This window comes from Lithobates pipiens, unplaced genomic scaffold (assembly GCF_037356315.1).
Source record: "Lithobates pipiens isolate NorthernLeopardFrog02 unplaced genomic scaffold, aLitPip1_a1.2 Scaffold_22, whole genome shotgun sequence".
Taxonomy (NCBI): domain Eukaryota; kingdom Metazoa; phylum Chordata; class Amphibia; order Anura; family Ranidae; genus Lithobates; species Lithobates pipiens.
In genome coordinates this window covers 281,794,774-281,866,862 of record NW_027507784.1, presented here as the reverse complement: position 1 = coordinate 281,866,862, position 72,089 = coordinate 281,794,774, and the positions used below count along the sequence as shown (strand labels likewise).

The 72,089-nt window shown below is 42.6% G+C and overlaps 1 protein-coding gene across 1 annotated transcript; it reads right to left on the bottom strand.

Annotated features, from left to right (window-relative positions):
• Nucleotides 1-31,508: 31,508 nt before the first annotated feature.
• On the bottom strand, nucleotides 31,509-61,460 carry LOC143924698 (interleukin-4 receptor subunit alpha-like). The gene is made up of 9 exons (XM_077449115.1): nucleotides 61,265-61,460; nucleotides 60,817-60,955; nucleotides 59,239-59,411; nucleotides 54,901-55,049; nucleotides 50,156-50,318; nucleotides 45,065-45,164; nucleotides 39,901-39,973; nucleotides 36,893-36,936; nucleotides 31,509-36,809 (listed from the first exon to the last, which is right to left on the bottom strand). Exons 1-9 carry the CDS (start codon nucleotides 61,332-61,334, stop codon nucleotides 35,588-35,590), a joined length of 2,133 nt encoding a protein of 710 aa, XP_077305241.1. The 5' UTR covers nucleotides 61,335-61,460; the 3' UTR covers nucleotides 31,509-35,587.
• Nucleotides 61,461-72,089: the final 10,629 nt, after the last annotated feature.

Sequence of the window (72,089 nt, the reverse complement as noted above, 5' to 3'; positions counted from 1 at the left end):
TACGCATATTAAGGGGAACCCTGTACCCATATTAAAAAAAGGAAATGCGTGTGGACCCCAGGCCCTATATACTCAGAACAGCAGTATACAGGCGGTGCAAACAAGACAGGGACTGTGTAGGTTTGTTGTGTTAAGTTGAATCTGTTTGTAATTTTCAACTGGTACATTTTTAAAGTGTAGCTCCAGTCAAAAAAACTATTTTTAAGCTTTTAGGAAAACATAGGGAAGGGTTATCACCCCTGTATAATTAGTTTTGTCGTCCATCTTTTTTCATCTCATTTGCTGTTGTCTCCTTCCGTTTGCAAGTAGGAGATGTTTGTAAGTTGGATGTTTGAAAGTAGGGGCCTGCCCTATATGCTCTGCAGAAATGGCGGAACAAGGTGTTGGTTTTGCCACAACATTGTAAGCCCTCAAAGTGACTCTTGGTGGGCGCTGGAGCGCCCTGCTGTGAACGATTATATCAAGAATTGTAATTACATGCCATTGTTGAACAGTGGTAGAAAAATTGACCTTTGGTGGTTGTGGTGCTGGTGCCACAACACTATAAGTCCTCACCGTTACTCTGGGTGGGCACAGGAACGGGCCCTCCTGTGAAATATTATATCAAGAATTGTAATTACATGTCCCTGTTAAACAGGGGCAGAAAAATTTGGCCTTAGCCACTGCTGCTGGTGCCACCACACTGCAACCTCTTCCATATACTCTAGTTTTTTTGCTGGAATCAGCCGTGCTGCAAAGCATTGCATCAAAAATTGTACTTAAACGCCCCTGTTAAACAGGGGCAGAAAAATTGGGCCTTAGGCACTGGTGCTGGTGCCACCACACTGCAACCTCTGCCATATACTCTAGTTTTATTGCAGGAATTAGCCCTACTGCAAAGCATTGCATCAAAAATTGTACTTAAACGCCCCTGTTAAACAGGGGCAGAAAAATTGGGCCTTAGGCACTGGTGCTGGTGCCACCACACTGCAACCTCTGCCATATACTCTAGTTTTATTGCAGGAATTAGCCCTGCTGCAAAGCATTGCATCAAAAATTGTACTTAAACGCCCATGTTAAACAGGGGCAGAAAAATTGGGCCTTAGGCACTGGTGCTGGTGCCACCACACTGCAACCTCTGCCATATACTCTAGTTTTATTGCAGGAATTAGCCCTGCTGCAAAGCATTGCATCAAAAATTGTACTTAAACGCCCCTGTTAAACAGGGGCAGAAAAATTGGGCCTTAGGCACTGGTGCTGGTGCCACCACACTGCAACCTCTGCCATATACTCTAGTTTTATTGCAGGAATTAGCCCTGCTGCAAAGCATTGCATCAAAAATTGTACTTAAACGCCCCTGTTAAACAGGGGCAGAAAAATTGGGCTGATGGCATCAACCAGAACCAGAAATGTTCTTCCAACATATCAGCGGAGGAGGAAGAGGATAGACAATCAACATAACAGGACAGTCACTCAGCATCAGCATAGGCAGTCTTGAAGGGATGTGGTATTTGAAAAAAAATTATTCGGTTACATCAGCTTCAGGTGCTTGGTAGCTGTGGGTGATCTAAGACTGATTCATCTTGATGAAGGTCAGTCGATCAACTGATTCGGTGGACAGGCGCACCCTGTGATCGGTAACAAAGCCACCAGCAGCACTGAAGGTGCGTTCCGAAAGAACGCTGGATGCAGGACAGGCCAGTAGCTCAATTGCATACTGTGCAAGCTCTGGCCAGTGATCCATCCTCAAGACCCAGTAAGCCAGAGGATTTTCGGTGGGAAAGGTGTCCAAGTCTGACCTTGCCCCTAGGTATTCCTGCACCATGTAAATCAGACGCTGGCGATGGGTGCTGGAACCGATCATACCTTGGGGCTGCGGACTAAAAAATTGTCTGAAAGCATCAGTCAGGCGGCCACCTTCTCCACCGCTCCTTCTGACCGATGCCTCAGCAACACGTTGTCCAGGACCAGGAGTTTGTAACCTCCCAGTCTCTGGGAACGCGTTGCACAGACCTTTCTGCAAGGCCTCCCGGAGATGTCTCATCCTCTGCTCCCTCTGCGATGGCAAGATAAGGTCGGCAACCTTACCCTTGTACCGTGGATCAAGGAGAGTGGCCAGCCAGTAATGGTCCCTCTCCTTGCTCCGAAGAATACGAGGATCCTTCCGCAGGCTTTGCAGGATCAGGGAGGCCATGCAGCGTAGGTTAGCTGAGGCATTCGGTCCGGAGTCCTCTGGGTCACTAAGGGCAACATGATCCACAGCTACCTCCTCCCAGCCACGTACAAGTCCACATGTTTCTTGGGACTGTAAATCATCCCTACAAGACTGCTGCTGCTGCTGCTGATGCTGAGTGCCAGCCTCCACCTCCATGCTGACACAATCATCCTCCTCCTCCTCTTCCTCCTCCTCATCCTCTTCCTGTGTGATGGGTGGCACAGCAGGAACACTGTCTGGATAAAGGGGGCCTTGAGAGGCAAGGAAGTCCTCCTCTTCCTGCCTCTGTTCTGCCTCAAGTGCCCTGTCCATTATTCCACGCAGCGTATGCTCCAAGAGGTGGACAAGAGGTACAGTGTCACTGATGCATGCACTGTCACTGCTCACCATCCTTGTGGCCTCCTCAAACGGTGACAGGACAGTGCATGCATCCCTGATCATGCCCCACTGGCGTGGTGAGAAAAAACCGAGCTCCCCTGACCCTGTCCTGGTGCCGTAGTCGCACAGGTACTCATTGATGGCCCTCTGCTGCGTGTGCAGCCGCTGCAGCATGGCCAATGTTGAGTTCCATCTGGTGGGCATGTCACATATAAGGCGGTTCTTGGGCAGGTTCAACTCCTTTTGGAGCTCAGCCAGCCGAGCACAGGCATTAAATGATCGGCAGAAATGCACACAGACTTTCCTGGCCTGCTTCAGGACATCCTGTAAGCCGGGGTACCTGCCCAAGAACCGCTGCACCACCAGGTTAAGGACGTGAGCTACACAGGGCACATGGGTCAGTTGTCCCTGTCGGAGGGTGGAGAGGAGGTTGGTGCCATTGTCGCAAACCACCATTCCTGGCTTAAGCTGGCGTGGCGTCACCCACCTCTCGGCCTGCCCCTGCAGAGCTGACAAAACATCCGCCCCAGTGTGGCTCCTGTCCCCCAAACAAACCAGCGCAAGCACGGCATGGCATCGTTTTGCCTGCGTACTTGCGTAGCCCCTGGAACGCCTACGGAGCACCGCTGGTTCTGAGGACAGAGCACTGGAAGAGGCCATGGAGGAAGAAGAAGAGGAGGGGGTGGAGGAGAGAGGTGTGTCACAACCAATAGTAGCATTTTGGAGGCGTGGTGGCGGAACAACCTCCAACACTACTGCACCTTGTCCTGCATCCTTCCCAGCAGCTAGAAGAGTGACCCAATGGGCCGTGAAAGACAGGTAACGTCCCTGTCCATGACTGCTGGACCATGAGTCAGCGGTAATATGTACCTTACCGCTGACCGCCCTGTCCAGCGAGGCAAGGACATTGCCTTCCACATGCCGGTAGAGAGCCGGAATCGCCTTCCGTGAGAAAAAGTGGCGTTTGGGGACCTGCCACTGAGGAACCGCACATTGTACAAACTCACGGAAGGGGGCCGAGTCTACCAACTGAAAAGGCAGCAGTTGAAGTGTTAGCAATTTAGCCAAGCTAGCATTCAACTGCTGGGCATGTGGATGGCTGGGAGTGAACTTCTTCCGCCGGTCCAGCAGCTGGGGCAGGGACATTTGCCTGCTATAATCGGACGTGGGTGTACCGCTAGCAGAGTTCCCGGAAGCACTTGGCTGTGACACACCTAATTCTACACCTTCATTCCTCTCAGAGCAGGTTTCAGAGAGGACTGAAGGTCTAGTGGGGTTGGAGATGCCAGCTGATGAGGAGCAAGGAGAGGTCCGCTTTGTTCTTTGGTGTGGGTCTTTGAGGTACGCTTGCCAACGAGCTGCATGGCAGGTCAACATATGTCTGGTCAAGCATGTGGTGCCCAAGCGGCTGATGTTTTGGCCACGTGAGACACGCTTGAGACATATGTTGCAAATAGCAGCGGTGCGATCTGATGCACTCGTCTCAAAAAAGGCCCACACCAAAGAACTTTTAGAATAACGCGCAGAGGCAGCGCCCTGCACAGGCGGAGCTCTGCGGTGTGATTCAGTCGGTGTGCTGCCCCTAAGCTGGCCCCCGGAGGGCATCCTGCCTCGTTGGACATGTGCCTCCTCCTCCTCCTCCTCCTCCCTCCTTCCAGGCACCCACGTGGAGTCAGTGCCCTCATCATCCCCTCCCTCTTCATCGCTGTAGCAAACCTGGCAGTATGCTGCAGCTTGTGGAACATGACTGCCAGATTGCTGTCCTTCTTGAGCATCCCCTCTCTCTGCGCTCACGCTACTGCCTTCCTCTAGCTGAGTGTCATCATCAGAGCCCACAAAACACTGGGCATCCTCCTGGAACATGTACCCAACACTGTGCTCAAAGAGTTCAGGAGACTCCTCAGGAGGACGTGGTGGGTCTAGGGAAGGAGTCACTGATGATGACATTGAGAGGAGGGAAGACGATGCGTTGGCAGCTGCTTTGCTACTACCCTGAGACTGGGTGAGAGAGGATGAGGAGGATGAAGAGGGCTTGGTCATCCACTCTAGCAAGTCGTTGGCATGTTGCGGTTCAACATGTCCAGCTGCCGAAAAGAAGGACAAGAATGTCCCATGGCCACGTGCTGATGACAATGCACCGCGTCCACGACCAGCACTGTTGTCTCTAGACACAGAGCCTGCTTGCCCTCTTTTATCGGCTCACGCCTGTCTGCCTCTCCTTGCTGGCCTTCCAAACATGGTAATGGCCTGAAGGGAGTTGGGTAAAACAGCAGTTGGGTAGTTTATATTGTGCTGGAGGCACACAACACCCACTAACTCCTGCAGATGCCTTTTTTATAGAACACCAGAGATAAAGGGGTATATACAGATGTATACTGTGCTGTGCTGGAGGCACACACAACTTCCAATAACTCCTGCAGATGGCAAGTGGGCTCAAATAGAGAACAGCTATGTAGGTGGATATACAGTGGTGTGAAAAAGTGTTTGCCCCCTTCCTCATTTCCTGTTCCTTTGCATGTTTGTCACACTTAAGTGTTTCGGAACATCAAACCAATTTAAACAATAGTCAAGGACAACACAAGTAAACACAAAATGCAATTTGTAAATGAAGGTGTTTATTATTAAAGGTGAAAAAAAATCCAAACCATCATGGCCCTGTGTGAAAAAGTGATTGCCCCCTAAACCTAATAACTGGTTGGGCCACCCTTAGCAGCAACAACTGCAACCAAGCGTTTGCGATAACGTGCAATGAGGCTTTTACAGCGTCCTGGAGGAATTTTGGCCCACTCATGTTTGCAGAATTGTCCTAATTCAGTTACATTAGAGGGTTTTCGAGCATGAACGGCCTTTTTAAGGTCATACCACAACATCTCAATAGGATTCAGGTCAGGACTTTGGCTAGGCCACTCCAAAGTCTTCATTTTGTTTTTCTTCAGCCATTCGGTGGTGGACTTGCTGGTGTGTTTAGGATCATTGTCCTGCTGCAGAACCCAAGCTCGTTTCAGCTTGAGTACACGAACAGATGGTCGGACATTCTCCTTCAGGATCTCTTGGTAGACAGCAGAATTCATAGTTCCTTTTATCACGGCAAGTCTTCCAGGTCCTGAAGCAGCAAAACAGCCCCAGACCATCACACTACCACCACCATATTTTACTGTTGGTATAATGTTCTTTTTATGAAATGCAGTGTTCCTTCTACGCCAGATATACTTGGACACACACCTTCCAAAGAGTTCCACTTTTGTCTCATCGGTCCACAGAATGTTGTCCCAAAAGTCTTGGGGATCATCAAGATGTGTTGTGGAGAAATTGAGACGAGCTTTGATGTTCTTTTTGCTCAGCAGTGGTTTTCTCCTTGGAACTCTGCCATGCAGGCCATTTTTGCCCAGTCTTTTCCTGATGGTGGAGGCATGAACGCTGACCTTAACTGAGGCAAGTGAGGCCTGCAGTTCCTTGGACGTTGTTGTGGGGTCTTTTGTGACCTCTTGGATGAGTCGTCGCTGCGCTCTTGGGGTAATTTTGGGCGGCCGGCCACTCCTGGGAAGGTTCACCACTGTTCCATGTCTTCGCCATTTGTGGATAATGGCTCTCACTGTGGTTCGCTGGATTCCCAAAGCTTTGGAAATGGCTTTATAACCCTTTCCAGACTGATAGATCTCAATTACTTTCTTTCTCAATTGTTCCTGAATTTCTTTGGGTCTCGGCATGATGTGTAGCTTTTAAGGATCTTCTGGTGGACCTTACTGTGTCAAGCAGCTCCTATTTAAGTGATGCCTTGATTGTGAACAGGTGTGGCAATAATCAGGCCTGGGTGTGGCTATAGAAATTGAACTCAGGTGTGGACAACCACATTTATAGTATGTTTTAACAAGGGGGGCAATCACTTTTTCACACAGGGCCATGATGGTTTGGATTTTTTTTCACCTTTAATAATAAACACCTTCATTTACAAATTGCATTTTGTGTTTACTTGTGTTGTCCTTGACTATTGTTTAAATTGGTTTGATGTTCCGAAACACTTAAGTGTGACAAACATGCAAAGGAACAGGAAATGAGGAAGGGGGCAAACACTTTTTCACACCACTGTAGCGGTATGTACTGGGTACAGAGCACGCAGACAGCACGCACTATCTCCTAACACTACTGACTGCAAGCTCTATTATTAAAAATAGATCACTAGCTATATAGGTGAGGTGAATATCGCGGTGTATACTGCGGTCATGGCACGCAGACAATAACCAGAAAACAGCAGAGATAAAGGGGTATATACAGATGTATACTGTGCTGTGCTGGAGGCACACACAACTTCTAATAACTCCTGCAGATGGCAATTGGGCTCAAATAGAGAACAGCTATGTAGGTGGATATAGCGGTATGTACTGGGTACAGAGCACGCAGACAGCACGCACTATCTCCTAACACTACTGACTGCAAGCTCTATTATTAAAGATAGATCACTAGCTATATAGGTGAGGTGAATATAGCGGTGTATACTGCGGTCAGGGCACGCAGACAATAACCACTACACAACAGCAAGATAGAAAATCGGCCGAAAACGATCGGTGTGTACTGTGTTGAAGGTACACAGAACACCCACTGCTTCAGACGCCAACACACTACACGAGTCCGCCGCAATGGCGGCCTTATACAGTGTGGGGCGTGCACTACACAGCCTGAGCTATGATTGGCCACAGGCATCCTGCCTGTGGCCAATTATGGCTCTCCTCGCTGCTGGCGCTGCGATTGGCCAAGCATGCGGGGTCACAGTGCATGCTTGGCCAATCATGAGCCAGCAATGCACTGCGCCATCGCAGTGCATTGTGGGCCGTGAGCGCCACGCGAATTTGACGCGAACGGACCAAAGTGTTCGGATTTCGCCGAACGGACGAACAGCCAATGTTCGAGTCGAACGCACGTTCGTCTCGAACACGAAGCTCATCCCTACTGCCAAACTGACATTTGAAGTAAAACACATAGCCAAGTATTATTCTCCACAATTTTTTTTTATTGTGCATTAAAAAAAAAAAAATAATACAATTAGGCATGCTATCTGCCAATAGATCTTAACCAAAAAGTACATTCTATGCATCCAAAAATATAGAAAATATACCAAATCAAATCATTATTCAACCAAAAAATAATGTCAAAGCAATAACTCCAAGGCCAATAATAAATAACACGTTATCTCCTCTGATTCCGCAACATGGCTGGTTGACGAACGTATCAGCAACTAACTGAAAAGCACAAATCAACACTCACCAAACTACTAACACAAAATTAGCTGAAGGAGCCCAAAGTGTGGTGCTTAAGAGCTGAAAAAGCACATAGTATGGCCATAGTTGGCCAACATTTGTGTGACCGTATGTATGCAAGACAAGTTTGAACCAACGCACTTCAGACAAAATTCCAAGGTTTTGTTATCGGAAAGTCCGATCGCGTGTACAGGGCATAATACGTTATAAGAGGGGATTTTTTTGCACATTTCTGCTTCAAATGGACTTTTTTGATTTATAGGAATTTTGTCAAGCACCGGCACTTCATATCACTGAGAAAGGTTATACATATTGGTCACTGAATCAGCTTGTGGTTTTATCAGTCAGGCTGCATTCACGCACAATCGCAGGTGGAATTGCTGTGATTTCGTCCCACCATTTCAAATGGCTGAAAAACGCAGGATGTGTTTGCAATGCCATTGCTTCTTATTGCACACCAACCTTGCTGTAATTGACATGTGATGCTATCGCCCAAAAGAAGCTCTTGTTCCTTTTTGAGTGATAAGCATTGCACGTTGCGATTTATCAAACGACAATCGCTGTGCAAAAACGATTGGGGTGCCATTAGAAGCAATGGCATAGCAAACGCGTCCTGCATTTTGCAGCCATTTGAAATCGCCAGAGGGGAATGTGTGTGTTATGTTTTTTTATATTTGAAGTGTATCTTATTTATTTGCCTGTAGTTAGGGGGCTATGCATTTAATTGAATCTAGCTGAGAGCACTGTATACTTTTGAGCATTATATGGTAAGGTTTGGCATACTTTTTCAGTTATTTCAAGACTGTTAGGCTCCATTCACACTTGTGCAACTTGTCATGCGACTTTGGACATGATAAGTCACAGCCCATTCCTGTCAATGGCACCCATTCAGAACGGTGCGACTTAAAGTCACAGCGATTTTGAAAAGGTGCTTACACTACTTTGGTGCGACTTTTGATGTAACTTAGGTCCATTGAATGTAAGGTCGGATCACAGTCACAATCAAAAGTCGTTCTCCAAAGTTACACTGGAAATCCTGCGACTTAGGAGTTGAGCTAAAGCTGAATTCTTTATTGGGCCCCCAGCACAACAAGGGTTAAGTCAATACATTTATATATAGTGATGTCTTTTTTAAAAACCTTTTTAGATATTCAGGCTGGAAAAGGGACCTGTTTTATTACCATGTTAAAAAAGCAGTTAATGGGGGAGGGGGTAAAGAATATGGTGGGGGAAGGGATTTTAATGAATGTGGAATGTTGTATAAATGTGTTGATGTAATCATTAAGAAAATAAATAAAAAGAAGGAAAAAAAACAAAACAGTTAATGTAACATTCACCAAACATTCTCCGAATGTTAAAACACATATATCAGGAAGGCTCAGCCTGCAGTGAATGTTTGGTGAGTATCATATTCATTGTTCAGTAATGGTATTTATAACTAGTAAAGTACGTTCTGCAGCCGTGAGAATACTAATTGTGCAACTACCTGGTCTGGCCACTGTATGGCGCCCCTGTACCAGGAAAAAAAAAGGAGAACTGGCAGACAGTGTAGTAAGCCAACACAAAGGGGGTTATTTACTAAAGGCAAATCCACTTTGCAGTACAAGTGCAAACTACAAGTGTGAAGTGCATTTGAAATTGCACTGAAATTGCACTTGGAGGTGCAATCGCTGTAGATCTGAGGGGGACATGCAAGGAAAATAAAAAAACAGCATTTTGGCTTGCACATGATTGGATGATAAAATCAGCAGAGCTTCCCCCTATTTCAGATCTACCCCTCAGATTTACAGCGACTGCACTTCCAAGTGCACTTTCAATGCAATTTCAAGTGCACTTTGCACTTGTAGTTTGCACTTGTAGTGCAAAGTGGATTTGCCTTTCGTAAATAACCCCCATAGACAGAAAACGCATCTCAAAGCAAAAACAAAAAATACACATATTTATAGGGGGACACACAGTACCTTTATGAAGTTATGACAAATTTGCTATTATTAATTATTAGGATAATAGGTTATTAATAAGTGTTCTACACTTTTTGGATAAACAATGCTCTTCAACAATGCTGTTTTTTTACAATGAATTTCTTCCTGAGCTCCTTCTTTGACCAAGTAATAAAGTGAAATGAAAAATGAATATCTTTGTGTAAATTATTAGAGTAATATGAAGATAACATCAAGTCAGGTTTTGTGGTATAGCAGAGTCTTTTACCTCTTCCAGTCTAATGAGAACCTTCAAAGCCAAAGATAACTGACATCCTTCAATATGTGGTGGGTTGTGAGGCATAGTGGTTGCTAAGGTAAATAAAAGTCATTGGGCGCCAGACACTTCTTGGATGGAAAATAGGTTTTATTTCTTTGACAGTCCATTTTATATTTAGTAAGGCAAAGAGGGTTAGGGCCAGGACAACCTTAAGTAGTTGCAATTTCAATTGACAGACTCAGAGACTTCAACCGGAGGACAGCCGTACAGGAAAAGGCCCAAGCAAGGTGCCACTTCTGCACGTGCAGGAATGCTGTCTCCTATGGTAACAGTACTTAAACAGTTCCTAACTCAAAGTAACAGTTCTCTCAGCTGTACTACAACTTCTCATTGTAGTTCTTCAGCCCCCTTCAGCTTCTGGTCTCTCACTGGACCCTCTAATTCACTGCTCTGAATCCTGTGAGCTCCTCAAGTCTTTTGCAGTGGTATCTCCCTCAAGCGTCACCCACACTTCCCTGCTGGGGCCTTGGCTTGGCACTTCGGATAACTTCAAGCTTCACCCCTGCTGACTGGCTCGGTCCCTAGCTTGGCACACAAGGCTGCTCTGCAAGTGTCATCTCCACTGGTTGGGTCCTTGACTTGATCATGAAGTTTCCAGATTCCCGATCCACCATGCCCATTCGTGAGAATACTGTTCCGGTACTTGCTTCAGTTACTCACTGCGGACCCTGGTAAAGGCGATTGGTCCCTTTGTGGCAATAACTTCCCTTCTACCTCAGACCACTGACAGGTTCTCTAGCCGGCAGAACTGTCACTTCTGGTTGGACTGCAAGCCACAGTCCCAACCCTGCGCTGTCCTCTTACTTCAGGATAGGCCCTCACACAGCCTGGCAGCCTGATGCCCCCAGGACTGGCCCAATCTCTGGCCTAGCAGCCAGGGGCAAACGACACACGTCCACCCAGATGGTGGTCCAGGTGGCACACAAGAACCTGGATCACCTAACCCCCCTGAATATATAGGCTTTCCCAGCAGGCCAAGGGATTCAACAAAATCCCTGCCCATTTGCTGAGATACCCCATATACCCATAACCTGACCTTGAGTTGTCCATCTCAATCTAATACCTCCAAGTGCCCGGCCACCTAGTGGAAATTGGAAATTGTCATTATGTACTTTTATGTTCATGGAATGTTTCATTATGATTATTTTTTAATACATTTGAAACTATGTGTACTCTGTGTATTATCCTTGAAGTGACCTGTCCAATTTTAAGTCCCATGACCATTGCATTTTGATTGTATAGAAGTAGTTACATTTACTGAGGACAACAGGTAACTCATGGTTATAGCTAGCAGAGTACATAATATACCACTTGTTGTTATTAAAGAGAACCTGTGGTCAGAAGAAAGTGTTTAATTGTGCTACTTTCAAAAAGTAGTTGGTACCACTCAGAGATGGAGGTGGGATGCTTTGCAAATTTTGAGTAGGACCAGTTCTGATTTGGATAGATGGGGATATGTGCAGATTAAACACTTTATTGTATACATACCAAACAGAAAAAAGGTTTACTGGGAGACTCTACCCCATTTGTTAAACTTTGCCCAGGAGGATTAAGCATAAAACCCCTATCAGGGTCATACAAACCCTGCATTTTACTGCAAACTGTATTTAACCCTTTCATGACTAAGCCTATTTTTGACATATGGTGTTTACAAGTTAAAATCCATATTTTTTGCTATAAAATTACTTGGAACCCCCAAACATTATATATATATATATATATATATATATATATATATTTTAGCAGAGACTCTAGAGAATAAAATGGCGATTATTGCAATATTTTATGTCACATGGTATTTGTGCAGCGGTGTTTTAAACGCAACTTTTTGGGAAAAGGGACACTTTCATGAATTTAAAAAAAAGAAAACAGTAAAATTAGTCCAATTTTTTTGCATACTGTGAAAGATAATGTTACACCGAGTAAATAGATACCAAACATGTCATGCTTTATCATTGCACGCACTCGTGGAATGACAACAAACTACGGTACCTAAAAATCTCAATAGGCGACGCTTTAATTTTTTTTTCCGGTTACCAGGTTAGAGTTACAGAGGAGTTCTAGTGCTAAAATGATTGCTCTCGCTCTGACGATCGTGGCGATAACTCACATGTGTGATTTGAACACCTTTTACATATGCGGGCACGACTTCCATGTGCGTTTTCTTTGCTGCGCGAGCTCACGGCGACGGGGCGATTTAAAAAAAATTCTTATTTTTTTTAAATTAATAAATTGTTTAAAAAAAATAAAAAAATAAAAATTTTGATCACTTTTATTGCTGTCACAAGGAATGTAAACATAAAACCTAATAGGTGGTGACAGGTACTCTTTATATAGGGATCGGAGGTCTAAAAGACCCCCGATCTCTCCTTTAGACTTCAAAGTATTCAGATCGCCGTTTTTGGCGATTCTGAATACTGTATTTTTTTTAAAACCGAGTAAACGGGAAGTGACGTCATGATGTCACTTCCGTGTTTACGATTAGGAGACTGGAACAAAGCTGCTTACAATTGAACGGGAGCCCCGGTAAGAGTGGCGGGAGGGGGGCGTCCCCTCCCGCTCCTCCAGCATAACAGCCGAGCGGCTTTTAGCTGCATCGGTTGTTATGGCTGGAAAGCCGATCGCCGGCTCTGAAAAACGGTACTGGGATGATTCCTGCAGGTGCAGGCATCATCCCAGTATACCCCCCCCCCGAAAGCCGAGTACGCACGTATGCGTACGCTCGGTGGGAAGGGGTTAAAGTTGGAAGATTACCTTTTAATTCCTATAGAGACACAAAGTTGTGGGAAATTTACAGGGGCAGACCCAGACATTTCTTTTAGGCTGTGTCTTCTTGTCCTGGTGACACCTCACTCTTCTTTTCACACCCAGTTGCTCGTGCTGTCGGAAGGACAGGAAGTGAACTAAAATCCTAACAGGGTCATGGGCAGCAGTAAAAAAAATTCTGTGTTTATTCCTCATTTAGTTCTTATAAAAAATTAAAAATTAAAAAAGTTGTGGTTGGTTTTTGGTGTTAGTTATATTTATTGTGTACTAGCAACAAAGTAGGAGTGTTAAAAAAGTAAGATTTTGACTTGCAAAGGTGATTTATAGAAATCTACTATAATTGTTTTTTCTCTGTTCAAGAGTGAAGATGAAGCCCTACAGAAGGCTCTGGAACTATCCTTACTGAAAGCCAAAATAAATTATCTCCTGACAATGAGGCAAGTTGTCTTCTAAATTGTGCCGGGATCTCCATTGCGTGTCCGTCTCAGCATTTCCAAGTTTTGACAGCATTACAATTTTATAAGTATTTGCATAACTTGTGCCCTGTAGCATTCTCTTCTAGGAATACTACTGCATAAAACACAACTGTTATTATTTGCATGTTTGAGAACAACTCCTGATATGTAAATTATTTTGATGAGCTTAGGATCTGCTTTGTCCTGAAGATAAATAATTATGTTTATGGCTCAGCATAGAAATGATATCTTTTCTTGACATGCAACAGTGAAAGCAACAAAGAATTTGTGACACCCATCTACAGTACATGCATTTGCACGCAAATCACCTATCAGGCTGAGTGGACAAGGTAGTCAAATGAACTTCTCGTCCTCCCAAAAGCACCTTAAGCTGGCCATAGATGGATATAAATGTGTCCAGTTCAGCAGGGACCTGACATATTTTGAGCCCTCTATGGCTATTCCCATGAAATCAGACTGAGACAGAAGTACAGTTAAATCACACTTGTTTAATAATAAAAGTAAAAAGAACAAACCTAGTCAAAACATAGCCAAAGTTCAGTAACAGGAACGGATAGTCAGCCAAGCCAGAAGTTATGGATCAATGTAGTGGAACATCAAGCAGGATCTGGAGCCAGAAGGGAAGTCTTTAAACAATATATATATATATATATATATATATATATATATATATATATATATATATATATATACAGTGGTGTGAAAAAGTGTTTGCCCCCTTCCTCATTTCCTGTTCCTTTGCATGTTTGTCACACTTAAGTGTTTCGGAACATCAAACCAATTTAAACAATAGTCAAGGACAACACAAGTAAACACAAAATGCAATTTGTAAATGAAGGTGTTTATTATTAAAGGTGAAAAAAAATCCAAACCATCATGGCCCTGTGTGAAAAAGTGATTGCCCCCCTTGTTAAAACATACTATAACTGTGGTTGTCCACACCTGAGTTCAATTTCTCTAGCCACACCCAGGCCTGATTATTGCCACACCTGTTCACAATCAAGGAATCACTTAAATAGGAGCTGCTTGACACAGTAAGGTCCACCAGAAGATCCTTAAAAGCTACACATCATGCCGAGACCCAAAGAAATTCAGGAACAATTGAGAAAGAAAGTAATTGAGATCTATCAGTCTGGAAAGGGTTATAAAGCCATTTCCAAAGCTTTGGGAATCCAGCGAACCACAGTGAGAGCCATTATCCACAAATGGCGAAGACATGGAACAGTGGTGAACCTTCCCAGGAGTGGCCGGCCGCCCAAAATTACCCCAAGAGCGCAGCGACGACTCATCCAAGAGGTCACAAAAGACCCCACAACAACGTCCAAGGAACTGCAGGCCTCACTTGCCTCAGTTAAGGTCAGCGTTCATGCCTCCACCATCAGGAAAAGACTGGGCAAAAATGGCCTGCATGGCAGAGTTCCAAGGAGAAAACCACTGCTGAGCAAAAAGAACATCAAAGCTCGTCTCAATTTCTCCACAACACATCTTGATGATCCCCAAGACTTTTGGGACAACATTCTGTGGACCGATGAGACAAAAGTGGAACTCTTTGGAAGGTGTGTGTCCAAGTATATCTGGCGTAGAAGGAACACTGCATTTCATAAAAAGAACATTATACCAACAGTAAAATATGGTGGTGGTAGTGTGATGGTCTGGGGCTGTTTTGCTGCTTCAGGACCTGGAAGACTTGCCGTGATAAAAGGAATTATGAATTCTGCTGTCTACCAAGAGATCCTGAAGGAGAATGTCCGACCATCTGTTCGTGTACTCAAGCTGAAACGAACTTGGGTTCTGCAGCAGGACAATGATCCTAAACACACCAGCAAGTCCACCACCGAATGGCTGAAGAAAAACAAAATGAAGACTTTGGAGTGGCCTAGCCAAAGTCCTGACCTGAATCCTATTGAGATGTTGTGGTATGACCTTAAAAAGGCCGTTCATGCTCGAAAACCCTCTAATGTAACTGAATTAGGACAATTCTGCAAAGATGAGTGGGCCAAAATTCCTCCAGGACGCTGTAAAAGCCTCATTGCACGTTATCGCAAACGCTTGGTTGCAGTTGTTGCTGCTAAGGGTAGCCCAACCAGTTATTAGGTTTAGGGGGCAATCACTTTTTCACACAGGGCCATGATGGTTTGGATTTTTTTTCACCTTTAATAATAAACACCTTCATTTACAAATTGCATTTTGTGTTTACTTGTGTTGTCCTTGACTATTGTTTAAATTGGTTTGATGTTCCGAAACACTTAAGTGTAACAAACATGCAAAGGAACAGGAAATGAGGAAGGGGGCAAACACTTTTTCACACCACTGTATATGTATATGTATATATATATATATATATATATATATATATATGTAGCACCAGCTCCTGAAGAGCACGCGCTATGTTTTTTTCTCTATTTATATTTCCTGAAGCCATAGTTGGGTTTTAGGGTTAATTATATCAAATTATGGTTTCAGTACCAGTCTAGCTGGATTGCACTGGGTTTTGCTTGTCCAGAGGTGTCGCTGTCACCTCCAGCAAGTGTGGGAACGCAGTCTAGTTGGGCGTATTGAGTGCCATTCTTTCTCGAAGCCACCCCAGTGGGAGTGTCATCTTGCTGTGCATTCTGGGAGAGGGTACTTAAGGTACTGACATCACGTGCTTCTGGGTTCTGATCCAGAAGATCTTTCTGTCTGTTTGGTCCCGGTCTTCCTGACCAGCCACCATGGCCCTCATGGCCCGAGGTGCGGATCCATCCAATTTCAAGTCTCGGGGTTGGGTAGCCCGAGGCAAAGTAACTGGGAGGAAGATTTAAAGGTGGTCCGGTGCCGTTTCATCTGTGGAGAGGCCCAGCAACTGGAGAAGCAATCAGGGGAGGACTCTTCGGGAGAAGGCCACGCATATATATATATATATATATATATATATATATATATATATATATATATACAGTCAGACTAGTGTACGTATATATATATATATATATATATATATATATGCGTGGCCTTCTCCCGAAGAGTCCTCCCCTGATTGCTTCTCCAGTTGCTGGGCCTCTCCAGTCAGACTAGTGTACGTATATATATATATATATATATATATATATATATGTATATATATATACATATCTTTTTTTTAACACTGCACTACACTGTATTACATACTGTGCACACTGCCTGCACTGTATTAGAAACTGTACACTGCCGAATGCACTGTATATATAGGCTACGCTGAATGCAGAGTGTAATATATATATATATATATATATATATATATATATATATCTATAAATACATATATATATAAATACATATATATATATATATATATATACAGTCAGTCTAGTGTATGTATATATATATATATATATATATATATATATATATATATATATTACACTCTGAATTCAGCGTAGCCTATATATACAGTGCATTTGGCAGTGTACAGTTTCTAATACAGTGCAGGCAGTGTGCACAGTATGTAATACAGTGTAGTGCAGTGTTAAAAAAAAAATACCCATCATGTCCCAATGGCCTCCAAGGAGAGGCAGACACTCACAGGCCACTAAAACAGGGCAAGCAGCCTCTGAAATAATATTTAAAAGCAGGGACCGTTGCTGCACCCAACAAGAGTAACTGTGAGGGGTTACAGTGTTCTGGCACCACCAACATCTAAGGCCCAATTGTTCAGCAGAGTATATAGTACAGTCCGTATAGTATATATGAAAAGTGTGTGTAAAGGGTGCCATCTGAACAAAGCAAAAAAACGTAAATATTGTAATGAATTAATAAAAGCTATACAAGTAAATAAATAAAGGTGTATATGCAAAAAGTGCACAATTCATCAATATATATAGATTCTGTGGAATTGGCTCCACACAAAGAGCCACAGAAGGCAGATATAGTGTAATAAAGTTTTATTGAAAAAAAAAAAGCTGTACTTACATATGTCCAATATGATACAAGGCACAAAGGCCTGATGTCGCACACAGCGTGAAATGCATAGAAGAGAGGCTTGACACGCAAACTGACAGGAGCCTTCCACTTCCGCTGGGTGGTTGGAATGTACGCCGCATACCGCTAGTCATACAGCGTTACGGGACTGATTCTACAGACCCTTGAGCTGCCTTTGTGCTTTTTGCATCATATTTGGCGTATATGAAAGTGCAGCTTTCTTTGAAATAAAACTTTATTACACTATATCTGCCTTCTGTGGCTCTTTGTGGGGGAGCCAATTTCACAGAGTCTTGTGATGGGAGAAGAATATTGTGGAGGATGTATGATACTGGAGAGATTTTTTTTACATATCCCTGCTTATTCGATTGTGATCGTATTTATCCATTACATTACAATTTTAAAAGACATGTTTTCCTTTAGAAATGTCATTTTGCTGTGTTACCTTTCTAAACATGGAAAGATGCGCTACTTTACAGGCAGACTAAGGGGACCCCCAAGCACGATATTTAAAGGAATATTTCATTTTTATTGTTTCACTTTAAGCATTCTTAAAATCACTGCTCCTGAAAAAAGTTTTAAAAACTTTTTTTGCATTGATACATGTCCCCTGGGGTAGGACCAGGGTCCCCAAACACTTTTTAAGACAATAACTTGCATATAAGCCTTTACAATGAGCACTTTTGATTTTTCACGTTCGTGTCCCATAGACTTTAACGGTGTTTGCAAAATTTTTTGTCTGTTCGCAAGTTCTGGTGCAAACCGAACCGGGGGGTGTTCTGCTTATCTCTAGTCAAGATAAAATAAAGAAAAGAAAAACATATTCAGTACATGTCTGCAGTACATGCACATTCCCACATGTTTTGTCTTGCAAGTACACAAAAATACTTGTAGATCTGACAGAAATCCAGTAAATTCCAGCTAGAGAACACATCCCCTTTTCTTCATTTTAGTAGGCAGGTGACAGTCCCCTCAAGGGTTGCTTTTACTAGTGTGGAGAAGAAGGGTGCCCATTTATAAAGTGGGCGAGGAGAGTCTTCAGTGGCCTTTGGAGCAGTATGCTGCTAGAAGAAGGTAGAAGGTGTTTTGTGTGCTCATCCCTCTTGAGGGGTGGTGAGCATACTGCAGAACAATACCTGGAAAAGGCACGAAGAGAGGGAAATTTGGAGATTTGAGTACCACAATTATTCTATTATGCTCCCTGAACTATGCTAATGCAGATTTTGAAGAACCAGTTGTAGGTCATGATTTGGGAGATCTGTCTCCACAATTTGGACTATTCTGTTCTACTTTGTGCTGCTTTATTAGAACCAATTAAAGACATTTAATACAACAGCGAGCCCCTTTGTAGTGACCTTATGGAGTAATGTGTAAAGTGCAGACAATGCCTGGGATGAAGAGAGTTTAGTACTTTACTAAAATAAGCCTGGTTGGCTCTGGAGTGGGTGGAGGAAATAGAGTCTCCCACCCAACAGTGAGAGAAACCACCCTCATGTACTATGCATCAGGTGACCTGGGCCCTGTGTTTCTTGGTCTCCCCGGTGGTCATCTGGACTTTGGGAGTTTCTATCTGGACCACCTTTCAAACATAGGCCTATGTGTGTGAGTACTCCAGGTGGGAAGAGATTAAAGTGATTGTAAACATTCAGCTCCACCCACGCTCCCTCCTCACTGGCTGTAAACAGCAGTGGATGCCTTCCGCTGCTGGGTCTGAGCCAATGAGGAGGGAGAGAGCATAGGGAGCCTCTACTCTCATGCACATCTCTGGACTGAGATCAGGCTCAGGCATGTATAAGGAGGGGCTAGGGGGGAGCTGCATACTGAAGTTTTTGTTTACCTTAATGCATAGAGGTAAACCACTAAGGTAAAAAAAAACCTTCAGCTCTTAGAACCACTTCAAAGGTGAAGTGACCAGGAGGATGGGAGGAGGAGGACTAGGGCCGGCATCTGTGAATGTGACAGGATGTAGTTTAAGCTGAATACCTACATAACTCCCTGCAACCCAATGTATAGGCAGAACCCTGCTGCACATGGCGGAAACGTGTAAATAAGCTGGGTACCACTTACATCTTTATAACATACAGTAGGGAGATCTGGGTTCTGGGTAGAACTGAATCAAGGTTGATAACACTTCTTGGGAATTCAGTGTAGCTGCCAGGGACGTGCTGGCCATAGTGCAGCTGAAGCTCCTAGGCAGATATGTATGTGCAGACGTGCTTCTGCAGATGCTCATCTTGCCTATGCGCATGCGTGCAAATATTAGCAGGAGAACGAAAATGCGCATGTGAGCAAATATGTTCCCCTGTTAGCCATAGATGCTGGCACCAAACAGCCTATATAAGGGCAGCAGCTGCAATGTGTACCTGTTCCTGTGATCTGTGCTGGACTCCTGTGTTTGGCTTATTATGACCACGCTTGCTCTCCACTTATCCTGACCTCAGCTTGTCTTAAAGTCTTTGTTATATCTTCCATCTGCCTGATATCCTGTTGTCAACCTTTGCCTGCATCTTGACCATTCTCTGCCTGCTCTTTATGCATATACCTGATCCTCTGTTGCTAACCTGGCTTGTCTGACTTTGCATCCAGCTATCCATCTGTACTTTTTTGCATAGTACTTTTTTGTGCCTCGTTATGACATCCTATTGATGACAAAATGCGTAGGGAAGAGGAGCGACGTTCTGACATCACTGCTATGCGCTTAGTCCTGGAAGCAACGGGCTGTGAGTGAGGCCGGCCGGCCGGCTCGCATTGTTCTTTATGCCTAAACCATCTATTGTTCTGTTAGTGTGCATTTGTCTTTTTATAAATAAATCTGAAAAAGGGTTTTACGCTATGTGAGTTTATTTTATCTTTTGGGAATCCTGTCATATAATTTGCTTATATGGATTAACCCTTGGGAGCTTGAATACCTTTTCATTTACCTGAGTACATAGTTACACAGTTAGAAAAAGGTTGAATAAAGACACCAGCCCATCCAGTTCAACCTGAGTGAGTGTCTACAATTGTCCCTATCCCTGTACATTGCACACTCTCATTGGTCCCTACCCTCAAGGATCCCACAATCCAAGGTCCCCATTCATATACTAGGGCCAATTTTGGACAGAAGCCAATTAACCTACCTGCATGTCTTTGGAGTGTTGGAGGAAACCGGGGTACCCAGAGGAAACCCACGCAGGCACAGGGAGAACATGCAAACTCCAGGCAGGTAGTGTCGTAGGTGGGATTCAAACCAGTGACCCTTTTTACTGCTAGGCGAGAGTGCTAACCACTACACCACTGTGCCGCCTACATGTGTGGCTTTCCATTGTGGATTACCTAGGGAAGTTGTTGAGCTTCTCTTTGGCAACATTACCATCCCTGGCTGTGGTTAAAGCCCAATATGCAGTGTAGCCCCATATAATAAGGCACTACCAAGTTCCGGTATGTGGCAGTGTGTTTACATGTGGTGGAGGTGGTTCACAAACTTTTCTTCTGTGGAAATTTGGTTGTCACACCGGTGGTAAGAACTCACGGGATGTTTATGGACTATTATTTAATTAGTATTATTATTTTTTGAATTATTTATATGTGGATATTATTTACCTATATGTGGATATTATTCACCTCACTTCACTTTATCTATTATTGATCTATTGAGCTTATGTTATGCAATTTTAGATATATATGTTATGGTCTGATATTATTATTTTTTTAATTAGGTATTTATATTCAATATAATTAATTTTAGCATCATATAAATTTACTTACTTTTCACATATATATTTAATTGAATCAATTTCATCACTACTGATTATTTTTTTATTTTTTCGCTTATTTATTTATATATTTGGCACTTTAATATCACTGTTCGCACTTTATTTTTGAGTGCTGTCATTGGTCATTTATTTATTTATTTACATATATGGCACTTTAACATCACTGTTTGCATTTTAGTGAATTTTTGAGTGCTGTCATTGGTTAGCGCAGCTTATTTGTGCTTAATTTTTTGCATAGTGCCTGGTGACGCTGGTCCTACATCTGCTGTGTGCCTGCATCTGCTGTTCCTGTTGTCATCCGCTGCTTCAGCCATCCAGCCCAACCCAGGTGACGCACCTGCCACTCATTGCTGCAACCAATGGAAGATCTTACAGGCACTCTTACCTCACCGTGCTCTCACAGCCACTGTCGCAACACCAGTGGCGCTTGAGCCAGGGCTGTATGACAGGTCTCCCTCTACACGTCAGGCTCTGCTACAAGGTAGGTGACAGTAGCATATCTAAGTGAATTTTCATGTGGCGCTACCCTGGAACGAGCCACTTGGTAATTTAGGTTAATTTTTCTGCGCCTTGACTCCAAGGACAACCTCAGCCCCTCTGGCACACCTGGTTGAATGAAAGTTACTGTACACACTTATAGGAACACAAATGTGAGTACTTTTAACTCATTTGCGAGTTAGTATCAGGAAATATTCAGAAGACCATTTAGTCATAAACTAACTCAATGTATTGGCATGGGTAAGAGTAAATGGTGGTTTGAGCATAAATGAGCACACAGAAGGTAGGTTCAGACACAGTCCACTAGACAGTATATCCACTATGTGAAAGAAACTTAGAATATACAGTATTTCTGTTCCACTAGACTGAAATTAAATCATGAAGTCAGCAAATAACAATCATATAAGCATTGACTGCAATATGAATAATAATACTATAACTAGTCTAGAGTGCGCTTTAGGAGGATGGCTAGGATATGATGCAAAGTTGCCTGAAAGGTTCCTGTGTAGCAGCTGTAAAGGGGCAGCCTTTAGTCCCAACTCTTCAGCCAGTTAGCATTGGGGCCCAATTGTACCATTGGTGCCCATGAGAACAATCCTAGTTAAGCCTGCATGGCATGTATACTCAATTCCTAAAGGGCTCAGTCTCTCTAAGCAGCAGATAGTAAATCTCCACAGTGGCAACTCCCCGGTCCCAATGATATTGCAGCTCACTAGCTGGTCACAAATAGCAATTAATCCATTCTCTTGCCCCAAGGCAAGAGGAAGCTGTGTCCTGTACAACTTGGGAAAATTCAGCTCCCTACACGATAATCTCTCTCTCTCTCTCTCTCTCTCTCTCTCTCTCTCTCTCTCTCTCTCTCTCTCTCTCTCTCTCTCTCTCTCTCTCTCTCTCTCTCTCTCTCTCTCTCTCTCTCTCTCTCTCTCTCTCTCTCTCTCTCTCTCTCTCTCTCTCTCTCTCTCTCTCTCTCTCTCTCCCTCTCCCTCTCTCTCTGAGAAACACAGTTCAAAAGCTATTGATTACAGTACAGTCTGTCTCCTCTTGACTACAGTTCCCACAGTGCTGCCTGACTCAGTCTATTGAACGGTTCCTGTTTAGCAGCTCCCTCCGCTCACTGATATATCTGTTAACCAGATCAGCACTGCAGGGCAGCAACTACAGAGAGCAGCTGCAGCCAGTGTTTCTCCCACTTTCCATTCATAGCCAATCACCTTGCTACAGTCACATAATTTGTTGTATGAAGTTTCTCAACTACTTTGGTAAATGAAGCCCAATTGCAGACCCTGCTTTAAAATTATGGAAATCTTTACTTTTCAGTGAGAAAGCTTTAACCATTTTAGTCCTAGAGCCATTTTTAAATGTTTTTGTTTAAATATTTAAAAAATCAGTGCGCATGCGCGAGGCGCCGAGGTCGGACATGATCTGATCGGGCTCCGCTAGCCTCCGGCCAGAATCAGCTATCAGAAGCAGGGGGAGCCGATCGGGACGACACCTGACCAGCAGGCAGTGTACCGGGAGTGGAGGATGCCGCGGAGGGCGGCGGGGAACGGATCACACCACAAGCAGCATCTCCAGCAGACCCGTAAGTCCCGCTCCATGCAGGCCTCACAGCGAGCCAAGATGGCGCCCGGGAGGGGAGACATGCAGCGTGGCAGCCCAGGACCTGTTCAGCCACACACAGCCCCTCTAGAAGAGCGACAACAGGGGGTGGAGGACACAGACCTTGGCGGTTTACTTGCCCAGCGATCCCACTCCCCACCCCAGCATGCAGAGACTGGTGATCGCTCGCAGGAGTACAAATCCCCACAAGCTGTTCAGGGGAAGGAGAGGGGAGACATGGCAAGCAGAGGGGAACTGTATCAGCAGAAATCATTATCCCACTCTAGCATTGTCACCCAGGCTGAGGTACATAGAGACCCCTTTTCATCCCAGTCTCAAGATGAACTCTTTTCTCCACAAAGACAACTATCCCCTGGGTCGGGCTCCCCTGAGTGTGTTATGTTTGCTGACTCTCCAGCCTCCTCCACAGACAGGCAGATGGCTGAGCTGGCTGAAGTGGCTTTAAGTCAGACTAGTAGTGGACCTGGCCAGAACCCCATCCCAGCGGCTGCTTATTCTGGGGACGCGGTCCTCCTGGCTAGATTTTCTGCTCTACTACAACAAGAACTGTCCAAAGCATGTACTATAATCACCACGGGTATGAGGAACGACTTTCAAAACATAGGAGAGAGGTTGGACACCATCGAGTCGAAAATGGACGGTACCGTGAAAAGGGTGAACCAAAACTCTAGAATGATCACCTCTCTCCAGGACCAGCTGGATCAGGCAAACGCAAAGATAGAAGACCTGGAGAATAGGTCTCGCAGGTACAATTTTAGGGTACGCGGACTCCCTGAAACAGAGGTGGACTTGGAGGATTCTATACACGCTCTGATGAAACAATTGCTACCAGACATCTCCCCCCACCAACTTGAATTGGATAGGGTCCACCGGGCCTTGACGGCCCCCAGACCGGACGGACTTCCGCGAGACGTGATAGTCAAGCCCCACTATTACCGGATTAAAGAGAAGATTATGATGGAGGCGAGACAAAGGGGTGACATATCTCTAGCGGGGCATCCGATCCAGATTTTTGCGGACCTGGCCCAGTCGACAATCCAAAAGAGGAGATCGCTGAAACCGCTTCTGAATCATCTGATTGATCACCGTATAAAGTACCGATGGTCATTCCCATTCCGATTGACATTTGCCTACAAGAACAAAACCCACTACTTCTCAGATTTCCACTCTGGGGAGCTGTTACTCCAGAATCTGGGTCTGCTTCCTTCGGAGCCCGCGGCTCCCAACGCCTCCATGGAAGCGAGTCGACCGGTATCCCCCTTGTGGTCCCAGCAGGGCAGATCCAGAGCCAGGAAGACTTCATCGGTTACTTGACTGGACTGAACTGGATAAACCCCATACTCTTCTTTAGTCCCGAGAGGGATTTCTCTGCGAGACAGAACTTGGTTGGCTTTGGGGCCTTAGAGGTCCGAGCCCCTCCCCCCTCCCCCCCCCCCCCTTCCCCTTTTTTTTTTTTTTTTTTTTTTTTTTTTTTTTGTTACTTAGCCTACTACTGGAGCCCGGGGGGAGGGCTTGCCCATAAGGGCCAGTTTGAGTTTATACCTCTTAGAGGTTTTGCCATTTAATTGCTGCCTACTATTATTTTCAGATGCCTTGACTCTGGTGTTGTCCTGGTCGAACCCTTTCCATAGTTAATGTAGATACAGGGCCGGAGGAGGGCGCACGCCACTTCTGGTGAACTTGTCTTTACACTGTTGGTGGAGACAACTTCACAACGAACAAGGGGGACTTAGAGCCCCAGTCGGTGTACTGCTAGGCAGTGCACGGGTTATCTTAAGTTACAACTTTGATACCTTGTCGTCCTAGAGGCGACAATGAATATGCAGTTCTATTTTGGTTGTTATACCTTTAACTTACACTGTTCTTTTTCTTCTCTCTCCTTTCATACTTCTCTTACATTGGATGCGCTCCGGCTGGGAATATGCATGCATACCTTCGACGGCGACCGGGGTGAAGTCTTTCGGATGATGCACAGTGAGTACAATCTGCCAAACTACCATGCCAAATGATTCCCAATTGACCTACTCGGTGGGGACACATAATGTACAAGGTTTGAATTCCCCAACTAAAAGAGCGAAGGCGTTCCATCAATATCATAAATTGGGGGTGGATATTTTAATGCTGCAGGAGACGCACTTTTCACGGACCTCAGCCCCCAGGTATCTGAATGCCAGATACCCCACAGTTTACCTATCTAGTGGACCTGACAAGAAAAGGGGGGTGGCCATATGTTTTGCTAAACGAGTCCCTTTTACCCCCACTAATGTTGTGAAAGATAGGGAAGGTAGATACATCATGGTGGTGGGGAAGATTGATGACAGGGCAGTCACCTTCCTCTCTTATTATGCCCCTAATGTGGGTCAACTTCCCTTCTTTCGCGAAATGTTGAGGACGGTAATGACCCATGTGGAGGGCCATGTGGTGTTTGGGGGCGATAGTAACACCTCATTAGATCGGATATTGGATAGATCTAATCTGGAGAAACCCATCCTGAAACACGCCCCAAAACAAAGTTGTGAATTAGCACGCTTACTGCATAGCCACGACCTTATTGACCTATGGAGGAACATCCACCCCTCTACTAGGGAATATACCTTTTACTCTGCGGTGCACAAAACTTACTCCCGCATCGACCACTTGTTTACTCTGTCCCCTCTATTACCACAGGTAGTGGGGTCAAAAATTATCCCAGTAGCATGGTCTGACCATTCTATGGTTCAAGCAACTCTAACGGGCTTATGGGTCAAACCACGTTCATCGGCATGGAGATTAAATGAGTCCCTTTTGAATGACCCACTCCTTGTCGTTGAAATAGAAAATACATTGCGTCAATACTTTCTAGACAATCCCTACTCGGACACCTCCCCATCCATGGTGTGGGCGGCCCATAAGGCCACGATTAGGGGGACCTTGATACAGTTGTCGACTAGAAGCAAAAGGGAACGGGATAAGTTGATACAGCAGCAGGAGAGGGAGCTACTTGACTTGACCCGTGCACAAAAACTAAAACCACAAATCGATCTTAGAACACAGATAGACACGGCGCGACTGGCTCTGAATATGAGCCTCACAACTAAAGCGGAAAAGTACGTCCGTTGGAAAAGGCACCGGTTTTACTCCCTTGGGGATAAACCTAACACTCTACTAGCTAGAAAACTTAATCCTAGACCTTTTAACCCAGCACCTCCCAAACTGAGATTACGGAATGGCCAAACTTCCCAAAACCCGCAGCTTATAATGGAAGAATTTCATGCATTCTATTCTAAGCTGTACGAATCTCCCAAGGACTTTGAGGCACAGGAGGCGGGAACATTTTTGCGGGATTTACAACTCCCCACATTGTCTAAAGAACATGCAGAGCTGTTGGAGGCAGAGTTTACTGAGGGAGAAATAGCGGCGGCCATCAAATCCATGAATCCGTCAAAATCTCCAGGCCCTGATGGCCTCTCGGGCCACTATTACCGCAAGTTTAGAGAGATTCTGACCCCACATCTCTGCTCTTTTTACAATGACCTGCGAAGGGGATCCCCTCTACCTCCACATGAGAACCGGGCCTATATACATGTTATACCGAAACCGAACAAAGACCATGGTGATTGTGCAAACTATCGCCCTATTTCTTTGATTAATGTAGACCTCAAATTGCTGACGAAGATAATGGCTACTCGGCTGAATGGGTTTCTGGCGGAGTACATTCATCCGGATCAGTCGGGGTTTGTCCCCACTAGACAGGCCCCAGACCAGACTAGACGAATCATTGACATTATCACCGCTTTGAACTCGGGATGGGACGGGGGGGGGCGGAGGGGCGCACTACTGGTCTCCCTGGACCTGCATAAGGCGTTCGATTCTTTGTCATGGGATTACTTATTCTTTATTTTGAGCAGATACGGTTTTGGACCCAGATTCTTGACTACACTTAAAATGATTTATGAAGGCCCCACGGCATCCCTAGTAATTAAAGGCCATCACTCAACAAACATTTGTATTCACAGAGGGACCCGCCAGGGGTGTCCCTTGTCTCCCCTTTTATTTATCCTGGCCCTAGAGCCACTGGCCATCAAGATCCGTGAACATCCGGACATATTGGGAGTTACGAGTGGGGGTCGGGAACACAAATGCGCAATGTTTGCGGATGATATACTATTGCTCCTCTCCTCCCCAGTTACTTCCTTGCCCAATCTCCATGCGGTATTACAGCAGTTCACATCATTTACAGGTTTACGGGTGAATCACTCTAAATCCCAAGCACTTGACGTGTCCTTACAACCCCATATAGCCCGAGCAGTACGGAGCTCCTTCCCCTTTCAATGGCAAGATAAGTCCTTGCCCTATTTGGGTATTGTGCTGACCCCATCTCTGACCACGCTCTACAAACTTAATTTCCCTCCACTGTTTAACAAAATAACTACAGATCTTAAACGTTGGTCGAATAGCCCCCCGTCATGGTTTGGCAGATTGTACTCCGTTAAGATGACAGTTCTTCCAAAGGTGCTTTACCTATTCAGGGCTCTCCCGATTTCTATTGATAGGCGGGAGCTCCAGAAATTTCAAGCTAAATTATTAGATTATGTATGGGGACATGGTAGACCTAGGGTGAACAGACAAACAATGTACACACCCAAAGCGAGGGGTGGCCTGGGCATGCCAGATCTGTTTAAATACCACCAGGCAGCAGTATTATCACAATTAATTCGGTTCCATACACGCCATGACAAACCACTCTGGATGATGTTGGAATCCTCCCAATTCCCTGGAAGAGAGATTAGTCATTTAATCTGGATGAAAGCAAAAGATAGGCCCAAGGTGATGAGCCCGACCCTGTCCTACTCTCTAAATTTGTGGGATAGATTGTCAACTACCCACGTCTTCAGATCTGAGCATGCTCCGTTAGCCCCTCTGCTTAACAATCCTCTGTTCGCCCCGGGTTTACGGCCACAAGATTTCTTATGGTGGACTAATAAAGGTTTGCTGCGTATAGCTGATCTATGCGACCATAAAGGGGCCTTGTCACGAGTATCCTTACAGGATAGATATCAGCTCCCGAGGTCAGAGTTTTTTCGCTTTACTCAGATAGCGCACTTTCTGGCAACATTGAGTCGCACTTCTGATCTTACTACATATACCCCAATGGAAACCGTTTGCAGGACGTACGACAATCACAAGGGTCATATTTCTATGATATATAATATCCTTTTCCCGACCTCTCAGAAGTTGCCTTATATGGAGAGATGGGAAAGGGATATGCAGTGCACCTTGCGAATAGAGGAATGGAACAAGGTAGTACAAAATGCATCTAGAGCACTTATTAATACTTCTTTGATTGAAGCAAACTATAAGGTGTTATTGAGGTGGTATATGGTTCCAGCTCGAGTGGCTGCTTTTGCCCCGGGGGCGTCCCCGCGGTGCTTTAGAGGTTGCACTGCGGAGGGGACCATGTATCACATATGGTGGTCATGCCCCAAGGTGCGAAGGTTCTGGATACGCACTTACAATTTCATTTATTCTTTGACCCGAGTGAACCTTCGGAAGTCACCGTTGCATGCGCTGCTGGGGCGCCCCGTGGAAGGGGCATCGAGGCCAATGAGAACGCTCATAGCTTTCATATTTGTGGCAGCAAGGGTTTCTATAGCTAAATCGTGGAGGTCACCAGCAATACCCTTTTATTTGCTCAAATCAAAACTGTCTTGGATTATGGTGAATGAACGCCTATCGGCAATACTAACTGATAGACTGGCTTGGTTCAACAGAGTGTGGGGTCCGCGGATCAGGGATTTAGTTACAGTCTAGGGGGATTACCTAGCCCGCCAGGGTCGGGGGCACTCCTGGAGCTGGGGTGCATCCTCTCTTCTATCACTTCTATCTCTTCTATCCTTCTTCTTCTCTTTCCTCTCTCTACTCTTTTTCACTCATCTCAGTCTATGATAGATATCTCATTTCTTCTTTCCCTCTTCACTGGGGGAACTTTTTGTTTTGGGCCGCATAGGTGCTATTGAGTACGGTTATTAGGATGTACCGATTAGAGTACCGGAATGGGAATAGAGGGCTGGAGGGCAGGGCCCTAGTACTCGCCATGCCGCTCTCATATAGAGCACAATAAATACATGATGTTGGTATGCGTTGATTTAATGATTCTTTGGGCTATCTTTTAAGTCATGCATTTGCGGACCGACTCCTTTCTTTTTTTTTTGCTGGTCATTTTATGGTTACTGTTATGCAATTGGAGTTATGTTGTTATAAGACTTCTGATTCTCTGTGTCTTAATGATGTTAATGACTGAGATTGTAACTTCTAACTTGAAAACTTGAATAAAAATATTGAAAGAAAAAATATTTAAAAAATCATTTTAGGATTGAAGAATTCTTAAAACCCCCAAACATTATATAATTTTTGAAAGTAGACACTCTAGAGAATAAAATATTGGTAGATCCAATATTTGTGTCGCCTGATCTTAGAGCAACAGTTTATGAAACACAAAATTTCAGTAACAAATATGCAAAAGTTAATTTTAGGGCATATAAACGCAATAAATAATGCAATTCTTTTGTAAAATCTAGAAGATGAGGTGCACCGAGTAAATAGGTACCCAACATGTCAAGCCTTAAAACTGTGTCTGTCCGTGAATCGGTGAAAAAAACGTCAATACTATATATTTTGCAAAAGTGAAGCATTAAAAGCCCATGCAGATCATCGGTTTAGAGTTAGGCAGGAGCTCTGGTGCTATAATTATATATATATATATATATATATATATATATATATATCTCACTCTGGCCTTCATGATATGAAATATGTGTAGGGCACTTGCCATTTTCATATGTAGGTGTCCCAACGCATGTGTTTTCGTATGTTTGTGCGTGTATGTGGGGGGCTCTAAAATTATTATTTTTGTCTATTTATGAGACATGTGGGGTCTGTTAGACCCTGGATGTCTCTTCTGTATTCCATTGCAGCTAGTGGAACACAGATAATATTCGAACAGCTGCTTCACCGGGCACTGATCCGGGTGATTGACAGAGATTGGCTCTCACAAAGACTATCAAAGAGACAGGGAGAGAGGGAGGGGGAGTGGGGGAGATGCAGAGTCTCTGATGAGATAACTGGATGACAGAGGCACATAAACTGACCACGCTATCAGAGATCAACACCCATGATAAATGTGGTCGGTTTACAGAGGGGAAGACAGAAACAAGCAGGATCAGCCAGGTATTGTACAACACAGAAAGGGTCAATTGCCATGGAAAAACACTGTGCTGTATTTTGTGCCTTACAGGACAGGAGCATTTTTTTTTTTTTTTAGGGTTACAACCACTTTAAAAAAATCACAAATTTCATATTAAAAAAATGTAGAAAACAAAACCTAAACCCAGTGTATTATATTGCAGCTTCACAGTCCATGGTGGCTGGATTTGTTTTCTTATTCCTTTATTTTTACCTGGTAATCCAGATCAGCATGGAGCCGGGACCGAAGGGTAGGCGGAGGGCTGACATGAGAATAGTTAACTGCAGCAGGGGTTGGACAGGAAGGTCAAGGGGCGGAGCCAGTGCGAAGAGGTGAGCGCGCTCTACGCCCCAGCGTCAGTCGGCAGGAAGAAGATTCCCACCCTCCCTCTCTTACATTAGGGGTTAAGTGGATGGTTAGAGGGTTAATTAAAAAAATAATAATAATAAGGCAGAAGATAACTTATTTTATTTCAGGAACTGGTGCTGGATGTCGTAGCGGTTGGCGGGTGTTGGTCGGTGCAGGTAAAGGAAGATAACCCCTCCCCACAGAGAAGTTGATGCGGGACCCATTGGAGATATGGGCTCGTTGCTGATATGCCATATAGCGATGGTTTATATGGCAGCTGGTGAAAGGTTGCACTGCGGTCAAGAGTTGGGTGTCTTTGAGCTAGCATGTCAGCTTGAGGCCTAGTTACAGTAATATTACCGCAGTGCCTGTTTTTGATCAATATGCTAATGGGGTGGGGAGGGGGAATGTCCTGCAGAAGACCAACGCGCTCAGGGTTTAAGTTAACGGATGTTTTTATTGTTGTTTTGGTTTTATATGTTAATTATTATTTTGATTAATAAAGGGGCTGCTACGGCCACTAATTACTCCAAAAGAAGGTGTGGTCTCTTTAATGGGAAGGGGCAAGGTATGGAAGTGGGTGGTCTGTCCAGGAGCAGCGTAGCATCAGTTATACTATAGTCATGGCCTAGGGAGACAACATTTACTTCATGCTGTATCTATTGAGGAACAGCATTGTAACCTTGGACTTGAAGTTGGAGCTACAAAACTACTCCTACTACCTAACACACTTCCTGATGACACAATCAGAAACAAAAATAACTTGATAAAAGGGAACAAATAAGAGAAGTTTATTGTTATGGATTACATGTACATTACCACTTGAAAATCAAGCTTTTTCTGGCACTTATTTAGAAAGTAAAAATCAATATTTTTTGCTAGAAAATTACTTAGAAGCATACCAAGCATTATATATATATATTTTTTAGCAGAAACCCTAGAGAATAAAATGGCGATAGTTGCAATTTTTTATATTACATGGTATTTGTGTAGCAGTTTTGCCCCAAACCCCATTTATTTGGGAAAAAATACACTTTAATGAATTATAATGCAAAAAACCACAATATATAACCCAATTTTTTAGTAAAATATTAACTACTTGCCGCCCGCCCACCATCAGATGTTGGAGGGATGGTGCGGATCTCGTTTCGGGTGGATGTCATATGATGGTACCCCAGAATAGCCGATGCCGCACGCCTGCGGGTGTGCGCAACGTGGCAATCGTGGCTGACCTGCATTGCTAGGACATGGTGTGACACCGATCTCTGTAAAGACCCACGGCTGCGGCTATCAGTGTCCACCAGTGCGCCATATTAGTGCCTCCTCATCAGTGCCCATAAGTGCCACCTCATCAGTGCCCATCAGTGCAGCTTATCAGTGCCCATCAGTGCCGCCTCATCAGCGCACATCAGTGAAGGAGAAAAATTACTTACTTATGTAGCAACCTCCTAGGTAGGTGTTGGAAGAGAGTATCGTTTTTGATCTTTCTGCTTACCAGGAAGATGGTCAGGTAAAGCGTGGAGCGCTCTCTGTCTGTCAGGGAGCAGGATCTGTTGGTTAGGTCTGCTCATTGTACTCAGGTGCAGCTCAGCTTGTTCTGACTGTCCCCCACTGGTCCAATAAGGAGGCATATTGGACAGTGGGAGGAGACCTGACAAGTGCGTGCACAGGCTTTATTACAGCCCTAGAAATCAGCAGAAGGAAAATGCTGCACTGCATTGTAGGATACTGTATATAAAGCCAGAGTTCATGTGCTCAAAGTTAGTTGAGCTGGGGAACAGAGTCCACGAGGGAGCAGGACAGCTGCCCTCTCCTCCATGGAGGAGGCCATGCGGCCCTGGGTGGTCGACACATAGGTCTAGAGAGAGAAGCTGAACCCAGATATCCTGCAGAACTGACTGGAAGGGAGACACCAGGAAGGATCTGATTCTGCCTACTGTGAGTACACATCTGTGTCTTTGGGGCCTGTCCAATGAGGGCTGCCCCCTTCAGCTAGAAGAGTCAGTGGATGGGAGTCAGTAAAGGGGCTGCTAGAGAGTGGCCTGAAGATAATTTAGTTCATCAAGCCTGCTGCTAATGAGAGCTAAAAGACTTAACCCTTCCATACATATGGCTGTATGGTTAAAGCATTGTGACTGCTTCTTCAAGTAATCCGGTGAGGCCAAGTGAGAGTTGTCCTTATCTCTTGTGAATAGTTCTAGTTGGAGTATCCCCCTCATCCCTTCTCCCATCCAAGTTCCAAAAAAAATACAAAAACACAAATACATTGGACTGGTCATTGAGTAACGAGCAAGTGCGACTAGGGGTGGGAACTCCTAGCAACCAAGGCGGAATCCCTAGCAAAACTGTCGGGAATCCCTAGCAACCAAGCGGGAACCCCTAGCAACCAAATGGGAAACCCTAGCAACCAAGCGGAGAATCCTCAGCAACTAAATGGGAACTATTAGCAACCAGCTGCAGGTAACCATAGAGAGGCCTAAGAAGTCAAAACTCAGCAAGTCCTATGGGGACAGTGCTACACTTACAAAATATACTGATAAAAACGAAGAAAAACGTATTTTTTTTCAAAATTTTCGGTCTTTTTTCTTTTGTAAAAAAATAAATATCCCAGCTAGCCAACCAGCCACCACAGTTATACTAGCTATATGTCACTCCTTTAAGGCGTCATAGTGCCAGGAGCCAATGCGCTTGCCCAGAGGGTGCGATGTCCGCTGGGCACCCGCCATCACTCGTGACAGAGCGAGAATGGGGATGTGTGTGTGTGTGTGTGTAAACACATAAATCCCGGTTCTCTCAGGGGAGAGGAGACCGATTGTGTGTTCCTACTAAGTAGGAACACCGATCGGTCTACTTCCCCAGTCAGTCCCATCGCCCCTACAGTTAGAACACACCTAGGGAACACAGTTAACCCCTTGATCAAACCCTAGTGTTAACCCATTCCCTGCCAGTGACATTTAACAGTAATCAGTGGCTATTTTTAGCTCTGATTGCTGTATAATGGTCCCAAAATAGTGTCAAAAGTGTTCCATCTGTCCGCAGCAATGTCGTAGTCATGATAAAAATAGCAGATTGCCACCATTACTAGTAAAAAAAAAAATAATAATAATAAAAATGAGATCTATCCTTTTTTTGTAGACGCTATAACTTTTGCACAAACCAATTAATATACTTTTATTGCAATTTTTTTTTTTTTTACCAAAAATATATAGAAGAATATATATCGGCCTAAACTGATGAAGAAATATATATATATATTTTTTGGGATATTTTTTTATAGCAAAAAGTACAAAATACTGTGTTTTTTTTCTACAAAATAGGGGATAGATTTATGGCATTTTTATTCAAAAATTTTTTTATTAGTAATGGCGGCGATCTGCAATTTTTATCATGACTGCGACATTATGGCGGACACATCGGACACTTTTGACACTACTTTGGGACCATTGTCATTTATACAGGGATCAGTGCTATAAAAATGCACTGATTACTGTGTAAATGACTGACAGGGAAGGGTTAAACACTAGGGGGGAATTAAGGGGAGTGATTCTAACTGTGGGGTGGATTGTCTCACTAGAACATGACAGAGATCACTGCTCCCGATGCCTGATTCTAGGCAGAACAGGGAAATGCCCTGTTCTGCCGCTCCGTGACATGATCACGGGCCCCCTGGTGGACATCGAGTCCGCGGGAGGCATGGTCATGGAGTACGCAGCGGGTGCACAATGCCACGATTTAAAGGGGACATACCTGTACGACCATTTGCCCAGCCGTGCCATTGTGCCGACGTACATCGTTGTGCACTTGTCGGCATGTGGTTAAATACACTAACAAATCAAACCCAAATGCCAACTAACCCTTTATAAGCAGTTACAGCAAGTCATTTTTATATTTTTTTACTTTGGGGATAAAGGGTTTACATAATAAAATAAAAAAGTTGATCATTGTATGCACCCCTGTCAGTGGTAAATAGCTTGTCTCATCTATGTAACTGCTACATCTTGCATTTGAGCTTGTTCTTTTGAAAAACAACAGTCCGGATCACCAGATGAAAATAGAAGAAAGAAAGCCTAAAAAAGGAAACTAATGCCCTGTATACACCACTGGTTTTCCCATCGGAATAAACTTTGAAGGTTTTTCCGACGGAATTCCGCTGAAACTGTCTTGCGTACACGCGATCACACCAAAGTCCAATCGTCAAGAACGCGGTGCCATACAACACGTACGACGGGACTAGAAAAAGGACGTTCAGTACCGAGTAGTCAATAGCTTACGTCATGCGTCGCTTTTGGTCCATCGGAACAGCATACAGAGGAGCGGTTTTCCCGATAGGAATTGGTTCCGTCGGAAATATTTAGAAGATGTTCTATTTCTAGGTCCGTCAGAAGTTTTGACGTAAAAAGTCCAATGGGTCATACACACGATCAGAATATACAATGAAAAGCTCCCATCTGACTTTTTCTGTCGAACATTCCGCTCATGTGTACGCGGCATAAGGCAGCTATCACATCTAAGAGTTCCTGCCACTTTCACCCAAACTGCAGGGGAACGATGTTTCATTTATGGACTGTATATCAAGTTTTAAATAGTTAATCTGCATGTTCCATCCATTATTGTTTTTGAGTCTTCTGAAATGATTGAATACGTCAATGGTCAAGGCAAAAACACCCTCATAATTTATTCTCATCTCAGTCCTCTAAATACATGCAGTAGACTTATGTTTATCCAAAACATTGCAATAATTGAATGGATGAAAGTTCCCAATGGTTGTATTATCAAAGTCATGTAAACAATAACCCCTTAGATGGAATCTTGGAAAGACAACCTGCTCTGGATCACCAATAAAGCTTTCTCTGTCATCCTTGTTGTCTGTCACTTTAGTAATCTTACTTTTTTTCTGAAGGCTCTGGATTATTTTGGCAGTGGCTATCTCCTACCCGATACTCACTGTCAGGTATAGACAAGCAACCATTTTCATGTGGGCTAACAAGACTTTGAAAGGGTTGATACTCTGAATGAAACCCAAGGCAGTCTGTGCTTGTAGACATTCCACTTTGTTGATCTTCTTGCTCAAAATGTTTATATTCAAAAACTTGGCAGACAGGTGTAAAATCATACTGTTGAATTGTTTGGTCTGAAAGTTGATATCTATCCTTTTTGCCTACATAGGTAGGGGCACATTGTTGAGCTATTCCATTACCAATTTGGGATCCAGAAGCCCTTTGTTGATTTTCACCAGAACGTTCAAATCTTGGTTCTTGACACACAGCGGATGTAGGACTTTGCTGAACTATCTGATCACAACTGGAAGGGTTTTCAAGACTTAGTAATGTAGAATGTGAGATTTTAGGTTGTGCCCCTAAATTTGTTCGATAACTATCTTCCATGGGATGCAGCAAAAGACAGTATTTATTATTGTAATAGAAAGTATTATGTGGATTTTCCTCTAAACGTTGGAAATTCGTTTTACTAGATGTGCTTTCTGAGAAACTGTCCAAGCAAAACACGGATATGGAGCATTGTTCTGAATTTGTGTTAGCTTCCTCTTGATTATTATTAAAGCTGTTGTAAATGTTACTTATGAATGGCTTCTCTTTGCACTCCATTGGGTGGTCCTTTTCAGGATTGAAGAGGGAATCAAGATAAAGAGTCTTACCATCATCTGACTTTGTTTGAAAATCCTTAGAAGAGTGACAATGATACCCTAATTCTTGGTGCAATTCATTCTCTTTCATTTGGTCTTCTGTACAGCTGTCCATCGTATCTGGCCAACAAAAGATTCCAAAATTATTTTCTACATTTAGGTCACGCAGTGCTTCCAAGTGTATATCTGACGATTCACCTAAAATATCACAAAACATCCTGGCTATAGACAGATCTCCTTCAAATAGGTGATCATCAATACTGTCTTGGTTCTTTTCTTGGACTCGGATATTTTTGCTGTTTGCTTTGGGGCACAGTTCAACACAGCTCTCAACATCATCATTTCTGGGTTTAAAAACGATATTGTTCAAATGAGTATTTCCATTTAGATACTGTATGCTAATGTTCATCTGAGGTTCTGATTTAGTCTTCTTTTTGCCATTGATCAGTTTGTTTAGGCAGCTACTGCTTAAAGAGAGAAAGACATTTAATCTGAGATTTAAGAGCTGCAAAATTAAATATACTGTAATAGCACAAAAAAAACTTACCAACAAATGTTTGCATTGTTACCATCTGCATTAGATTGTTGCTTCTAAAAAAAAAAAGAAAAAAAAAAAAGATAATGTTCTAGTCAAAAAAAGTATAAATTAAAATGAAGGATTGGCACGAATGGGGTACCTTACAGTCTATAGGCCTTGTAAATTATCTTTGAGTGTCTTCCAACCAGAACCTCCCCCTATCGCCTTCCCCACTCGAAAATAAGTCTATTGTCCAAAGAGAGTTACCCATTCAGTATGAAAATCTTTAACACTGGCCAAAGATTGCATAACTCCCAAAATTTTAAGATCTAAAATAAGGTTTATTTTTGCTCTGATTTACTTGAGCTTCACTCTATTATGCATTTTTCCAAGCAAAACAGCACCACTGATGGATACAATCTACAGAGAACCTGTGTGTATAGTAACAGTTGGAATGCCTCTTTGACAACTATCACATTTTTACCCTGTTGCTAGAATGCCATTTGACCCTATTTGCATCTGTGGGCATGATACCACCTTATTACCTGGGTAACTCCATTTAAGTTCTCATTTGTGTCACCTATTGTATACCATTGTGGTTACTTATTACTACAGGTGCTTGCTGGACTTTCTAGGACGCTCTGAAACCTTCTTCACAACAATTGAACCTCTCTCCTTGAAACTTTTGATGATCCAATAAGTGGTTGATTTAGGTGAAATCCTAGTAGCAGCAATATTCTTGACTGTGAATCCCTTTTTGTGCAAAGCAATGATGACTGTACATGTTTCCTTGCAGGTAACCATGAATAACAAAGGAAGAGCACCACCCTCTTTTTAAAGCTTCCAGTCTGTTATTCTAATGCCGCGTACACACGATCGTACTTAGTCCGGCAAACAATCCGGCGGACTTTCTACCGAACGGACTTGGCCACACATGGACACACGGAAAGCCCGGCGATTGCTAGCGCGGTGACGTACAGCACATATGACGGAACTAGAAAAAGGAAGTTCAATAGCCAGTAGCCAATAGCTTCCTTTTCGTACTTGCTTCTGAGCATGTGTCATTCTTAGTCCGCCGGACTAGTATACTCACAAACGTATTGTCCGCTGAAACCCAAGTCCGGCGGAAAGATTGGGCTGCAAAACTACTTTCTAAGTCCGCCGGACTTTACGCTGAAAAAGTCCGATAAAGCCCACACACGATCGGATTGTCCGGTGAAATGCGGTCCGGCGGACTAACGCCGGACAATTTGATCGTGTGGGCGCGGCATCACTCAATCAGTATTTCCAGCCTTGTCCTCATCAACACTGACACTGATTATGTTCATTTTCATGGCAAAGAGGAACTTTGCACTTAATTACAATTCACCTGATCACTCTTCATAACGTTCTGGAGTATATGCAAATTGCCATTGTAAAAACTGAGGCAGCAGACTTTGTGAAAATTAATATTTATGTCATTCTCAAAGCTTTTCGACACGGCTGTACAGCACTATGCTATCACCTTGGTCGCAGCATAAAGGGTTGCAGGGGTCACAATTGCAACCCCGCCCCTAGCTCCAGGGGGCCCCTGCAGCCTCCCTGTCTTATTATCATATCCTCCACAAAGTCCAGCTCCGATCTGCCCTAGGGCTCCACAAACACGCTCCAGTACTGGGCTTCCACTTTGCCTTCGACAGTCCACACCCCTCTGTTCTCATTGGCTGGGGGAAAGCTCTGAGCCATTTTGTGAATGGTGAGGAGCACGAGGTGAGAACAGCCCAGAATGGGGAAGTGTCTGTGCTGTGTGCTGGCAAAATGGAATGGTAACTGAGCTCAGATAGTTAAGAGGAGGAGAGTGCCATCCTGTAGCCACGATGGGGCCGATGTCACTGGTGAGGTAAGACACCGCTCAGTGTCTTCTAGTCACTAGCTGGGATTCTTTGTAGCCCCCCCTCCACCCGGGGATGTCCGTTTACGCCACTTCCCTGACAACTGGGCAAAAGACACACACCTCCGGGAGGTGACCTTCCCAAAACCTGCCAACACTGACAGACAAATGTTCAGAAATTGCTAAAACAAATCCCTTAACACCTCCTGAGGGGCCCCTGAGGAGCTGCAGGCTCCAGATTTCATGTCACATGACTTTGCCCCCCAAGATCTAAGTTTTGCCCCCCCAAAACCCCCTGACCACCCCCTCCACCCTGGATGCTATGCCCGCTGCTGAGCTTATTTCCCGGTACAGCACTCTATACTGCTCCTCCTCTTTACAACACAGCCAGTCAGCCATGATCTGCATAGGGTGCATTTGCCTGCTGCAACTACACTACCGCTCCGACCAGGGGATTTCACAGGTCAGAACGGCAACATAAAAGCCAGAGACACCCTGTGAAGGCTGATAGACTTTGTGTAAAGGAATGTGATTTCAGCCCTGTGTATTGTGGGGGGGGGGAGCTGTTTACAATGCTGGAATGGGAAAGGAGCTCTACCAAATGACCTGCCAGGGGTCCCTGTTCTCTGATTCTCCAGCAGTGATCCCCGTCCTCTGATTCTCCAGGGGTTATCCCTGTCCTCTAATGTAAGGAGGAACTCTTGGAACTCTAAACTCTTAAGCCACATTGAGTAACTTGGCGTGCGGTGGGTGTATCTGCACACACCATGGAAGCAGGGGATGATAGTGGGGGGGCCCAGGTCAACTTTTGCATCAGGGCCGACAAGCTTCAAGCTCTGGCTATCACTACATCATTTCCTGAATACCAGTGCACCTCATCCCTCCTGTTCACAACATATGGATTTGTCTCCTCTTCCCACTGACACTACTAGCCCCTTCTTGGTGGACTTCATTAATATCCCAACAATTACATTGCACTTTTGGGTTCATGTGCAGCAGCTCTGGTGCCACAGTATGTTCACCCTCCCAGCCACATCCATTTTTATCATCTCATCATCGCCATGTTTTGTTTTCAGTCCAAATAAGCTCATAGCACCTGGTCTAATCCTGTTTAACTTACTCCTAAACTTCCCTTTCCAAGCAGTGCTCCCATGTTTTATCAACTTACCAGTCTTAATCTATCCTGGTACATCTTGCTTTTTGCAGGATCTGGAATATTATTCCACCATTTCTTTTTGCACCTAAATATAAAGTAAATATAAACGGAACATATGCTTGAATGTGTACTGTTATCAATAAAGTACAAAAACACACTAATGTTGTATGGAATTACTTATATTTTCAAACAACCAAATTCTTTAAGCTTCTGTAACAAGGAAACTAACAGCCTATTTCAGCTATACTGCAAGAAAGTTCCTAAATTAATATAAACATTTGAAAGTCACATCAAAATTGACTGTAAATTAAATACTACGGTAAGATCTCAAGCTATAGTTTTTAAAGGAGAAGTCCAGCCTGAGCTTTTTAGGCTGGGCTTCTCCTAAGGGTCACAGGAGTGCAATTCGTTTTGTACTCCTGTGACCCATTTTTAGCGGAGAGTGGTCTGAAGTCTGGATCTGCCAGCTGCCTTGACTGATGGCGGAGCCGCTGAGAGGTTGAGATGGCCGCTGCCCGCCCCTCCACAGCTCAGCGCTCCAATGAGTGTGGAGGAGCAGAGAGGAGAGATGCTCACTGACAGGCAGCAGGACTCCTCTCGAGGAGGTGAGAGAAGTGAGCCATCGGCGATGTTCAGTGGCTCGGTTCTCAGTGCAGAGACGCCGGGGGACAGCTGCAGCATCGGTCTGAGGCTGCATTCGCCTAGGTAAGCATGATTAGGAAAAAAATAAATAAAACCCTACTTCTCGTTTAACCTCCCTGGCGGTACCATTATTTCGGATTTTAGGTGCTAAAAGCGGTACCATTATTTTGCATGAAAATTTGGCGTTTTATATTGTAGTCATGCAATTCTTAGGAATAACTCTCTTAAATCTGTCCAAACCAGAGTCTAGCAGACATCCCGGGTATGATAAAGTTTGAAAAATTAAATCATAAATTATAATATAAGAAATAATTATAAATAATTGTACCAAATAATAATATAACAATAAAAAAAATTATTCAATAATGTAATCAAATCAAAAACACTGAAATTTGCTCAGTTGCAGAATTGTCACTGTCATTACTTTTCAGTATTTGATGACGGATCTCCCCACAAATCGCTATCGCTCAATTCTGCGAGTGATTCTAATTTATTATCGCTGTTTTCTAGCTGCTCTAAAATCATTTTTGATGTACAGTGACAGTTTTGGTTGCTATGGACAATCTCCAGTTTCCAGGTATAAAGAACAGTTTTTATTATATAAAACTGCATGCAGGACACTGGGCAGACCACTAGGGACAACGGGGATGTGAAATGTTTACATACAGCAATGTAATCTGTAAGATTACATTATACTGTATGTATACTGTGTGTTTTACTTTTTGAATTTGGCGCCGATCTCCGTGCCCGTGCGTCGCAACGCTCGCAGGGCACGGAGATCGCCGATGTGATAGATCGAGCGAGACACGGCTCGCTCGTACAGCGGGGAGACGACGCTGGATCCGAGGGAGAAGGTGAGTATTCCTCCTCCTGGATCCAGCGATGCAGTCCCGAGTCTGACTCGGGAATACCGCTAATGGTATAAAAAATCCACCCCGAGTCAGACTCGGGAAAACCGTCAGGGGGGTTAACATATAATTAAATACTGTATATTATATGTACAGTTTGTAATAATACATGCACATGGGGGTAGCCAAATTGCATACCTCCCAACTTTTGAGATAAGAATGAGGGACACCTATTAGCGAAAGTATGTAGGCGTAGGGCACACCCCCTGACATGTCCCCCTTAAAGCGGTTGTATACCCGCTAATGTGTTGTTTTTTTGCCACCTGCAAAGGAAAAGGCATAATGAGCTAGTATGCACCGCATACTAGCTCATTATGAAATACTTACCTTAGAACGAGGCCCCGACATCTGGCCCGATCCACGCCGAGGGAGCTGACATGTTCCCTCTGCGTTTCTTCCGGATATCGCGGCTCCGGTGCTGTGAGTGGCCGGAGCAGCGATATCGTCACTCCCGCGCATGTGAGCTTTCAGCCGAGCATCCCCTTGTGCGCATGTGCCGCTGCAGTCCGCGGCGCTTTGCGAGGAGAATATCTCCTAAACCATACAGGTTTTTTTTACATACAGGTAAGCCTTATTATAGGCTTTCCTGTAGGTAAAAGTCAAAAATTTACTATACAACCACTTTAAGGCTACTTCACACTGAAGTGCTGCTAAAACCGCAATAAAGCGTTGGTCGTTTTTGCGGTGCTTCAGTGGCGGTTTTCGTAACAACGGACCTTAAAAAAAAAAGACAATTTTTGCGGCGCTTTCAAAGCGCTTTTAAGGCACTTTGGAAGCGCTGCCCATTTATTTTAATGGGTGGTTTGGGAGCGCTATTTATAGCGCTCCCAACCCGTCCCACAGATGCTGCTTGCTGGACTTTTTCTAACGTTCCGCAAGTGCACCACTCAAGTGGGAAAGCACTCTTGCAGATGAATGGGAGATGCTTTTCAGGCTCTGGGAGTTGTGCTGGGAAGAAAAGATGGGGGAAATTGTGCTAAAAGAAAGGGCGGGGGTGGGGGGGGATTTGTGCTGGTAGGGAGAATTGGGAGGAAAGGATTTGTGCCAGGAGGTAGGATTGGGGATGAAGGAGTATTTGTGCTGGTAGTGTGGATTAGGGGCAGGATTTGTGTTGGAAGTGAAGAGGATATTTGCTGGAAGGGTTTGTGCTACAAAGAGGTGTTTTGGGAGAGAGGATTTGTAGGGAGAGAATGCAGATTTGGGAAGGGGGTAAGGATTTTTCCTGGGGGTAGGAGATGAGGGGAAGTGGGTTTATGCTTGGAAGGGGATTTGGGGGTGGAAGAAGATTTATGCCGGAAGGGAGAATTGGGGGAAGAGAGGATTTGTGCTTGGGCAATGTATGGGGGGATGCTAAAAAGGAAAGATAATTAATGTGGTGAGGGGGATTGTGGGGATTTGTGCTAGAAGTTGGAGAAAATTTGGGCTGGGGGAGTGAAAGAGTATTTAAAGAGGGATTTGGAGGAGGTAGTAAAATGATTTGTCTTGGGAGGGTGGACGGAAGGTGGGATTTGTACTAGAAGGGGGTAGAGAATTTGTGCTGGGAGGGGAAATTAAAGGTGGAGGATTTGTGCTGCAAGGGCAATTTGGGGTGTAGGGGATTTGTGCTAAGAGGTAGGATTGAGGAAGAAAGAATTTGTGCTGGGAGGGTGGATTTGGAGAATTGTGTTGGGAGGGGAAGAGAATTTACTGTATACTCTTTTCTCTTTGTACTTCTGACCTCTACTGTGCATTGCACATTCTAGTCCCTTGCATTCTGTGCATTACATATTACTGACCCCTGCTCTCTATGTAGTATGTATTTCTAAATCCGGCACTGGCAGCAGCACTCTGTGTGTTACATATTCCTGACCCTTGAACTCTTTGCATTACACTCACTAGAGCCCTGCACTATGTGCATTACACACCCCATGGTCCTGTACACTGCTTATGTATTCCTAAGCCTGATGCTGACTACAGCCCTTCGTGCATTACATCATCCTGACCTTGCACTCCATGCATTGCACACCCCTGACCTCTGCACTGTAACTTACAGAACCATATACTCTATACACCATATCATACATTACATACTTTTCACCAAAATGTTCATTGTCTCAACAGTTGCTGGCTGCTAAGCAAACCATGCCGATTTTAATGAAGTTCTTTTTCAAGGTAGACTCAGACAAAGTGTTAGCTCTCTGTATATGTTTGGCCTGTACAAAGGCACATTTTATGGAAACATTTTTTTTTATATTGTTCAGAGGTTTATATGTGTCTGTGAGATGCTTATGTTTGGCACAGCAATTAAATCATATTTTATAGGTACAAAGATGTTCTTTTTCCTAACCGTTATTAAAATCCAGTCCCTCCAATAGCAGCCTGCTGTGGGCAGAAGACGCTGAGAGCACACCTCAGTCTCAGCCCACGTACACACGGTCGGAGATTTTGCCAACCAAATCCGTCGGATTTTGCCTGTCGGATTTAGTCTGACGGATTGTGTCCGAAACTGTTGCATACACACGGTCGGGCCAAGTTGGCAAAAAATCTGATCTTTCAGAACGTGATGACGTAATTTCGTTATGATGGGACTACATTCAGGCTAGTAGCCAATAGCTTTGATTTAGGAATTTGATCTGAGCATGCATAGCACTTGGTCCGATGAAAATGCTCTACACATGATCGGATTAGGTCCGTCCGGCCCAGTTGGTCGGGAAATATTTCCAACATGTTGGAAAATTGGGTCGGACGGAGATTCGGATGGAATCAGTCCGATGCATACCACACACAGTCGGATTATCTGACGACACGGTCCGATAAGACTCATTCCGACAGATTCTCCGACCGTGTGTACAAGGGCTCAGTGATGCACCACTGGGAAGCATGGGAACACTGCTTTACTTCCTGTTTACCCATGTCATGTGACATATCACAAGAGCCGAGATGGAAAGAAGAAGCTCCCTTCATTCCCAGCGGGCACTGTGCATAAGACTAAGGTGTGAAATGTGAGCAGAGACAGTTGGTGGCAATTCAGATCTAGACCTCTTTTTTAATCCTCAGAACCCCCCAAGACCTCATTTCCTCCCTTAGGGCTTTGTTTACATTCATGATAGGCCTCTGAAAAGTAATCCGTGGTGAATGGCTTTTCTGAGAGCATTTGGCAGGTAGCGAGGAGGAGTTGTGTTGTCTTCTCACTGTCTATTTTAACCCCTAAAATCCAATTTCGATGTGCATGGCACTCTTAGCCCCATCCCCTCCTCCACCCAAAGGGAGGGGGGCACCGTTCTCTTTGCCCTGGGTACAGGGTGACCTTGTCCTGGCACTGACTACATGCAGCTAGGAATATGAAAGAATATCAACGCATTGGTAATAACCAAATTACCCAATTTTTTCAAACATGTGCTCTTTAGAAATATACTATTCTTTCTCGTTAAAGTTAACTTCAGCTCATGTATGAGAAGTTAACAGTTACTTGTACCAATCAGACTACTTGTTATAGCTTTTTGATGCAGAATGAAAGGAAAAGCCGATACCTGTTGGATCCAATGCAAAACATTAATATTATTCTTCCGCTCTATAAATTAGCCCACTGTGTGTGAAAGTAATACCTGAGTTAATAAAAAAATGGTTTACTTTTTTTGTATTATTACCTGTAAAAAGAGAAGTAGCTTGATAAAACCAGACATAATATAACTAAACAGGTAACCGGGATGGTGATGCTGCTTATTTCCACTATGGTAAGACTGTACTCTGTATAAGAAAAAAAAACAACAGTGACTTTTCTTTAACAATAGGGGTTTCAATAGTTGTATGTTTAAATCAGAAATGTAATCCCTTTTCAAATGCCAGTATATAATAACATGATAGCTCAAGTGACAACTCAATTTTTTTTATGAACAACCAGTGGCAGTCAACTTTCTCAATATAGGAGGCCAAAAATGTGACCCCTGACATCACCCATGCATATAATATTAAATTCATTGAATCATTAAGAATGGCCAAATATTTATAACAATAAGTAGACATGTAGGGTTGTATCATAAATTTGTTGTTACATTTGCTGTTCTGTAATATGTGATCAGATCAGAACGTAGGGAAAAAATACACCCTCATCTACAGAGATTAGAAACCAAATGGATCATTACACTGGAGGCTACAGTGCCTTGAAAAAGTATTTATACCCCTTGAAATTTTCCCCATTTGTTCATGTTACAGCCAAAAAAGTATATGTATTTTATTAGGATTTTATGTGATAGACCAACACAAAGTAACAGATCATTTTTGCCCATTCTTCTTTACAAAATAGTTCGGATTCTTTCAGATTGGATGAAGAGCATCTGTGAACAGCAATTTTCAATCTTGCCACAGATTCTCAATTGGATTTAGGTCTGGACTTTGGCTGGGCCATTCTAAGCTCTTGTATACACGGTCGGAGATTCCAACGGAATGTGTCCTATCGGACCGTTTTGTCGGATATTCCGACTGCGTGTGGTCTCCATCGGACTGTTTCCGTCGGAATATCCGACGGACCAACTCTTCCAACTTGCCGGTAAAATTTTCCGACAAAATGCTCCGATCGGACATACTCCGATCATGTGTAGCCTACTCCGACGGACAAAGTGCCACGCATGCTCAGATCAAATTCCTAGACCAAAGCTATTGGCTACTAGCCTGAACCTAGTCCCGTCGTAACGAAATAACATCATCACGTTATGTGTGTATGCAACAGTTTCGGACAAAATACAACAGATTTGGTTGTCAGAATGTCTGAACGTGTGTACAAGGGCTAACACATGAATTTGCTTTGATCTAAACCATTCCATTGTAGCTCTGGCTGTATGTTTAGGGTTATTGTTCTGCTGGAAAGTTAACCTCCATCCCAGTCTCAAATCTTTTGCAGACTTTTGCTTTTAGGTCAAAAAGTTAAACTTTGGTCTCATCTGCCCACAGAACCTTCTTCCACATGCTTGCTGTGTCCCCCCACATGGCTTCTCATAAACTTCTTATGGCTTTCTTTCAACAATGGCTTTCTTCTTGCCACTCTTCCATAAAAGACCAGATTTGTGGAGTGCATGACTAATAGTTGTCCTCTGGACAGATTCTCCCACCTGAGCTGTGGATCTTTGTAGCTCCTCCAGAGTTACCATGGGCTTCTTGGCGGCTTCTCTGATTAATGCTCTCCTTGCCCAGATTGCCAGTTTAGGTGGACAGTCATGTCTTGGTAGGTTTGCAGTTGTGCCATACACTTTCCATTTTCAGATGATGGATTGAGCAGTGCTCTGTGAGGTGTTCAAAGTTTGGAATATTTTTGTATAACCTAACCCTGCTTTAAACTTCTCCACAACTTTATGCCTGACCTGTCTGGTGTGTTCTTTGGCCTTCATGGGGCCGTTTGTTCACTAAGGTTCTCTAACAAACCTCCAAGGGCTTCACAGAACAGCTGCTTTTATACTGAGATTAAATACACACAGATGGGCTCTATTTACTAATTAGGTGCCTTCTCAAGGCTATTGGTTCCATTAGATTTTAGTTAGGGATATCAGAGTAAAGGTGACAATACAAATGCATGCCACACTTTTCAGATATTTATTTGTAAAAAAAAAAAAAAATTGAAAACCATTGATCATTTTTCTTCCATTTCTTCCACTTCACAATTACCGGTATGTGCCACTTTGTGTTGGTCTATCACATAAAATTCCATAAAATACATTTACGTTTTTTGGTTGTAATATGACAAAATGTGGAAAATTTCAAGGGGTATAAATATGTTTTCAAGGCACTGTACTAAAGCTCCCAGTCTAAACAAACACGTTAGTTACAAACCATTTCTCTAATTGATAGGTTTTATTCCTCGTCTCCTTATCCTTTTCTCTCTTTCGCTCTCTCTCTCTCCCTCTTTTTTGGCTTTTTTTTCATATCAGTTGAAATCCATACACAACTTTATATATGGTATGCTTTACATATATTTAATTTTTGTATTATACCCTTATAATATAGTTTGGTACTATGTAAGTGCATGTGGCGTTGCATCTAGGTAAAAACTCCCACTGTGCTCTGCTTTTAGAGAGGAGGATGAACATTTGAATATGCATATAGGGCTAATATTTAATCTAATTCATTCTGGTTAATACTGGTGTTGTGCCTTTTTTGGTGGGGAGGTTGGCTCTTGGGTATGTGGGTCCTCAATTCTGCTTGACTTGGTGACTGTCGTCTCCAATTTCTTTGGTGCCCCCTTTGTGTGTTGGTTGTGGTGGGGGTTTGGAGGATTTTTTTCTGCCAGGATTGGGTGAGAGGTTTGGCCCTTGGTGGAGCAGGGCTTGTTGATCTGCAGCCCAGCCGTGTTCCCTGTCTTGTGCGGTGGATGTTAGATGATGTGATGCCATCTACATCACTTCAGGATTGGGATTCTCACTATCTTCCTGAAGAAGCAACAAACATTTGCGAAACACGCTGGGACCTACAACGGTGTTCCTGCATAGACCGCTCTGCTTTTTGGATGATGATCTTTTAATTATATTGTATGGACGCTCTCTGAAGACGTGAAAACACGAAACGCGTCAGGGCGGTGATCACACAAGCAAGAGGGTGAGTGTTAGCCAACAAGGACCCGTCCACACACGGAGACTGTGTTGGATGAGATCTGCAGCCTACCGGTGAGACGATCGTGCGGCAGCACTTACACCACATATGTTATACGCTGGTTTTAAGTTGTTTTAAATGTAAGCATATTATATAAGGGGGGGAAAGGAATTTTTTCAATCCTAAATAAAAGGTATCACACTATATGAGACCCCTTGAATCTTTTGCATGTCTACTACCAATGTGAGAGCAATCAGCGGGACACACAGAACCAGACAGAGGAGTTCCACATAGTGGAGATAGGCTCTAAAGTGATTGGAATCTGGTAAGCAGCCATCTATATACATATTCACGGAGGTGGAACAGCACATGGTGAAGGTGTAGGACCATACCCATACACACCCAGATATCTGAGAAGATTGTATGAATATAAATATGAAGGACTGCACTCATTGATGAGGAATAGAGTGTGATCTCTTGGTGTATGGACATTCATTCCTGACAAAAGTCTTGCTGGTTCTTTAATACTTGGTGTTTGGACACCAATTTTGATAAAAGACTTGCTGGTTTTTTTAAAAAGTACTACATGCTTAACATAGACAAATTGTTTGTTGTATATGGAGATGTGGTATCAGCGCTGTTAGTGGTTATATTTGAATCCTCAGGTTAACCAATTCTTTTGTTTTTTATATTGTATGTACAATATAATTAGGGTCCAGTAGGAACTAGCACCTTTCGGAGGGGGATTTTTGGGATGGGCAGAATATTTTTTATAATCATATGTTTTTAATCTATGAATCAATAAAGTTTTTTTAATTTTTTTTGAGGGTACATACTCTTATTCTGCTCTTGGGTTTGTGCTTGTGCGCCTTTAAAGTCCCCTTTTTGTTGTTTATATGGTTCCAGTAGTTTATTAGGTATTTGGTGCACATGATATCAAGTTGTGCCCTCCATGTGCTCTTAATATTCAATCAATGTTATAATGACGTTAAAGATTCATAAAAAAAAATGAAAATAACAAACATGTTATACTTACCTGATCTGTGAAATGGCTTTGCACAGAGCAGCCCCGGTCCTCTCCTTCTGGGGTCCCCCCGCCGGCATTCCAGGCTCCTCCTCTGTGGCAAGTGCCCCCATGGAAAGTTCCATGGGGACACCAGCGGGAGCTCATTCCCCAGCCACCCAGTCTGCATCTATTGACACAAAGCAGGTGGCTCGGCCCTGCTCCTGTTTAGAACCATGTGTCTTGCTTGCTGCATTTGGGGTGCCATTAACAATGACATATACGTATAGCAAGAGTGGCATGCATTTTTTTGTGCATGTTCATGAGCTTCACAAATGCAGGTTTACATGGAACTATTTTGTGAGAAAGAAGTAATACTCACATTGGTTGACATTGCACTATAAGAAGCTCAGAAGCTCAGTGTCACAATCAGAAGCTTCCTAATATTTTGGTGGCATTTGCCAAATACATTACCAATTCGGGGTTGAGTTAAAAAAATACTGATTGGCTGTTATGCAACAGCTGGACATCCAAATTTTCATGGACTTCATAGACAAGCTTTATTTATTTATTTATTTATTGCACTGTTCCTAAATTTCGGAACAATTGTCAACACTGAATCAAGGATCCTTACATTTAACACACTGCTTGTTTAATATAGCTGCAGCCAAAACACTTAGGGTGGCCAAACATTATGCACTTTTCTGACAGTGGGGGGTTTCCCTGTTGTTAGCATACAATGATTGTACAACTAAAGAACTGACAGGCTGGTTGTACAGACATTGATTGATAGATCAGCTCCAGTAAAACGAGCCTGGACAAAATCCTGGAGAAATTCATTCAGTTCTTGCTGAACTACGGCCGGCTTTATTCTTGCTTGTGTTCCTGCTGCCAAGAGCTAACCTCACCACTTTTGGTGACCATCGTCACGGAAATAGTGCATCAGTTAGATTGAGTGGCTCTAATTAGTGTGCTGTATCCTTTTTAATGATGAAGATATCGTGTAGAAGGAGAAAATGAATTCAAGTTTTGAGGCACTCCAACCTGCACCTTTCAGTGGTCCTGCTGTTTGTATCAGGATTGTGAGAGGTGGGAACCAAATAAGAGAGATCATGCATTAATGGATCCCCATTCCAAGCAGAGCAATTGACAATTTTACCATTTCTCCAAACGACTTCTGGGCTCCATTCACTCCAAATTCCTTTTAGTTCTTTTCCCTCTGCAGGCTTTGCTCTAATTCTTACTATATGATCTTCTCGTGTCAGCTGCCTCTTACTGAACCTATATCGAAGTTCTTCTTGTGTGTGGTTGTTCTCTAAAGCCTGGAAAAGCAAATTTAACAGGTCATAATAGAAAACAAACCTTGTGCGTAATGACTAAATGTGTGCAAGCTAAAGGACATTACAGTAACGCAGTATTGCTATAGTGTGTATAAAATACATAATTGAAATGGAATTAAAGTGAACCTGTGCCCAGACTATGCAAATTCAACTAGCCACACATTTTTAACAAGCACTAAGGGCCAGTTCACACCACATGCGGTCCAGTGCATTTTTTTCTGCATCAAAAATGCATGAAAGTAGGTTATATGGTTTCCAATGACATAGTTCACACAAGTGCAGTCAGTTCCAGTGCTTTCCAGTTCCAGAAAATAAAGTAGAACATGCTGCATTTTTCATGCACTGGACTGTACTGGAACGTGATAAAATGCATCAAAAACACACTGAAATGCACTGGAACGCATCAAAAACACAACAGACCCCAGTACAGTGAAAGAAACGCATCTGGAATGCATTAAAATGCATCAAAAACACACCAGAATGCGTCAAAAACACGTTAAAAACATGCATGCAGAAGCGCATCTGGAACGGATCTGCAGTGCGTTTTTGTGGTGTGAACCAGCCCTAAAAGAACTTCAAAACAAGCCAACACCTGTGTATGGAGATGCATTATGGAAAAATTAGTTTTCAAATTTCAGAACAGAGGCACAGAAATTTAAGCTTTTTTCTAAACAAAAGAATCTTGGCAGTCTGCCATCTTTCTATTGTAAACACACAGCAGTTATTTCTAAGCTGATTAGCCTACAGTATTTCACATGGGCATTGCCAGTGTGGCAAAACTAGGAAGTTTGAGGCCTCCACTGCCTGTCACAGCCCAGCAAAGACCACCGAATAGCCATACACACATTGTCACAGCCACGAGGCTTTGCTTCATGGCACAGCAAAAAAAAGTAGGGCATGTCGCCTTGGGCAGTCAATACCATCTGCCAACGTGCCCTATAGAAATGAATGAACTCTGCAACTGTGTCTAATGCATGCAGTTGCATGGCAATAAAGAGGGCTATCCCACTTCAAACATTCATGCTGGAGGTGCCATATAGCCTCTTGATTGCCTGCTAATCGTGGGACAGCCAATGTGGACAAAGCAATCCACTGCAGATCATGAGTCAGAATGTGAAAGGGACCTTTAAAATGGACTGAAACTGAATATACGAGTCTTTCTGAATGAGTTACTAGTACAAAGAACTAAAAAAAATAACGAGGGTTTATTTTAATGGGGTTGTAAAGTCTCAATGTTTTTCACCTTATTGCATTCAAAAGCCTTCTGTGCTGCAGCTGCCGCCCAGAGCCCCCCCCCCCCTTTTCTTACCTGAACCCATTCGTTCCAGTGACGAGCACAAGCCCCTGTCTTCATTGGATAGATTGGCTCCCACTGCTGTCAATCAAATCCAGTGACACAGGAGCCAGGAGGTGGGGCTGGAGCCCTGCTGTCTGTGTCAATGGACACAGCAGCAGGACTCGTGAGCCTGCCAGCATGGGTGCCCCCCTGGTTATCTGACCCATTAAATCCTTTGCCATCTTGAAACAATTATGCAGTTCGGAGAGCCATTCTTTCTGTGTATTCCTGTTTCAGTTAAGAGGCCAAAAGTTATGAAACCCAAAGAGAAGCATAATGGCCAATACCTATAATTTATATGTAAGGAATGCCAGCCTTCATGTTTCTCATGATACATTTCATTAAATAGAGGATGCGAACCAAGCTTAAAGTTGTAGTAAATGCTGTTTTACCACTTATGCCTACAGGTAAGCCTATAATAAGGCTTACCTGTAGGTACTGTGAATATCTCCTAAACTTGCATTGTCTAGGAGATATTCAGAGTGCATGCAGCTGGTGACATCACTGGCGCATTCACTCTGACGGTCCGGCTTACCATGCTGGACCTTCAGAGCCTGCGCTGTAAACGGCGGCCCACTCGTGTAGCCAGAGGACATGAACCTGGAAGGGAGACTGGTTGAAGATGGAAGCCCTCTCAGTGGTTACAGTGTGCTGATGAAGGGCTTTGTTTTAATGTAGGTCTCTCATAATGTGCTAGTATGCGATGCATACTAGCATATTATGACATTGCCTTGCAGGGGAATTATTTTTATTTTTTTCATATTCTACTACTGCTTTAAAAACTTGCAGCCAAATCACATACATGTACGTAATTGACTTCAAGTGGTTATACCAGAGTTATTGCTGCAGCTGTCAGCCATAACCCCGGTATAACCCCGAGCAGCTAATTGTTTGGAGACCGGATCATCTCCAATCACCTCTATTGGTCTAGGAGACCGGAAGCGAAGGGTATTTGTCACTTCCGGTTAGGACAGATGTAAAGATTGCCATTTTTTTCTAGCAGGCTTGAGATCAATGTTTTTTTTTTATTTTCTTATCTAATGCTTTCAATCGTAGAAGAGAGATCCGGGGTCTTTTAGACTCAGATGTCTCCAGAAAGAGGACCTGTCATTTCTTGTGATAGGAATAAAAGTGATAAATAATAAAGGGACAGTGTAAAAATACATTTTTTAAATAAAATAAATACGATTTTTTTTTTAAATGCCCCTGTCTCCCTACGAACGCATGCGTAGGATGCACATACATATTTAAACGGTGTTCATATGCTCATATATACACATGTTATGTATAGCTGCAAAAATTATAGCAAGAGCAATAGTTCTAGCTCTAGACCTCCTTTGTAACTCTAAACTGTTAATCTGTAATTTGTAAAAACTTTTTAAAGTGTCACCTATGGAGATTTATGGGTATCGTCATTTTTTGCCATTTCACGATTGCACAATTTTACAGCGTGACGCGTTAGGTATCTATTTACTTGGTGTAACATCAGCTTTTATATTTTACCAAAACATTAGGTTTAGTATTTTGTTTTTTACATTAAAATTCTTGAAAGTGTGATTTTTCCTAAAACAATGCGTTTGAAAAACCACTGCACCAATACTGTCTCTAGGGCCTCTGCTTAAAAAATATATATATATATATATATATATATATATATATATATATATATATATATATATATATATATATATATATAATATTTGGGGGTTCCAGGTAATTTTCTAGCAAAAAAATACAGATTTTTACATGTGCCTGAATAGGCCTGGTTTTCAACTGGTTAAGACATACTCGACGCAAAGGGTCTAGTAAGTATTTTAAAAGGACCCTACACCCATTCACTATTGAGTTGGCCCACCCTTTGCAGCTTTAACAGCGTCAATTGCTCTGGGAAGGCTGTCCACAAGGTTTAGGAGTGTGTCTATGGGAATGTTTGACCATTCTTACAGAAGTGCATTTGTGAGGTCAGGCACTGACGAGAAGGCCTGGCTCGCAGTCTCGGCTCTAATTCATCCAAAGGTGTTCTATTGGGTTGAGGTTGGGACTCTATGCAGGCCAGTCAAGTTCCTGCACCCCAAACTTTCTCATCTACACTATATTGCCAAAAGTATTGGGCCACCCCTCCAAATCATTTGCTGGAGGGGGGACTATGGTGTGGGGTTGTTTTTCAGGGGTTGGGCTTGGACCCTTAGTTCCAGTGACAGGAACTCTTAAGGCGTTAGCATAAGACATTTTGGACAATTTCATACTCCCAACAGCGCCGAACAGCCACAGTTCCGTCTAAGCTTGTGTTTGGACTAAGGCTTACATTCGTGCCTAATTAACAGGTGTTTTTCTGTACTTGCAAGGTTAAATAATGCCCATGTTATAGGTGTAACCCAATTAAGTATATCATGAAATCTGTTTTGAAAACTCCCAGGGCGGTGCTAGGACATTGCTAAGCAAGACCTAGCTATTACTGTTTACCATTATAGAAACAAGCTCTTTCTCTGATTCAAGCCCCATCACATGCACTTTCTCTCCCCTGATGCTTTAGTTTTGAGCTCAGCATTTAAAAGCTCTCTCCTGTGATGGTAAAGATTAACAGTAATGGCTGGGCCTCACTTAGCAACATCCTGGGAGTTTTCAGGTAAGGCTTCATGAGGTACAGTACATAAATGGCCTACACATATAGCAAGGGCGTTATTCAACTGTAGTCAAATCTGCACAGTTTGTTTTTATGTACAGATGCCCATTATCTGCATAGGCCGTTTTTTGGTAAAGGTGAACAAACCCTTTTAGAGAAAACGCACAAGAGAAAAATTGGGAAATATTGCATGAGATGTCTCACACACTAATAAGTTATATTACTGAAATCTGTGCAAGATGTTGGTCATCCTTCACAGCAGGAAAAAAGTGTGTATAAAACAGCGCTGGACCATATGGAGTCTGGTATCTCTAGAGGTGATCCATGATATGGTGAAATTCAAAGGGATCCCATGGGTAGGTGAGGGTGAAGGGAATGTAGTCCTAAAGGGGACTTGGCTGCTGCCTTACTGGTAGCGACGTGAAATCGCTCTACACAGGCGTAGTGTAGACTCCTTACAGCAGGGCAGTATAATCTCTAAATATATTGCTGTTCACCATATGAAAATACTGTGTGAATAAATTAAGCAAATAAGGTTAGGCGATTTATTTACTGTAGCAGTGAAACAGTTGAATAGAAGATAACATTAAGATGTTTTTTGTTACCATTTTATGGTCTTCCTTGGTGAAGATTTGAACTTGAAAGAAGAATTTTTTTTTTATAAATTTGTATGTGTAGTTTATGTCCCAGGACACCACACCCATCTCAGGATCACTTAAATTAACATGCACATTGAATGGAGTCTTTGGTTTGACTGTGGACAGTAAAAACATCAATTTCCTTATTTAATAACACTTTAAGACAAATGGGAAGAGATACACATATTACACCATGGAAAACAGGAATAATACCAGACATGCTCATTTTTTTAGTAAATATATTAACACACCAAATAATTTTAATATTTTAGGCTTCATGTACACTGCTGCTGGTAAACTCTCCTCTATGTTTGTAGAATGCTTTGCCTGATAGTTTGAGGGTTTCTCAGTCTACTGAAAATTTTAAAAAGGGATTGAAGACTTTTCTTTTTAGCAAATTTTTTTGAATTATGTTATTTGTTTGTTTTTATTGTAACTATGTAGCACTTTGAGGTCTTTTGATGGAAAGTGCGTTATAAATAAAATGTATTATTATTTTATCAGCACATGTACATGGGGTCCTTTATGGTCGTTTCTAGGCAGTTGAGTTTAGAAGCATTTTTTGGAAAGCAAAAAAATGCATTCAGGACGGATGTTCAGAGGCATTTGAAATGCCAAATGCCTGTAACAGCTTGTAAATATGGTAACTCGCATTTAGCCACATTTTGTTTACAGGTTTTTACATTTTTGACTATTTGAAAAAAAACAAAAAAAAACAACACTGCTAAACGCGGCATGTAAACATTGCAAAACTGACATTTTTAAACGTCATTTACTCTCTGTCTAGGTAAATGGTTCAGGGGAGGTTGTAAAAAGTCCTGTGTACATTAAGCCTAATGCCCCGTACACACGATCGGATTTTCAGACGGGAAGTGTTGGATGTGTGAGCTTGTTGCCCGTAAGTCCCACCCTGGTTTGCCACATCGGACTTTTGTTGTCAGACTTTTCGCCAACAAATGTTGGCTAGCATGCTCTCAAATTTTCCACCAACAAATGTGTGTTGTTGGACATTACGAATGTGTGTGCACAAGTCAGTCGGACAAAAGTACAAACACGCATGCTGGGAAGCAGAAGCGGTGGGTCTGGTAAACTAGTGTTTGTAATGGAGAATTAACATTCATGACATGGCAAATTAGGAAATCTCCAAATGCAGCGCACAATTTTCTTCTCTTTAATGGGATAATAATGAAGCTGCTTTGCTGGTGATACTGATGGAGTTATTGCAAATGAATTTTCAAAGGTTTTTTTTTTCTAGTGATATCAAGAATAATATTATTATTTTTTTTTTATTTGTGCAAGTTACCACAACACCATTATCCCGTAGTTTTTAAAAACAAAGATACAACTATGTTGGTATCCCTTGTTAATTTTACATTGTATTTTTTAAAATGTAACTGCCTACTCCCTAACTGTAATTTGAAGTAAAACACATAGCCAAGTATTATTCTACACAATGTTTTTTTATCGTGCATTAAAAAAAAAAAAAAAAAAATTGGACATGCTATCTGCCAATAGAACTTAACCAAAAAGTGCATTCTATGTATCCAAAAATATAGAAAATATACCAAATCAAATCATTATTCAACCAAAAAAATTATGTCAAAGCAATAACTCCAAGGCCAATAATAAATAACACGTTATCTCCTCCGATTCTGCAACATGGCTGGTTGACGAACACGAACTGAAAAGCACGAATTGACACTCACCAAACTTCTACTAACACTAAATTAGCAGAAGGAGCCCAAAGTGTGGGCGCTAAAGAGCTGAAAAGCCACGTAGTACGTCTTGTATGTCACTATGTTCCTACTTGTTGGTCAACATTTGTGTGACCATGTGTATGCAAGACTGTGTGTATCCAACACCCTTCGGACAAAATTCCACGGTTTTGTTGTCCGATCGTGTGTACAAGGCATTAGAATTAGACAAAAAGTCACTTTCTGTCTTTAGAAACTAGTAAATTATTTTCAGACAATTTTCAATTTTAACTTGAGACTAAAGTCTACTTAACCCCTAATCTTGTTTTTATAAGACAAACGAATATTATAAGAATAAACATGTTGCTATCAAGCCATTGAAGCCACAAATATAACTCCTGGGGTAAAAATCCACGATACTCAGAAACTCTGCACTGATAAGATGAAGGTGAATATTTAAAATATGGTGTTTCTGTTTTAGAGCATGGGTCTGTTTTAATATGGATCCAGGATTTAGCAAAGTGATCTTAAGCATGTAAGATTGACCATACACAGTCAGATTTGGCCTCCTGACATTCCTCCATTAACCTCCCTGGCGGTATGATTCATTCTGTTTTAGGTGCTGAAAGCGGTACAATTATTTTGCATGGAAATTTGGCGTTTTATATTGTAGTCCTGTAATTCTTAGGAATAACTCTCTTAAATCTGTTCAAACCAGAGTCTAGCAGACATCCCGGGTATGATAAAGTTTATAATATAATAAAGAATAATAAAAATTATTCAATAATGTAATCAAATCCTAAAACACTGAAAAAGGGACACTTTTTGGTTGCTATGGACAATCTCCAAATTTCAGGCAGAAAAAACAGTATTTATAATATAAAAGTGCATGCAGGGCAATGCACAGCCCACTAGGGACAAAGGGGGTGTGTCATTTTTTTATACAGTACTGTAATTTGTAAGATTACAGTACTGTGTGTGTTTTGTGTCTTTTAACTTATTTAGCAGCGATCTCTGCTCCATGCGCCGTAACGTTGCAGGGAACGAAGCTTGGTGGCATTCGGCACTGTGTGAATCTAGCGGAGGACAGCTCGATCACACAGCGCAGAGGACATCGCTGGATCCAGGGGACAAGGTAAGTAACTTCTCCGTGTCCTCCCTGCATCCAGCGATGTGATCCTGAGTCTGGCTCGGGGCTTACCGCTTATTATGATAGTAAAATCCCAACCCGAGCCAGACTCGAGATTACCGCCAGGGAGGTTAAGGCCTGGCTCACACCTATGCATTTTTAGTGCTTTTTACATTTTGCAGATTTGCACTACAGAATGTGTGCAATGGACTGCACTGCAAAATGCAAAAAGTACTAAAAATGCATAGGTGTGAACCAGGCCTAAGTGATTGTCATGAATATTCATACTGATGAAAAAGGAAGCAGCCCTATGAGAATCAGAATACACATACTCATTCACATACTAATATACACTATATAAGACTGCATTAGCCATGTTAAGCTCAAAAAGGGAAAGCCCACAAAGGGAACAATTTTGAAGATAAGAGGCTGTGGGCTAAAAGAAGGTATCGCTTCCCACATGATTACATAATTATATTACACAATAAGGAACAAGTATAACAGACCTTTGAGTTAGCCAGACATTACAACAATAAAAGTGATAAAAGTTTAACAATTTTAATATCACTTATAAATGACACAAAATAAATTACATAATTTAAAAAATTGCAAAGCACCTTGTTTCCATATTGATGAGGACAAAGGCCTTTTCCCCACAACCGTTGTGGGGGTCTGTGGGAGGGGGGGCTTATTAGAATCTTAAAGCCTCCTTTAACAATAAAGAGGTACCCAGATACTGCTCCCCAGTTTGAATTAGTAAGGGATCCTACTCATTCACAAAATGAGGGCAAACTAAATAAATAAAAACACATACAGTTTTTGACAAGTCCTGGTACATTTCAGGACCCTGTCTTTCTTGCCCTGCCATGCTGCATTCTCAGACCAGGGACTGGTGTGAATTACTGGGGAACCCTACATTTTTTTATTCTTGATTTTTTTAAATTTGGGGGACCTTTTGCCTTTTTTTTTTTTTTTTGCATGGGGTCCCCCTCAACATTTATATCACATCTGAAGGGCCCGATATAAATGATGAGGGGAATTATACGTAATTTTTTTTTTCTGTGGGTCCCCAATTAACCAGACCTTTATCTAGAATAAGGGTAGAAAGTTTTAAATAAAGAATGTGGATAACCTAGCATATTAAAAAACCCAGGGTAGATATTTTTTGACCACCGGTGCTTTATACAACAAAATTATTTTTTAGTAATAAATTTGAAATGAAAAAAATTGAGGTTGTATATTAATTGTAAGCGTTGATGTGACCTTTTGCATTGATGGTTAGTGTAAAAAATTTACCGTTGCTCACTATCATCCTCAGGAGGAACCATAGGGCTCCAGGGAACACTGCTTGAGAAAGGCTGATATACACCATCATAGGTAGCTGTGCAGATCCCTTTTTAAATGGTAGAGCCATAGTTCTACTTTATGTGCATGACCAAAGTACAAGATATATACCTAAAGCAAATTCCTGCTTAGCTTTACCTTTAGTGTAGACATGAATGGTAGTTTTGTTCAAAGTTTGGCCATGAGCTTCAACTTCCACTGTCATATTCTGTAACGCTATAAAGTGTTTCAGGGTTATGTTGCATACACATTTGTCTAGAAGTCTGAAGCCTTGATAATGATCGTTTTCCAGAGTTTGGCATGTATTTGTTCTTGAAGATCAAAATGTAAATTGAATGTAATAATTAGCAATACATTTCAATGCAATATCACAAGGACAACATGCAAAACAAATGGTTGCAATAAGCAGAAGCAGAACTGCAAAATATAATAGAATCCCTTCTTAGATTTTATATAAGCAACTACCCTGTTCAAACATTATGGATGTTTAGCAAAAGTGGGGAAAGATTTTATAGTTTTTATTGGATTAAGGTTATCTGAATGCTGTCTAGCACTTTTTTGTACTGTATAAAAGGTTACCATGGACTCATTTGACATTAGGACCCTTGAGGGTTTTCTTTTAGGATGCCTACTGGGTTTCAACAAAATGGAGATTTTATTCTGCCAAAATGTAATTCAAAATAAGGAGATTTCATTAATGTTGTTCAAAGGGAAAAATGAGCTCTCCCTTCCCATCAATACGGGTGGCTCACCAAACATGCAAACGGCAAAACCAAAATGATGAAGATGTAAAGGCTCATATTTCAGGTTTTTGGAGTATTAAAAAATATGACATGTTCTCCATATTAATAAAGTAACCTATTTTAAGATTCTGTGAAAGAACAGGAAGTGAGTGGAAATATTCCTATTGGGGACACAGCAACACAAACTAAACTGTGGTTCTAATGCTTCCCATGCTTCATTAGGGGTATGATATTCTAAAATGTATTTCACATCTTATTAAGACCCCATACACGCTATTAGATTTTCTGCAGATTTTTGTCTTCAGGTTTACCAAAACCATGTAGTGCAAGGGCCTGCCTGATTGCATGCAAATTGAAACTCTAATGACACGTACACACGATCGGAATTTCCAACGGGAAATGTTTGATGTGAGCTTGTTTGGGAAAGTCCGACCGTGTGTATGCTTCATCGAACATTTTCTGTTGGAATTTCCGCACACAAATGTTTGAGAGCAGGCTCTCAAATTTTCCGACAACAAGTTAAGTCCGATCGTGTGTGCACAAGTCCGTCGCACAAAAGCTCACGCATTCTCTGAATCAAGCAGAATCAGCCGCACTGGCTATTGAACATCCCTTTTCTCAGCTCATCATACGTGTTGTACGTCAGCGCGTTCTTGATGTTTGGAATTTCTGACAACATTTGTGTGACCATGTGTATGCAAGACAAGTTTGAGCCAACAACCGTCGGAAAAATATCCATGGTTTTGTTGTCGGAAAATCCCATCGTGTGTATGGGGCATTAAGGTTTTGTCTCATATTATATGGTTTTGGTAAATCTGAAGACAGAAATCTACAGAAAATCTAATATTGTGTATGGGGCCTTACTATCATTTAGCTGTGGACAGGAGGTGAAGGAGAGGACCCTGGTAATATAGCTCTAATCTGGTTACTTCTTAAAAGGTCTTTAAAAAACATAACATAAACTAAAACTTACATTCCTTTGTAATCTGTGTAGTTCAGTCGAAAGTCTTCCCTGCAGTTACTGCTTGAGTTAACAACTTCCCAAAAGCAAACAAATTGCTTATCATAATCTGTTAAACAGTCAAAATTTGCAATGCGCTTTATGTTTTTATCTGCAAAAAAGGAAAATTGCATTTGGGCTTTATAAAAAAAAAAAAGAATCTACAGACGAGATGTCTTTGTTCCATCATATTTTCATTTCCAGTTAGTAGATAAAATGGGATAATTTGATCTGTTACTAAGAACAATTTAGGTGATTATTTTGCTTAAACACCTTCCTAGATTAGGATTTATTTCCATCCATAAATGGAAATAGTTCCACCTATAAAACGTTACATAGAAAGTAGAACTGTTGGTAAGTACACCTATAGTTTGGCTTGAGCAACATTTTTGTAATTTATAAATGTACAAATAATACTCACAATTACTTACTGCAGTCATCAGAACAGTGGCCCAGAGAAAGCCGATCTTTGTCATTCTTTTAGACTCCATCCCGAAACTCAGTGATTATCTCTCATCAGAAGATTTTACAAAGACCTGTAGATAAGAATTAAACATACTTGAGTCTCATGTTTGCCTTGGAATATTTCAGGAGTAGATCACTCTGAGCAGACAGAAAACAGGATATTGATGTAAAATGAAGAGCTGATGAAATAATTTACAACCAACTGACGCTTTTATCACCTTTTCCTGCAAAGGGGGTGCCAACCGCCTTTACTTCATCGCACTGAAGGACATCAGCTTACTACAACAATAGACACTTAGGAGCTAACGTTTTTTTTTTTTCATGGTCCAGACCCACTTATCTATTACTTCCTGAGAAGGAGTTACTAAACATAAAAGGTTTGACACCTGTGCCTGACTATTTACAGAATCAATACCAAGATAAAAATAAATATAAAAGATAAATATAAAGATGATAAAGATATTCTTAAGTAGCATTAAATCCTCTTTTTTTCATTTTAAAATATTCACTTACACCAAAACAACCCGCATGATTAACTGTTTTTGGAGAATTCCAAATACAACCAATCGGAAAAGAAAAACCCACAGAGAGAAGGGAGGCAGGAAGGATTTGGGACTTTCCAAAACCAAACAGTGTTTACACAAAATTAGAATGCATAGCTAAAATGATCAGATTTTATTGAAAGAATATGAAAAAAAGCCCTTAAACAGCCCGGGGACAGTAAAAATACATAATAAAGTATTAAAATATGCAAATATATAGGTGTTAGCATACCAAGACATTTTGGACAATTTCATGCCTCCAACTTCGTGGGAACAGTTTGGGGATGGCCCCTTCCTATTCCAACATGACTGCGTACCAGTGCACAAAAGGGGGTACCCAGCAACCTGGTGCTAGCTGTAGCAAAGGGTTTTGGTGACCACTAGGGTTTGAGTCCCACCTCAACCCTCAGGAGCTCAGATGGACCATCTGATATTTAGATCCCATATCCTTGGAGGGCTAGCATCGCCTGCCCGAGTGTATTGTAACACATTGAGGGTTTATTAACACTTTAACAAGGAGTTCCTTTTCATTCAGCTGCAACTTTTTCCGGTGACATGGAAACCTGAGGACTAAATATCCTCCTCCTACCACCTTATCTTAAGATTTTTTTTTTCTCTAAATCAATTTTTGCCACAAAACTAATGAATTGTTTTCAAACTGGAAACCGAGGGCTGATTCACACATTAGCAATCTTTTGTGATGTGTTATATAGCACATTAATGTGCATTGTGTTAAAGAAACCCACTAATTATGAATGGCCTGCAATGGATGAAAAGAATGCACTTGACCCTATTGCAGCACACCACAGCGAGCATACTAGGTATATTCACTGTGTGCTGCTGTGGTATGTTGTCCTTACATATACAGGGCATTAGGGGGGCATCCACACATGAAGCAGGTGCATTGTTTTGCGTTGTGGTAACATGCACTTTTTACTGAGTGTTACCACAGCGCACAAGTGTGAGTAGGCCCATTGAAGCTGCTTTTGTAAAATTAGCTTGAAAACAAATCTACTTTTTTCCCCTTTTTTATAGGGCGGTTTAGTTTATTTGATCTAATTTAGTGTTTTTATATTTGTGTTGTTGTTCCCTTTTTGGTATATTTGATTATATGTATTGTACATATCACTTTACATTTTTTATTTTACTTTTATACATTTTTTCAGTGAAGAAAGTAAAATATTAAGGCTAATGAGAGGTCACTTTCTAGGCAAAAACAGATCCAGGATAGGTAAAAGCATCTACTGTAACCCTTGGAAGCTCATTACACCCTTAAAACCCACCAAAAACTACCTTAATTTTGCCTTCAAATTAACTTTTGGCAAAATTGTGAAATTTCGCAAAAATCACTTAAGTTTCACTGAAATTTCAGTTCCCAATTTTACTCACCCCTACTGACTTCTTTCAATAGACCAATGTCTCCCTGCATCCTCAATCTATCTATCAATCAATCTCCCGATCAACAGGCTTGGACATCTGCTTAAAAAATGCTTGGCATACTATGGGGTTTATTTACTAAAGGCAAATCCACTCTGCACTACAAGTGCACTTGGAAGTGCATTCGCTGTAGATCTTAGGGGAAGATCGAAATGAGTGGAAGCTCTGCTGATTTCTATCATTCAATCATGTACAAGCAAAAATGCTCTTTTTTATTTTCCTTGCATGTCCCCCTCAGATCTACAGTGACTGCACTTCCAAGTGCACTTGCGGTGCAGTTGTAGTGCAAAGTGGATTTGCCTTTAGTAAATAAACCCCAGTGTCTCTGATCACTAGCTACAACAGTACAGTGTCACCATAATGGCTCTGCAATGCTCAAGGGACTTTATTTCACTTTTTTTTTTACACACTTAGCGTTCACCACAGTGCCAATCATTGTAGTAAACACTCTGGGGTTTATTTACTAAAGGCAAATCCACTTTGCACTGAAAGTGCACTTGGAAGTAAAGTCAATGTAGATCTGAGGGGGACATGCAAGGAGAATAAAAAAACAGAATTTTAGCTTGTACATGATTGGATGATAAAATCAGCAGAGCTTCCACTCATTTCAGATCTACCCCTTAGATTTAGAATGACTGCACTTCCACGTGCACTTGCAGTGCAAAGTGGATTTTACTTTCGTAAATAACCCCCTCTGTCTCCTCTCTCAACAATCGGCTGTGAGAGGAAACGGTTCAAAGGCTGTAACATGTTTACAATTGTGATCACTGTGATTGGTCAAAGCGATCACATGGTACATGGTCAATTTCATTGGCCCTGTATCCTGATCTCTGATCCAATGTGTCCAAAGGTCACATAGATCAAAGGGCATGCAGTTACACATCCTAGCGGGAGCAAGAGGACGTACATGTACACCATCTCAAATCCAGGAAGCCAGAGCAAGCCTATTTATATGCAATGGACAGGCAGGAGGCAGTTTACAAAGACATTTTTTAAGTGGGACTAAACCCCCCCTGTCCTTTTCAGCCAAGGAAGCTGCCATCTTAGCCTTTGTTTGATAAGGACATAGTGCTGCACATATGATCAAGTATGATACCAGCCATTTGGTTGTTTGACACTGTGGTTGAGGCCACAAGCAAATTTGACAGTTAGCAATCCTGACAGTTAGGCCCCTTTCACACTGGGGAGGTGCGGGCGTCGGCCGTAAAGCCCTGCTATTTTTAGCGGCTCTTTACCGTCGTTTTAGCGGCGGTATGCGGCCGCTAGCTGGGTGGTTTTAACCTCCGCTAGCGGCCGAAAAGGGTTAAAACCGCCCGCAAAGTGCCGGCGCCGGCAAAGTGCAGGCGGTATAGCCGTGCTGCCCCATTTCAATGGGTAGGAGCGGTTTAGGAGCGGTGAATACACCGCTCCTTTCACCGCTCCAAAGATGCGGCTAGCAGGACTTTTTTCACCGCCCTGCCAGTGCACCGCTCCAGTGTGAAAGCCCTCCGGCTTTTACACTGGAGTGAAAGGGGCCGGTTTTTTCAGGCACTATACAGGTGCTATTTTTAGCGCTGTAGCGCCTGAAAACCACCCCAGTGTGAAAGGGGCCTTAGCAAATAACTGTTTTTTAAACAGTTAATTCGATTAGTTTGGTTCTGCTCTCATCATAGTGTTCATCATGGCTTTCATCATAATGTGCAAGTATGTACAGCATATTTGCATATCTTGGTACAATTACCTTTTAAAGTTCCCTCCTCCAGTGATACAATGCCTGCACTCCCCCTCACTATCTCTGCCATCTTTTCTGGGTCCAGAATCATTCAGGTGTCTTGACTGACTGGCCAGAATTGACATAACTCATCATTACTTTGTCCCACCACCCACAACATGCTGAAACTACACTGAGCTGTGCGGCTGCCTCTACACAATTAGAGGAAAGAAATGTTAGTGGGTAGGGAAGGAAATTTTATGGTAGAAGAGACATACAGGGTCCCTTCTGCCATAAAAGCTTCTGCTAACATTTAAATAAACTTAACTGAGTTAAGTTCTAAACTAGGATTAAATACAACGTGTAAAAACTCAACCAAAATTCACCTAGCACCCTTGGGATGGGAATTTTTTTTCTTAGCCCCTGTACAAACGGTCGGAGATTTCCACAACCAAATTCGTCGGATTCTGCCCGTCGGATTTTGTCCGTCGGATCTTGTCCGAAACTGTTGCATACACACGGTCGGACAAAGTTGGCGAAAAATCCAATCTTTCAGAACGTGATGACATAATTTCGTTACGATGGGACTACATTCAGGCTAGTAGCCAATAGCTTTGATGTAGGAATTTGATCTGAGCATGCGTGGCACTTGGTCCGATCAAAATGCTCTACACATGATCGGATTAGGTCCGACCGGCCCAGTTAGTCTGGAAATATTTCCAACATGTTGGAAAATTGGGTAGGACGGAGATTCGGACGGAATCAGTCCGATGCATACCACACACAGTCGGATTATCCGAAGACACGGTCCGATAGGACACATTCCGACGGATTCTCCGACCGTGTGTACAAGGCTTTAGGGGTATTCAATTAGTTTTAGGTTTAAAAAAAAGGAAAGCGAATACCTGGGAAAATGGCTGGTTTGGAAACTGATTTGGTTTAGATATGCCATGGTTGATATGTACAATGTTATTATTCTTAATGCATCTTGGTTGTTTGTTTTTCTCTCCATTTTTATGGATGTAACCCATGTCGGATGTTTGTAAAATACTTCTGTGCGCAATAAAAAAATCTTTAAAAAATAAAAATAAAATTCACCTAGCAAAGGAGACTCTGCAATTAAGAATCTTCTGCCTTTCATTTTTCTTCTAAAAATGCTAGCTACCTGACCATCATGCCAATGTGCTTTTATTCATACTGCCCCACTAAATGTATACTGATAAGAAGCTCGAACTTTACTCAGTATATTCTACAGTATATCTGCATGATGGCCCAGTGGCTCAAAAAGTACTGAAATCACTGGATCAGCATAACAGCCAGATGACTAGTATTTTTAAAGAGGATCAGCAATAGTAATGCACATATTACTCCCTTAACAGTGTTACACTAAGCCACATACACACTAGGAATTTAGTTATGGGTATCTAATTACAGCATTTTCATGCACCTGGAAGGCATAGATGCAGCATTTAGCCACACTGCCTGCAGCTCATCGGAGTCTATGAGAGCCTAAAATACACTGCGGCTGGAGTGGCACTCACGTTTACAGAGGTATGCTTTCTGCAACATATACCTGAAATGCAGAATACTGGGCAAAAAAAAAAAAAAACAATAAAAGACCCAATGTGTAACTCCCTCTTATATTGAAACCCAGCTCCAGGCAAGAATAAAATAAAAAAATAGTCTCCCAGCAGCATAGTTTATCTCCTCAGACTGAGGAGATCCTGTGAGTGCTGGGCATCATGGACTTCCTCTTCATTTACCCATAGTGTTATGTTGCAGAGAGCAGCATTGACATCATCACATCAACATCACCCTCTGCATCATCTTGGACCACCTACCACCATAACATAAGGCCAAGGTCACACTGGGGATGGGGGGCCGTTACAATTTGGGGCCTGAGGCCCAGCCTGAAATTGGCCTTCAAATTAGAGAACATCTTAAAGTGGTTGTACTTGTAGCTACCCCGGATATCTCCTAAACCTGCATACTAGTTCGTTATGCCTTTGTCTTTTTTTCATGTGGGTTTACAACCACTTTAAGGCAAACAGCTACTGTGTTGTCCTTTCTTTTTAGACCAGTCATAACTGTAAAATGTGTATCTTGTGCCCACAACACCTTTTAGGGCAAAAACGACACCAAATCGAGATGGTAAATAGCATCAATACATAAAATGCAAAATAGCAAACATTTTAACTGTTAAAATGAGAATGATTCCTCCGTTTACCTTAATATAAATTTTAATCTGAAACACTGGTAAGGTCTGCAGGCCCTTGTCATGTTGATGTTTTGTGCTGCAGCTTGTAAATGTCCTTGGCCTGCATCTTCACAGTTTTAGTTACATTCAGAAGATAAGATGTGCATTTATGTATGGGGAAGCCAGGTGCAAAATTTACATTTCAGGAGTAGATAGGGTTGCCACCTGTTCAGGATTCACCTGGACAGTTTGGGTTAGGAATCATGCATCCAGGTTTCAGACTGAAACCCGGACGCATTCTTCAGACTGGGCTATGGCTTCCCAGCAGGGTTGCTGGCTGCAGTTGTCTAAGCTGAGAGTGTCTGCTACATTCTCTTTCATACTGCCCAAAGCAAGCATTAACAACCCCCCCAAACACACACACAGAGGAGAGAGGAGAGAGGGCTCGATCTGCTCCCTTTCCTCCCATCCCTACCCCTCCGTGTCTGCCAACACTCCAATCCCTAGGGCTGTGCCTCAGAAAAGGAAAGAGGGGAGCCAGAAAATGTAAGTCCAGCAGCCTCAGATACATCTGAATGAGAGATGCTGACTGCCAAGGGGTGAGGGAGCTCACCGGGCATCCCTGTCTGTGACTGAAGTCTCCCCATTCTCTCTCCTGCCTCTGAGTGAGTCTACTAAGGTAAATCAGAGTTCTTGGAGCACCCCTTAGATCAGAGTTCTCCTTTACACCAAAGGCTGAAGTGTTCCCCCTTACATCAGTCCTCCCAGAGTATCCCTTATGTTAGAGTCTCCATAATTCTCCCTTACAGCAAAGTCTTCAGAATCCCCCCCTTACAGTGAAAGGAAACTCTGTGGACTCTGATGTAAAGGGGGACTCTTGTTATTAACTTCATATGATTAGAAATGTTATTTAATAGCAAAATATATGTATAGTTTTCACTATAAAAAGAAATGCACATACACAAACATTTTTTGCAGCCTACTTGTATTAAACTCCAAGTGAGTCACTTGCCCACATAAAACAACCATTTCCATGGAACAGAGTGTTTCCCAAGTCCTGACTTATAACAGATAAAAACATTTCATGTGGTTAAAGCTGATTTCTGTTTCCTATTTCACACCACTGCTAGTATCAGAACAATTATGCTTAACAGATAAAAAATGTACAATAGAGGTGTCAGTAGGAAAAGGGTCTAAGGCCCCTTTCACACGGGGCAGATCCGCTGAGCGGGGGATCGCTTCGTTGATCCTCGCTGAGCAAGCAAATGACAGGTCTGTCTCTGCTTGCTGTGCAGGGACGGACCTGCCAGAGCCCCTCTATTCTCTATAGGAAGATCGGATGAAAATGGACCTCATGTCTGCTTTCATCCGATCTGCTGGACAGATGGCAAACTTATCGACCATCCGTCTGTTTTCAGTTGATCTTATTGGATCGAATGGCAGGCGGGTGTCAGCGGACACATCTCCCCTGATATCCACCTGCCCATACAAGTTAATGGGTGGCCCACTCAGATCCATCTGAAAAACGGACAGGCAGATCTTTGCGGGCTGAAATAGCTTTTTGTAGTAGCGTTTTTGGAGTGCTTAAGAGCATTTAAAGCCCCATACACACTATCAGATTTTCTGCAGATTTTTTCCTTCAGATTTACCAAAACCATGTAGTAGAGGGGCCTGCCTGATTGCCTACAAATTGAAACTCCTAAGGTTTGACCTTATATTATATGGTTTTGGTAAATCTGAAGGAACAAATCAGCAGAAAATCTGATAGTGTGTATGGGGTTTAAGAGTGTTAGCATTTTATTAGCGTTTTTCTAAAATAGGAAAAAACATTTTAAAAAATGCTGTTAGTAGCGTTCAGGAGCGGTTGTGCTGAAAAAATCCTCCAAGAAACTTTTTTTTTCCTGCTCCTAGATACTGAAGCTCAACAAATGCTAATAACCTAAATTATTGTGCATGGACATATAGGCCAATATTCTTTAGCTTCTAGGAGCAGAACAAAAATGCTAATCAAAGCTTCTAGGAGCTTAAAAAAAGTCTTGTGTGCATGGAGCCTAAAATGTAGTGCATTTAGTGATACAGTTGCAAGCGGCAAAGAATTGCTGATTGTAAAATTGAATGTGTTGTGCCTCTTTCCTAAAGCATCAGTGCGCTGAAAACAGTCCTATAGGCTATAATGAATTTCCCCCAAAGGTTAAGAGGGGAGGAAACATATAGCTACACGATGCAAAGCACCATATTGGATGCTTTATATGCTGAGCAATCCTGCCACCACAAAAGGCCTTTATCACCAAGTGTGACTTGGTGGTAAATCTAGCGAGCTTTTCTCCATATTATCATGGTGATAAGACACTTTGGTGCCATTCGCCATTTATTAAATAGGTGCATTCCAATTACTTTCTCTGTTCTCATCACTAGGGATGGGCAGAACGGACCCCTGTTCGGTTCGCACCAGAACTTTCAAACACCAGAACTATATGGTGTTAAACTGTCAGTAACGCACACAGAACTATATGGAGCTAAACTGGCAGTAATGCACAAATCTATATGGCGTTAAACTGGCAGTAATGCACACAGAACTATATGGTGTTAAACCTGCAGTAACGTACACAGAAGTAAATGGTGTTAAACTGACAGTAATGCACACAGAACTATATGGTGTTAAACTGACAGTAATGCACACAGAACTATATGGTGTTAAACTGGCAGTAATGCACACAGAACTAATTGGCGTTAAACTGGCAGTAACGCACACAGAAGTAAATGGCGTTAAACTGGTAGTAATGTAATCAAATAGATGGTGTTCAGCCGTCACTAAAACTGAGGCTATCTGAATTGTCCCTACTCTAGCTATATATTAATGTAAAGATTACTGACACGGTCTCACTACACTACACTGAAACGATCTGAGCTGTCCCTACTCTAGCTGCACACTATGCAAAGCTGAATCATGGTCCTCCTCACTACACTCACACTATCCATAAACTGACACTAAACTAATATTCTACACTGATAATTGAAGCAAAATAGCACAGTATAGCACACTAACTAATAGCACTGAACAGAGCCCTGTTCTATCTCTCTCCACACCAAAATCACACTGAAAATGGCTGACATTGAAACAATACTTTTATACTGTGGGGCAGGAATGAGTCATGATTGGATAAAGCCATAATGACAGTGTCCAATCATGACTCTGACAGTGCTCTGTGCCCTAATTGGCTGAAGATTTCACTGCTTCAGCCAATCTGGGTTTTTAATGAAATGTTCAGCACCTCAATGCATTGTGGTCGATTCAGGGGGCAAACAAATGGTCTAACGATCCGTTTGTTTGGATGTTCGCCGAATGACCGAACAATGAAAGTTCGCCCAAACTTATGCTCGGGCCAAACCATTCTCCCATTCCTACTTATCACCAAGAGTATTTGGTGAATACTAGAGGTGAAATATTCCCTATTTTTTTTTTCTAACTGCATTATCTTGTTTATTAAGCCCTTGACTAGGGACTTATGACCATCGTAAGCAGTAAAAATTTTTATCACGTATCACAAGGGTAGCATACTGGCTTAATGGTTAGTACTCCTACCTTGAAGCACTAGGGTCATCAGCTTGTATCCCAACCATGACACCACCTGCATGGAGTTTGCATGTTCTTCCTGGGCTTGTGCAAGTTTCCTCTCACACTCCAAAGATATGCTGGTAGGTTCATTGGCTGCTGTCTAAATTGGCCCTAGTTTGTGTATGTATGAATGTGAGATATGGACCTTGGACTGTAAGCTCCTGGAGGGCAGGGACTGATGTGTATGTATATATAGGTAAAACGCTGTGTAAAATTGTTGGTGCTATATAAATAGTTATAATTGTATCACTAGCTTTTCACCATTTTTTAAACATACACCTAAGGAGGACAATGTCGCTCACGCTTTGCACAGCAAGATCTGTTTATTTATTATTGTCCCTTAAAGGCTAAAGCTGGCCACACATATATAGATTTCTGTTCAATGGACAATTTTTTTGGTAGGCTCCTTTAACAAAAATCAATTCAACAATTGACTTTTGACAAAGGAGTTGTATCATCAGGGCCATAGACTGCAGGAATTACAAGAAATTTGAGCAGTGTATGGCCAGCTTACGTTCCCCCATTAACCACTTTCCAACCGCTTCCTGTATGAGTACGGTGGCAGAGTGGCTCTCCTGTGCTGCATCTCGTACCTAGAGATGGGATAAAGGTGTCTGCATACACCTTTGTAGTGTGTACACAGGGTGGGCTTTTGCCTGCTCACCAATCCTGATTGTACTAAGGCTCAAGGGAATGGGATGTCCCGGAACAGGCTCTTGAAAAATCTTCAACCAGTGAAGGATGCCTGGCCATGCACCATATGACACTAGGATTCACCTGAGTCTGTAACGGTGACGACTAGAGTGACCCCCGACAGTCACTCGGCCGACAAGGAGCTGCTAATGGTGGATCAGCCTGCAGGTGTAACTCTCACTTGCTGGAGTCTCCTCACTCTGTCCAGGCCGCTTACATTCACCAGAGCAGCCAAGTCCATGCTCTCAGCTGAATGCAGTGGTCCTAAGTGAAAGACTACTCCCCTGACTAGGCCATTTAGGTCCTCATCCAGAATTCTTGTCTCTTTCCCAGCTGGAACTTCTAGTTTTCAGCAATCTGGCTTCATTGCAAATCCTGGCTTCTTGGACCACATATCCCACGGTCCCCTGCTCTCAGCTGTAGTCACTTTATTTCAACTTTAACATGATGGTCGGGACACTTCTAACCACCTACCAGAATTTTTTCATTGTGGTCCAAGACTGTTCTATTTCCACACATCTGGGGATGAGAGTGCGCCAGCCCTCATGATAGTGCATGTAAAAACAAATGGGTAATTCCAGAGAAACAATAAGGTTCATAAATTGT

Coding starts and splice junctions, on each gene's coding strand:
- LOC143924698 (XM_077449115.1), bottom strand. CDS start 61,334: ATGGAGTCTAAAAGAATGACAAAGATCGGCTTTCTCTGGGCCACTGTT. Junction 59,412..60,816: donor TACACAGATTACAAAGGAAT/GTAAGTTTTAGT, acceptor TTGATCTTCAAG/AACAAATACATGCCAAACTC. Junction 50,319..54,900: donor CCAAGGAAGACCATAAAATG/GTAACAAAAAAC, acceptor TTGCTTTTCCAG/GCTTTAGAGAACAACCACAC.